General features: G+C 43.9%; 2 protein-coding genes across 2 annotated transcripts; one reads left to right on the top strand and one right to left on the bottom strand.

The window, feature by feature from the left end:
- Window positions 1-7361: 7361 nt before the first annotated feature.
- On the bottom strand, window positions 7362-23456 carry npat (nuclear protein, ataxia-telangiectasia locus). The gene is made up of 19 exons (XM_063204677.1): window positions 23293-23456; window positions 22749-22867; window positions 21738-21798; window positions 21428-21506; window positions 21117-21157; window positions 20178-20444; window positions 19788-19863; window positions 19057-19171; window positions 18770-18861; window positions 18582-18663; window positions 17495-17591; window positions 17005-17112; window positions 15710-16821; window positions 15194-15434; window positions 13033-13154; window positions 11782-11869; window positions 10957-11582; window positions 9591-10328; window positions 7362-8712 (listed from the first exon to the last, which is right to left on the bottom strand). The coding sequence occupies exons 1-19, from the start codon at window positions 23327-23329 to the stop codon at window positions 8632-8634; spliced, it is 4182 nt and encodes a 1393-aa protein (XP_063060747.1). The 5' UTR covers window positions 23330-23456; the 3' UTR covers window positions 7362-8631.
- A 311-nt stretch (window positions 23457-23767) lies between these two features.
- nop53 (NOP53 ribosome biogenesis factor) lies at window positions 23768-31582 on the top strand. Its single transcript, XM_063205860.1, has 12 exons — window positions 23768-24011; window positions 25275-25354; window positions 25970-26060; window positions 26433-26635; window positions 27489-27544; window positions 27958-28053; window positions 28478-28579; window positions 28822-28992; window positions 29715-29890; window positions 29994-30060; window positions 30293-30369; window positions 31335-31582. The coding sequence occupies exons 1-12, from the start codon at window positions 23806-23808 to the stop codon at window positions 31393-31395; spliced, it is 1386 nt and encodes a 461-aa protein (XP_063061930.1). The 5' UTR covers window positions 23768-23805; the 3' UTR covers window positions 31396-31582.
- Window positions 31583-68089: the final 36507 nt, after the last annotated feature.

Raw genomic sequence — 68089 nt, 5'->3', positions numbered from 1 at the left:
AGTCTTGTCTTTGTGTGCTATTGTAATTGTCTGTCCAAGTGTTTATTGTACTCCCAAAACGCAAGACAAATTCCCTTCGGGGCAATAAAGGTGTATTCATTCATTCATTCATGTTTCTGTGGTTAAGTCTCATAGGAAACAAGAAGCAAGTGGAGGCAGATGATGAATTCAAATCCCAGAATTTACAAGGCTTCCAAGGTACTGTTTTCACTTCATAATAAATGACTTTAATTGTTTACCCAACCAGACTATCTTATTGTAGTATGCTGATGGTAAACTTGTTTGTTTTTTTTCGCACACCTCAGCTGGCAGGTGCGTCGGAGAGGGCCCATGGATCACTCAGCAGATAGCTTGAAAAAACTCCTGCACAGTGACCATTGCACTGTTTTCTTTTATACAGAAAACAGTGAAATGATCAGTGTGCGTGAGTTTTTGAAAGTCTGGTAAAGGAGGATGTGATGTCACGTCACGAACATCCGCCTTTACCTAGCCTGGCTCTTGCGAGACCCCTAGTGCTTCGTGCATCTTCGTTACACTTCCTGAGCTGCGAGAGCCAGGTTAATCTTTACCAGCCTTTCAAAAACTTTATTTAAAAAAAAATGTCAATTACCATTAAAAAGGTCAAATAATAGAAAAAAACACCACATTCAACTTGCTGCCTTTTAACAATACAAAAACATATGCAGCACATTTGACTGCAGTGAAAGAAGGCATTTGTCTTGTGGCTGTACATTTCTGCCAATTTAGTTCTTATTACAAGATAATACAGAAGAGCTATTAGCCCCAATAGTTCCATTTTCATGTGTTTGTTTGTGTTTGTGTGCAGAATCTCTTCTCTCTCTGGATATGCAGGTAAGTGTATGTCTGTGTGTCTGTATTTTATTACATACAAGTATATATGATTAAAGCATGCATTGTAATCTACCAGTCGTGTGTAGTGTGTGTGTGCGTGTGCGTGTGCGTGTGCGTGTGCGTGTGCGTGTGTACTGTATGTGTACTGTATGTGTGCTTGTGTGCTTGTGTGTGTGTGTGTGTGTGTGTAGGTGTGTGTTGTGCTTGAGGAGAAGCTGCGGGTGTTTGCTGATCTTGGTGGCTGGAGTCAAACTGAGCTGCTGGTGTGGCCATGCCTACAAAACATCCCCCAGGCCTCCCTGCTTCTGACTCAGGCCAAGCAAGAAGGTACACACACACACGCACGCACGCACGCACGCACGCACGCACGCACACACGCACGCCCACGCGCACGCACACGCGCGCGCGCGCGCGCGGATTAACCCATTGATGCCTGATGTTGCATTGCGCAACATTGGCCATGGCGCCTGGAGCTGCATTACGCATGAGATTTGAGACAACTTTGTGAAAAATCTCTTTGTTTGAGATGAATGAACACATTCTAATGGAAGATGAGGCTCTTAGCATTTAAATGCAACTTAGTGCATATTTTTAATGTGCTCCAGAAGCTGAGATATTTAGGCTTTGTATAGGCTAAGGGCAGCCTTACTTATAAAGGGCTCAGGCATTCAGCACCCTTTTTTTTGCAGGTGCCTTAGGCGTCAATGGGTTAAGATGGCCTGGGGCCCCTAGGCTACAGGTTGCTGTGGAGCCCCTCGGAAAGCAAATTTTGTGACAAATTTACATGGACAGTGTCATAATTACATGTTAGGAATTAGGGACAACACGTCTACCAACTGTACTCAACATGACAGAAGTTTCAATATTGCATCATCATAATTCTGCAATTTCTCACTTTTGACCAATCGAGGGCCCCATGGCAGGTGGGGGGCCGTAGGCTGCAGCCATATCTAGCCTGTGCATTAATCCGGCCCTGAGCACACGCACACAGGGCCAAATGCCAGTCAAATTTCAGTTTGGCTGGTAGAAACATTCAAGGTATTCAATGTCCCTTTGCTATCAGGGTAATGTAAAACTTGCATTTTTTTTCACATACATCAGCTGGCAGGTGCGTCGGAGATGTCCCATGGGTCACTCAGCAGGAGACAATTTCAGATAAACTCCAACTGACCAACTCACACTGACCATTTCTCTCTGTTTTTTTTTTAAATACACAATGTTTCACAACATATTCACTTTTTTTGAGGTATATTCACTTACTGCCTTTAATTCTCTGCCTGCAGTGGAGAAGCTGGCTGTCACTCTCATGCTGTGGGCCCAGGCTTTCGTCTGGTTGCCTAGCAACGGCCACCAGCACACTTCTCAAGTCCTGGACGTGGAAGGGGTGGGGCAAACATGGGTTCCGACATTAAGTCACACCCACCATCTTATCTTTAAGGTAAAAAAGATCAAAATGAACAAACTTACTTATTTTATTTTTACATGGTCGCTGACCGATTTGACCGGGTCTGGGACAAAATCATCTGAAAGCGCCCTCTTCTCAATACATAATGTGATCCCACTTCTGTGCATGTTCAAATCTAGCAATTGACCAAGCATGCAATCGAATCGGACGCTTATATATTATGTATTATGTATTGTGTGTGTGTGTGTGTGTGTCTGCAGGCATCTGAATGTGTTCACTCAGTGACTAGAATCCTGCTCAGCCTTCAGGTAACCCACCCAAACGCACACACAGACACACTCACACACAGACACACACACGCACACCCTACTCAACACTACCATAGACCAACTTCTAACATTATGCGCGACTCCAACCAAAGATTTTCACCGTCTCTGCTCCAACCTGTAACACCATGTGTGACTGTGTGCGTGTTTATATGTGTGTACTGATATCCATAGGCTGCAGTCATCATGCAGGACAGCATCTTCGAGGTCCAAAAATGTCAACTTGAGATCCCTGACTGTTGCCATGGCGACACAGAGGGCGTGTCCAAAGGTGGCGGCGGCACGGCAGAGGAGAGGCGGAGCTCGGGTAGCGTGGAGGAGGAGGAGGAGGAGGAGGAAGTGATGCGTGCCCTAGAGCAGGAACTACAGAGGGTCGCACAGGAAGAGGCGGAGCTTAAGGAACAGTGCATGGTTCTGCAGCAGCAGCTGGACAAGTTGCAGACTGCAGAGCTCGAACTGGAGAGAGACAGGCAGAGAGTGAGACAGGAAAACCACGTCTGCAGAGAGACAGGCAGAGAGTGAGACAGGAAAACCACGTCTGCAGAGAGACAGGCAGAGAGTGAGACAGGAAAACCAAGTCTGCAGAGAGTAGGGGTGTAAATCACAGCCTCCATGACGATACGATATGGTATCGATTGCTTAAAGCAGGGATTCGATTATTTTCTATACTTAAGAACGCCCCACGATACGATGCGATTCGATTAAATCGCCGGCCGTAGGATCGACGCATCAACACATTTTGATTATTATTTACACCCCTAGCAGAGAGTGAGACAGGAAAACCACGTCTGCAGTGAGACAGGCAGAGAGTGAGAGAAGAAAACCACGTCTGCGGAGAGACAGGCAGAGAGTGAGACAGGAAAACCACATCTGCAGAGAGACAGGCAGGGAGTGAGACAGGAAAACCAAGTCTGCAGTGAGACAGGCAGATAGTGAGACAGGAAAACCAAGTCTGCAGAGAGACAGACAGGGAGTGAGACCGGCAGAGAGTGAGACAGGAAAACTAAGTCTGAATCCCATTTCTAAATTCTACCCCCACCCCTACGCCTTCCCCTTACCCCTCTTCTCATCAAACTGAGCAGTAAGGGGTATGGCTTGAAACACAATCCCTATATGAATTGAGACACCCCTTCAATAATCCCGGAATGACACCCATAGCATATACTGTTTCATTGGTGTAGTGCAATCACTGTCCTGCTGGAAACTCCTATTTCTGCTCAGCTTGAAGTTTGTGACTTGACACTTGAACATTCTTTTAAAAAATCTGATGAAATTCAGATGCCATAGAATTCACTGTGCATTGTTTTTGCCATGCACACCTCCCATTGTTACGGTTAAATAATTCAACTCTAGCTCAGTCTCATCTGACCACAGTATGATAAAAGTGCTTCAAAAGCTCTAGGGATAAACCGATGTAATGATTTTCCAAAAGGGTGCCCAAACTTACTCATGTCACTGTACTACTGGATGTGTGAGAGAGACTGTAGCGCAGTGTAATGTGCGTAGTGTAGTGCAATGTAATGTGTGTGATGAGTCAATGTTGTGTAGGGTAATGTAATTAATTAGTACAATACTATTCACTAATTATCCACCATGTGTTGGTATGTCTTTGTGTCATATTGGTACATTTCATTAACCTGATTTACATCATCTGGCTGCGTTCGGCTACATCACGCAGGGGCGTTCCCATGCCTCACACAGCGAGAGCATGTATGCGAGAGCATATCAGATGGCAAGAGTCCGGTAAACATTCATGTGTCAGTGAAAAAAATGCATTGTAGGAACTTGTTCAACTATATTGGTATAGCCAGCCCCTCAAAACCCCACGACTGCAGAGCTCTTGTCTTGTTATTTACTTAGTTACTTACTGCCCATTTTGCTTCCTGTAGAAAAGGTTCTCCACTCTGATCTGTTCTGTGCTTTTTTCTGGAGCTCTTGTCTCGTTAGAGTAGTAGTAACTCCTGTGCAGTAAGGGTGTGGGTTGTTGGCATTTCATCTCATTCTATTTTTAAAACTGTTTGCTGTGCCATTTGGGTTGCCAGTCTGGCCATTCTTTGGTGTGTGTGTGTGTGTGTGTGTGTGTGTGTGTGTGTGTGTGTGTGTGTGTGTGTGTGTGTGTGTATGTGTATGTGTATGTGTATGTGTGTGTGTGTGTGTGTGTGTGTCCTTTCTCCATCAGTGTGTGCAGCGTTTCTTATTTCAAGTATTGTGTATTGTTCTATACATGTTGTACAGTATTAATAAAAGACAATGTAATTTCCCCAAATCCTGTCTGTGGTGTATTTAATGAACTAGTGTGCCTATTAAGTGAAACTCAGTTTCCAGAGTGGATCTGTTGGTCTCCCTTCAGTGGCATAGTTGGTTCCAAAATTCATAACAATGACCTTGCTCATGAAGAACACACATGGCTCCCAAAAAATAAAGGGATCACCACTACAATGCAATTATCTTGCTCATGCCACACACACACACTTCCAAAAAAAAAGCGACCACCACAACAATGCAATGCAACTCCAGGTCAGTCATACTTCTGTGATACAAACCTGTCCAGTTAGGAAGTAACATTCATTGTGAATCCATTTGGCCAAGTGTTGTAGAGATTAGAGGTAATAACCAAAACATGCTCCAAAAAAAGGTTTTTGACTGACAGAATGCACATGTGTCAGCCTAGCCACAACAACGTTTGAGGGACTATTTTCCATTCACCGTCCCAATTGCAAATGAGAAAACGACTTTACAATTGAGCGTTTGCAAGATATTGAAATATAATGCTGTTGCCAGTGATGTCATCATGACATATTACTTCCAGGTACGAGGAAACAAGCACAAGTGGAGGAGGAGAGGGAGCATATTGTAACGCACTCAGTGTTCAGAGCTTGGAGAAGATACCAGGAGACATGCCAGTACTCCAGGAGTGCATCTTAATATGTGACCTTGCCTCCTCCACTTGCCTCCTCCACTCGCATCTCGTCATGATGACATCACTGACAACAGCATTATATTTCAATATCTTGCAAAAGCTCAATTGTAGAGTCTTTTTCTCATTTGCAATTGAGATGGTGAATGAAAAACAGTCCCTCAAAAGTTGTTGTGGCTAGGCTGACAGCTGGGAAACTTTATCGTTTTCTCCACGGAGGAGGGGCCAGGAGGCGGGACGAGGAGACAAGCGTAAGTGGAGGAGGCAAGGTCGCATATTAAGACGCACTCATAGGGGTTACATGCCACTATTCCGACGTTGATGTCTATTGTCGGAATACCGGCACGTTTTCCACTGACCGCCGCTATTCCAACATTCATGCAATATGCTTTAGTTGCATTGCCTTAATTTAAAATAATAATAAGAAATAAATAATATTCTAAACCATTCTGAGAATGATGTCAACCTGATGACAACTGTGAAGCCCTATCATTATCAGAACAGCCGATATTTCCTTTCATACTCATATAAGGCTGTTAAATCTTTTTTTAAAGGAGCTGTCCGCGTTTGTGGTGCTGAAACCAACAACATAGGCCTTTCCTGCGATGGATGTCGGAATCGCGCTTGCCCCCCCAGTCATAGGACACATCGCCATCTCCTTCCTTGGGCCAGGTTGCACAGGAAGAGCACTGCCAGAGCCCTGCAGGCCACGGATGGAAATGCTACTGCTGAAATTGACAGAAAAAGACTTGAATGGGGTATGAGGGTCTGGGCCTATGCTTACAGAGCGGCACCCTAGGGAGCGATTTGCATAAATCAGAGAAGATCAATATTGGCACAGTCACCCTCTTTTTTGGGACTAATTCCTATATTTTGGGCACAAATTGAGATCAGATGGGCCCCATGTTGTAAATCTCTTCCAAAGGCCTTCTGGTCAGTAATCCACAGAGAAACCTTTGGCAGAACAAAAGGCTTATTCTTTCCACTTGGTGACCTGCCTATTACTGTGTGCGCGCACTCATGTGAACCCTGGAGAAATGGCGCTGTACGACAGCCTGCAGAGCTGGTGTGGGAATGTGTGTGTGTGTGTGTGTGTGTGCTTGAAGGCCCTTTGAGTCCACTTCATAGTTGTGATATTGTGCTATATAAATACATATTGTATTGTGCATTGTAGGCCTATTGGTGCCCTGTGCTCTTCACAGATAAGAGCAGGTTCATACTGAACACGTGACAGACATGACAAAGTCTAGAGATGCCATGGAAAATGTTAAACTGCCTGTCACATCATTTGAGGAGAGCACAGGGGGACAAAGGCAAATAAGCTCATTTTTTAATTTGTTCTCCAGTTTACGCAAATTGCTCCCTACTTACAGCTCTCTGTTTGTGTCCAAGCACTAAGCAGAGAGAGGGAGGCTTTTGTTTTCTCCGACTCCGCCCCAACAACATGGAACAAGTTGCAAAAGGACTCGAAACTAACAGACCTTATTCCATTAAGTGATTTTAATCATAGCTGTAGAGCACTTGACACGGCAATCAATGTTTTGTAACGGCTTTAAATGTTAACATTTGTCATTTCAATTATAGACTACTATAACTACAATGTATCTGATTGACTGACAAATACGTCATCGTCGTCTTTACTCAAGTCACCTGGGAAAACCAACCATGGATGACTGGAACAATCCAGTTTCTGTAAAAAGCTAATAGGACAAAGCAATGTAAAGAAGAGCCAAACTTGACTTGAATGAAAGAGAACCGGAGATGAGAAGTTATCGCATCACCTCTCGAACAACCCAAGACCCGTACTGGGCAACTTAACCTCTGAAAGGGGACTGGGAAAGAAGACACGAAAGTGTGAATATATGATTAAGTTCACATTTTATTAATACAATCGCAAATGTGATTCATAACCACATCTTCCCCTTAGCCCCTGTCTATCTTTACGAAAATAACAAAATCCTCATGAAATCCTTACAAGGCTTGGTTTATTTTCAACAAAACTTACCTTAGGCTGACAAAAATAGCTTAATCTGTAATATCCAAACACACACACACACCAACAATTTCTAGAGTGAGTCAAGAGCTTAAGTATGGAAGCTGTGATGTGACAAAACAATTTTAAAACTTGGGCAAGAAGAACTTCGTGGTGAGAACCAAAAATCTAAGATAATTATAATTTAGCCTACATTAACTTCATTTAAGTATCGGAAGACAGCAAAGCTACAGCAGCTGCTTTAGGCATCATTCACCTTATATGACATAACATTTAGGGTTGATCACTGAATCCCATTCCACAAAAAACTGCATAATAACCAGGTGTGCAGTGATAAATAAAACTGGGTTAATTACACTGAAAACCTGGAAGATGCAACTTAACCTCTGCCTTTTAACCAATAAAGTTGACATCAGCAGCTAGTTGTCATAATGACAGGAAGGTAGCAGCAGGCATGAAGAGCAAACCAATTTAAAGGTGGGCTCGAAATCACACGACTATCGGCCCGATTCTCGGCTGAACATAAGACCTCTCCTGGCAGACACACTGTGCCGTCAGTGATTAGAAATAATACACGCATTGCATTGCTACCCAAGGATAAAACTTTGTTTACATTTTAATTGTCTATTATGGGCATTTTATATTCTACTTGTTTCAAGGGCCAAAGAAATGTGGTTGAGGTGTGAAGTTAGACGACTTGCGAGTGGAGGTTCTTTGCTATACACATACACGTCCGCAAATAAACTTAAGCAACAGAGGTCCTGTGATATTTATATAATTCAATAAGGTGATGACAATTTAAAAGTGATGTATTTAATACAAAATATCAACAATTGTTTATTTACAATATATTTAAATACGATGTATGTACAGTTTCCTGACTAGGGTTTTTTTCTTTTTTTAAATACAGCAGTGTGATTCACACTTTTGAGCCCCTATTGAGGCATCATTAACCCTTTCAGGAGTAAGGCTTTTCCCCCAATTCTAGAGTTTTACTTCAACATTCTACAGTTCCCATAGAACTCTGTTTAAAATCCTGCGGAGTCCTGCTGACCTCACAATGAGAACTCAGGCATTACGATGAAGGGCTCAAAAACAATGTAAGCATAACATTGCAACAACGTTTTATCTTTTTTTTTCACTCATCATAATGGAGTGATGACAGGAACTTATCCACATCTAGGTCATCTGGGAAAGAATCCAGTATCTTCTTCTGTTTCTGTGAAAGGGGAAAAAGAACAATGGTGGACAACAGATGAGATTTTTTCAATAGGTTCTTCCCTGCTACGTTATGTTCTTACTGCAATACTCATAATCAATCTCCATGAATCATACAGTATTTTAATGTCTTCTTATCATGTCTTCATAATGTCTGTCATCATGACAATTTAATTATTGAGGGTCAGCACAAGCGTTCCAATGTGCTGGTCTACTAGTTCGCACACAAATAATTAAAAAAAACTTTGTGTCAGTCAAAGTGGTCAGCTGGATCAGCCTAACTCAGGGGTTACTAATGGCTTCATTCACCTAAGATTAGTCAATTGACCACATCTGTAATAGCCTGACTCTTGCCAGATAAGACCCTCGAGTACGTCGTGCACTCAGCTTTGTGAGCTCACGCGAGGGTCTGGAAGACTTTAGGATACGCCCTGCGCCCGAACCAAAATGAATGAAAAATGAAAGAAAGCCCATTGGGAAACTCCAACTCCCATTGTCATTGTGACACAGCACTCCACAGCACACAAGTGAACACTGCACACTGCACACAACGAAATTGCATTTATGCCTCACCCGTGCAAGGGGGCAGCCCTCAGTGGCGCCCCATGGGGAGCAGTGCGGTGGGACGGTACCATGCTCAGGGTACCTCAGTCATGGAGGAGGATGGGGGAGAGCACTGGTTGATTACTCCCCCCACCAACCTGGCGGGTCGGGAGTCGAACCGGCAACCTCTGGGATGCAAGTCTGACGCCCTAACCGCTCACCCATGCCCAAAATGCAGCAGAACCAATCAGGATTGCGCAGGATTTTCAGAAATGTGATGTGGTCAAAATTTCAACGCAGTGGAGAATATAATTAATATTATCGTTATAAACTCACCTTTGGTTTTTTCCCGCTGCTCTTGTCACTAGGGCTAGGATCGCCTTGCTTGCGCTTCTTGCTCTTGCCGGTCGATCGCGGGCGGTCCTTCAGGGGGACGCCGGTGCGCGCGGCGCGGGACAGGATCATCAGCGTGTGCGCCGCCATGTTGATGCTGCTCTCGCTGCCCGTCTCGCTGGCGGGGCTGCAGGTCGGCAGCTCGGGCGTGGCCGGCGGCCGGAGGTGACGCGGCGTGCCCTCCCGGTTGTCTCTGCCCTGCCGCGTCCTGCTCGGCGTGCGGAGCCCGTCTAAGTAGTCTTCGTTGTTCAGGCCTCGTCCGAGGCCGGGGGTCCTTGGCAGGGGCAGCTCCAGCCCCGGTTTCTTGGCCGGACTAGCCAACGGATTGAGGCTCTGGATATCCTGAAGCATCTCGGCAGCTTGTTTCGTGAGCGGGCTGGTCTTGCTTAAGGCTTTACACGGCCCTGCAGAGGCGGCGGATGTTGCTGTTGCTGTAGTTGTAGACTCGCGTAGTCGTCCTGCAATGCCAACGGAGCTCCTTTCCGTCAAGGGGTGTTTTTGGGTCTCTTGCTCGTTCTCTTTGTTTGCGGCGACGCGTGTTGGGGAGGGCTCCTCCTGTGGGGGGGGCCCTGGTCTCTCCGTGATGGTGCTGCTCTGGCTCTTCGTGGCTGATTCCTGTTCGTCCCTCTTGGCTTGTGTGCTTGACTTGGCTCTGTGCTCGGCGGAGGAGGCCCTAGTACCCTGAGACAAAATAAATCAATTACCGATTATGAGAAAACTCAATATGACGCTCATTTCAGGTAATATTGATATCACGATTTTTTTTAAGACGATTTTCCTTTTAAAGACAAATAATTATGCTAAATCAGTGGTTCCCAACCTGTTTTGAACAAATGCCCCCTTGGCCTCATCAGAAGCTTTACAACGCCCTCTTGACCTAATCATAAGCCTGACAACACTCCCCTTAGTATTAAAAAGTAGAATAAACCAATGCCCCCTAATGGCAACTAAGCTCCACCCCCTCTCAGCTGTATCCTTCTCAACGCGCCCCCCTAGGGATTCCCAACGCCCCCTGGGGTACTGTAGCGCCCCCGTTGAGAAAGTAAAACAATTCACAATCTTCCCTCCCTTCTGCAGTGTGGGTGGAGGGCCATAGAGAAACACACAGTAGTGTTATGCTCGCAATGGCTCAAGTGGAGTGGAGTGTGTTGCGGTCTACCTTTTGGCAGTATAAACAAATGACAAAATGTTTTCATAGTTTCAACTCGATATTATGAAATTTGAAATTGTTTGACAGCAATACCGGTATATATATATCCAATATATATATATATATATATTCCAAATTGAATAAATTGCAGAGCCCTACCTGAGCGTTAACAACAGATGCATTTCCCATGTCTGGTTTCCGACTTTGAGATCTTGTCCTGCCGGACTCCGTTGAAGACGTCACTTCACGCTCGACGGCTGGTGGTGTGGTGGCTTTGGAGGTGGCGCGGGATTCGCTGGCGCCCGTCCTTTTAGACGACTCCTTCACAGACCTGTCCCTAGAACTCTGGTCCTCCTTCCCTGACGAGTCCCTGTTGTTGTCCGGGAAGGCTGAGGGCTGCGGGGTGATGTCGCCCACACGTTGGATCTCCACCCTTCTCCTGCTGGCACGACTTCCCCCGCCAAGGATGATCGGTTTGGGGCTAGGGTTTTTACACGACACACTGCCGCCGCCGCCACCGCCACCTTCTGCGCTTGTCTGCTTCTTAGCAGGGGGCGAACTCCTCGTTTGTTTTGAGTTGTCGTGTCTGACTGGGGCAGCAGAACTCTGACTCGGCGGCTGCGCTGGGGAGTTACTTGATGGCTGGTCAAAGCGCAGCATTCGAACGTGCCCCGGGGGCGCGGCGGTTTTCGTGGTCGCCGCTGCGCTCGGGGAAGTCAAAGCCACGGCTACATTCTGATGTGGACCACTACTGCTGCTGCTGCTGCTCGACTTCACTGTCTTACCTGAAACAGATAATATGATGACATTTAAAAGAAGTAGAAAAGATCAATCGACTTTAAAAACATTAAAAATACTTACACAACAGTGGCAAAGCTGCCATGCAAGAAAAAAAGAATTAAAGTACTATGTTCCATTTTTAATTGCATTTTTCACTGTGAAAAATAACATTCATAAATAACATTCATAAATAAAGAGCCTCACCAACGCTGCTATTGGCCGGCCGAGCAGCTGGTTTGGGTTTTGCTACCAGCGATGGCTGTGTCACTGGTCTGCAGGGAACAGTGATCACCTTCATGGAGAAGGGGGGAAAAAAAATCAGGAAGAGAGAGAGAGAGAGAGAGAGAGAGAGAGAGAGAGAGAGAGAGAGAGAGAGAGAGAGAGAGAGAGAGAGAGAGAGAGAGAGAGAGAGAGAGAGAGAGAGAGAGAGAGAGAGAGAGAGACAGACAATCTTAGGCAACTTCACTTTGCAAAAGCGTCACACCTCAACGCAGAATGCACTGGCATGAAATAAATACGCCTTAAGGCCCATTTATACCCTACGGTAATTACAGAAACGGACGCTTTCACCCGGTTCCGGGGGTCGTTTCATCCGTCAGTTTGTCCGTTGGTCGAGTGCTTAGCAATCCGGTGACTACGGATAAAACGGAGCAATACCAGAGGAATCCGTGGGTGGCAGTAAAGTGAAAAAGACACCAATTCACAAAACTCAACGAAGAAGAGAAGTATTTCATCTAAAAACTATACAAATAGTTAATTAAATAACCGGTGAGTTTGTGAAAGAGTACATTTCCACTACCATGCTAGCGAAGCTAAAAACATGCCTCATTTGTTTACATTTGGGCTCGGAGGACGTTCGTTTTCCCAACAACAAACCTAAATGGCCAGCACGAAGCCTCCTGGATTTGTTTAAACATCATTACACAAATCTTAAAGTTGTTTCAGTGTGTTATCTCCGTGAATCCTAGGTCTGGCTATTTTATTTGGGCTAAATAATTTGTAAATGAACACAAATCTGCCACAGCAACTGTCCATTCATAGTCAACCGACTCTGCCCTCTAGAGGATTTATTACGTAACATCAATTTTACGGACGGAGGTATGAATGCAACTCCGGGAGCAACGGTTGGCCCGGAAAGACGAATTTCGTCCGGTTCCGTAGGGTATAAATGGGCCTTTAAACTTGCTTTTAATCTTGTAATGTTCTTTTAATCTTGTTTTATGTTTTTTATTTTATGTTTTTTATTGTGTAATTCTATCTCTTCATCCATATTGATTTGTTCTGCTTTGTCTGTGTCCTGTCTGTAAATGTATTCGTGAAGTGTGCTGCTGCCTTGGCCAGGGCTCACTTGTAAAAGAGAATTTTATTATCAATGTGATTTTATTTCCCTGGTTAAATAAAGGTAAAATAAAAAAATAAAAAAACATGAAGCCAGTCTGTCACGCCAAACAGTACCTGATGATTGGGAACAAAATTCAGCTTTCCTGCATTGTTCTGACCCATCACTGAGACGGGCACCATTCCACACTGCAACATGGACTGCACCTGCCCCGGCGACGAGATGATGATGGTTGAACCTGGGAAAAGAAAAGAGAAGGATTGTACAGGTAGCTGTTAAAACCTGCTGGCCATTGCTGCCTGTCGCACCTCCTCCGGTAAAAGAAGAAAGAAAATCCGCACACTGTTACTGCTCACCGATTTATTGAACACAACATTTCGACCTCAGGTGGTCTTCGTCAGGTTTATAGGTGACCTATACACCTGACGAAGACCGCCTGAGGTCGAAACGTTGTGTTCAATAAATCGGTGACCTATACACCTGACGAAGACCACCTGAGGTCGAAACGTTGTGTTCAATAAATCGGTGAGCAGTAACAGTGTGCAGATTTTCTTTCTTCTTTTACGCACGTTTGTTTGATCCAGCACCTGTTTTACTGGATGTGCGCGCATCACCTACACTACTTTTGCACCTCCTCCGGTGTACCATGGGTCAGCTGCAGAGTCATCAGCCAGAAACCACCATTCACTAGGTGAACAGCATGACAATGACAGTACAACCATGTTAACATTATTTTAAAAATGGCACTTCTGGACCCCATTTCTCAAAAGTATCTTTGCTAACCAGTTAGCAACTTACTTGGTTCCCAATGGGAAATTGCATTGCCACCAAAGTAATTTGCAAAATGTAAATGATCTCCAACAAAATTAGCACCTTTAAGTACGGAAGAGCATTAGGCTCAATAGGAGACATATATTTTGCAAATCTCTGAGAAAGGAACTCAGAATTTTTGAGAAAAAAGTCAAAATTTTCGAGAAATAAAGTCAAAAGTTTTGAGAAAAAAGTCGAAAATTTTAAAGTTGAAACTTTCGAGAAATAAAGTCGAAAGTTTTGAGATGCAAAGTCAAAAGTTTTGACATACAAAGTCGAAAATTTCGAGAAAAAAGTCAGAAATATGAAGAAGGCGGTCCTCCACGGAAGTGACATTCACTGGCGGTGGACTCATGGCTGAGACCGGTGAGAGTGGCTGGGGCTGGGAGGGGGACAGTCGACTTAAGTCAAGTCAATAATAATAATAACACTTTCGTTTTATATAGCGCCTTCCAAAACACCCAAGGTCGCTTCACAGGATAGGCTATCGTGTAGCTAAGTGTGTGTGCGCGCGTCAGTGCGTGAGCGCAAGCAAAGTTCTTCCTGTTCTTCCCTAATAAAATCTCTGGTGCAAGTGAATGTGCTTGTGGAACGCAGCCATAAGCCTGCAGGAGGAAGAGATGTGAGAGATGTTGCTTAAACATGGCCAGTGAAGGGGTAGCCTATTCTGGATGTGGTCGGGCAGATTGTTTCAAGAGCAGCAACATGAAGTCAAGTCACACATTCACATGATATCCACACTCTTCTTGACGGTTCGGCAGGACACCGGGGATCCATGGCTGCAGATGCTATAGTTTATGCTGCATGATGTGATATTCAGATAGTATGTGTCGAGAGGGAGTGTGATTGCTAACAGGTGTTTGCCGCGGAGGTTGCCTATTGCTGCCAAGTTGTCTGGTTGAACTCAGCGAAGCTCACATTCAAGGGCTAGTTCTAATAAGCTAACCACAAAGCACGAGCAACTAGCTACACTAGCCGAATACTTGGGGCTAACAGCCGGACAACATCCCCGGCAACACTGAATTACCAACCACAGTCCCTCTCGACACATATACCCGAATATCGCATAATGTGGCATACACTTGTACATTGACTCTGGTATCCTGCTGAACCACAGAGGACAATGCGAGACGAATGTATCTGCGACTTTGTATGTCAAAACTTTTGACTTTGCATCTCAAAACTTTCGACTTTGTTTCTCGAAAGTTTCGACTTTTAAATTTTCGTCTTTTTTTCTCAAAACTTTTGACTTTATTTCTCGAAAATTTTGACTTTTTTCTCAAAAATTCTGAGTTCCTTTCTCAGAGATTTGCAAAATATATTTCTCCTATTGAGCCTAATGCTCCGCCGTAATATAAGGGTGGGATGTGTTTTTGACAAACTTTCAGGAATTAGTGATACATGAACAGTATACATTAAGAATTATATAATTAAACAGTGTGTGTGTGTGTGTGTGTTGAGCCTCACCATAAGACTGTGGTAGCGCATGTGACCGCGGTGGCGTTGCAACTTGGGGCAACGAGTTCATCACCTGACCCTGGGATGTCGGAGCACTGGCGGGAACCACCACCACACTTGCAGGCCGGCAGTCTCCAGGCGCCGCCATCTTGTCCGTCACCACAAAGTAGCTGCTGGGCCCCGCGGCCATCGGCAACAGCTGGAAGAGGCCCGCCTCCTGAGGCCCGTCAGCGCCAGCAGGAGTTGGCAGCTACGGAGTTATGGAATGACAATGAATTTACGTTATAGTCACTCTTCACTGCATATTGAAATGTAAGAGACAACGTAAAGCATACACAAGAATGTAAAAGCCTCAGCCCTACCGTGGCCTAAGTCTAAAGATCAAAAAATCTTCTTTTTAAGAAATCACATTGTATTTCCAAGCCGTAGGGCTAGCTTCTCTCCTTGTAAGTCGCTTTGGCCAAAGGCGTCTGCTAAATGCTAATGCAATGTAAAAAGAATGTAAAGCGTCCTGACTGTACTGACCTCAGTCCTCTGCAGAGAGCTGACGGCCAGCATCGTCTCCTCGGAGGTCACGCCGGAGTTCGACGACAACAACAGCCCTTTGGCCGGGGACTTGGGCGGCGGGGAGGAGAGGTAGATGGTGGGAAGGCGTTCGTCGTGCGTCGTCACGATGCTGGACACGGCTTGGCTGAGCGTGGCGTCTGCGGAAGACGGTGCAGATGGCTCTTTGTCATCGCTGACGATGATCTTCAGGGAGACGATCTGGCTGGGGTCGCTCTGCGTGACCAACGGGGAAGCAGCAGACGCGGCGGCAGTGGCAGTGGCGGGACGAGAGGCGGAGGCAGGAGTCGATGTGGTCACAGCAGAGGAGATGATAGCTGATGATCCCCTTGTAGCGTGTGGTGATTGGAGCACCTGTGTGACTACTCTTTCTTGGCTTTGGTGGCTCTTGGCGTTGAGGGAGCTGATGAGATGATCTCGTTTGCCAGGATGGTCCAATTCCCCGACAACAACAACCCCTTTGTTGGCTGAGGGGCCATCTAGCGACTGTGGCATTTTCCCTGCTTGGCCATTCAAACTGATCTCCTGTGCCGACACTGCCAAAAGAGGACCGCTCAGGGGAACGGCTGATGCGGTCTCCAGGGGAAGGACTGACGTGGTCTCCATTAAGAGGCTTTTGCCTGCCAAGCCTGTCGGCTCTCCAGTGCTTCCACCACCGCCACCAGCTTCTGGCTGCGTATCCATCAGTGGTACCACCAAGTCCATCTCAGGTGCTTCAAAATTGTCCACCTCAATACATTCCATCTCCTCCACCTCTTCCTCCACAATTACTGCACACCTGCTGCCTTGTGAGGAGAGTTGAGGAGCTTGCGTGTACCGCTTTCTCCCTCTCTGCTTAGGGTCCGAAAAGGCAGATCGTTGATCTAAGGCTTGGTTTATGGAAACCGGTTGGCTGGCGTCGGCAGGAGGGTTGTTGACGGTTGGAGCGGCATTCTTACACACACTGCTGGAAGACGCCGTTGACTTCCTCTTGTTCTTGGGCGCCTGAGCAGCTCCCACCTTTGATCTCGGTGCAGAGGAAGACGACGACGATGATGATGGGACACAGGGTGTACAGTCTAACTGGAGAGGATCTTTGGAAGGAAAGGCAGCTGGTCAGAGATTTTTTTTTCAACCACACACAAAGACAAGGTACAGTATGACAACCACACACAAAGACAAGATACAGTATGATGAACAAATCTCAAGTCAGAGAAGAACATAGTTCCGTATGTGGACTACGCCTTTTACCAAATAATAAAAAAAATGCATCATACTTTGCATAATGGTATCACTAGTGGGTTCATCTGTGCAGGGGATGTCCTGAGAGCCCTGCTCCCTCTGGTCCCGCTCCGCGTCATCTGTGCTGTTGGCTTTATTTTTACCTGAAAAGTCACGAGGTTGTAAAATCAGGCCGGAAATCACACAGTGTATGGCTGGCATCTGTCAGCTGGTGTGTACACACTCATGCTTCTGTATCTGCAGCCAGATAGTAGTAGGGCAGTGTGTGTAGCTGGGGTGGTGTGGATCAGATATTATGCGTTTAGCCTTCCCTCTAGTGCTTATAAACTATTTATATTTTTAAAATGTCAATTATGATATGGTACTACTATGATGGCCTTCCTTATAGTACTTCTAAACTATATATATTTTTAAAAATGTCAATTTGTGATATGGGGTAATACTACTACAATTGGTGAGTAAAACTAAACACCATCTTGCCATTCAACAATAACTAGGCAAGCTCATTAGTTCACCTAACCTTACCGTAATCGAAGAGATCGAAGAGTGCTTGAAAAGCTGGGTCAGACTCGGTCTGCTCTAAAATATCCTGAATGGCATTATCAGTCATGTGGATCTCCCCCTGCGCGAAGGATACAATGCAATATATTGAAATCTTAGTGACACAGAGTACACCGTTACAACTAAGGATACAATGCAATATATTGAAATCTTAGTGACACAGAGTACACCGTTACATCAAAGGATACAATGCAATATACAGTATTGAAATCTTAGTGACACAGAGTACACCGTTACATCAAAGGATACAATGCAATATACAGTATTGAAATCTTAGTGACAGAGTACACCGTTACATCAAAGGATACAATGCAATATATTGAAATCTTAGTGACACAGAGTACACCGTTACATCAAAGGATACAATGCAATATACAGTATTGAAATCTTAGTGACACAGAGTACACCGTTACATCAAAGGATACAATGCAATATATTGAAATCTTAGTGACACAGAGTACACCGTTACATCAAAGGATACAATGCAATATATTGAAATCTTAGTGACACAGAGTACACCGTTACACCAAAGGATACAATGCAATATATTGAAATCTTAGTGACACAGAGTACACCGTTACATCAAAGGATACAATGCAATATATTGAAATCTTAGTAACACAGAGTTCATCATTACATCACAACATACATTATACAGTACTGCTAAAAGTATTTGCCAAACCTGCCTTGACTCACAGATGAACTTAAGATTAACACCTAATAGCCATTTGAGCTGGTGATGAAAAAAGTTAATTTAGAGCACTAGTTGGCATAAAATGTTCGTGTTTTTTTTTAACAAAAACATTAGTCAAGAAAACCTTCTTTGCACAAAAAAAGACCAGAAGTGTGCAAATTGTCTCCTTTTTATACAGAAATTTCTACTGAATCCTGTACCTTCTCAACAGATGAGTGGTGGCCTATCACAACTTAATAAAAAAAACTACAAAAATGACATACTCTACCATCAACCCTTCATGCTTTTCCAGTTCATTTTACAACCTGACAAAATTGTTGTATGAGGTGTACACAAACAAGTGAACTTGCATATTACCTGTAAACCGAGAATTTCATCAATTGACTGATCATGGTCCACTGAACTGGTCGCCACTTTTGAAGCCGGTGGACTGTTGTCACTGAACACACACACACACACACACACACACACTTTAGAAATCTTGTTTTAGATGCACAAAACATATCAGTGATCAGAGTTAGAGCTGATACTAAATGAATCTTTACCTGGCAAGTATTTTGTTAATATTTTCCGCAAGCTTTTCCTGGAGGGAGCGATCCTTCAGAATCTTCTCACGGGCATTTTCAATGACCATTTGCTGGGAAAGCAACACACGGACATTGTTCCTTTTACCAAAAATGTTACTCCAAAACATCTCTATTATTATAGCTGTGTATCCACTTTTATATCTAGTGATCTCTTTTGCATTTTGGAAAACAAACTTCCAGGACTGCTACACAAAAACATTTACTTCAATGACCTATTATAAACTTAAAAAAATATATATACTCACAGGGAAATTTTCGGAGACAGTCTCTTCGCTCTGTCCCTCTTGGAGGAGGCCAGTGTGCCCCCGTGCAGATCCACTGGCTGCAGTGGGGGGCCCGCCCCGTCTTCTGGGGGAGTCACTGAGGAAAGGAGGAGAGTCACTTTACTGATCCGCAAGGAAATTAAAAGTTGTCTAGACCCATGTTTCTCAACAGGGGTGCTGGGGCCCCCTGGGGTGCCGCGGGCCTACCTCAGGGGTGCCGCGGAAACGTGGCTGATGAATAAATTGTGTTATATAATACATATTTGTCTAAATTGATAAGTTAATGCTAGTCAGTTGAATCCATTTACGCACAATAAAGTAAATATAGGCCCCACCCAGCTGCAACTTTGAACGTAGGTTGTGTGACGTCTCCAAATGTGTTACTTTTCTAAGCTTGTGCAATGCAATGCCATGTTACGGCTTGTTGGTTTGGGGTCCCTTGAAATTTTTCATGATTTGAAAGGGTGCCTTCGCCTAAAAAAGGTTGAGAAACACTGGTCTAGACCTTCCTCTATACACCCAACATTCACACATAAAAAACGCAGTTTTCCTAGTCATAATGAAAGCTTAGGATTTGGTTTTTGATGGTGGTGGTAAATATTCATGAAAAACGTAACATTTGTGAATGGGCAGCATGAATTCTGGAAATAAACTGCTAAACACATTACACAGTGCACCTTTAAAGTAAACAAATGTGACTTGACTTGATTTACCATTTCCGGCGAGCGGGAGACAAAGGGCCTGGGATAAGCCTCTGGTCAGGAACCATTACTTGCAGTGGGGTGTTGTCTGGACAGAAGAAGAAGCTCATCATTACATTTTTAAATGCGTCCTAGCATCTCTCTAAGAGGGCATGTCTATCCGTCCGTCGATCTGTCCATCTGAAACGCATTTTTTAAATCGGCCAGAACACAATCTTCGCTGCCCTTTTTCGCGTTACTCTCTTCCTTCTGTTTTCATTTTCATGATTACAACTTACAAACATTATGTACTATACAACAAAAGTACTAAACACCAAACTGAAATATTGAGGAAATAAAACGTGTTTAGGCAAATTAAGGATGTTTTTTTAAAAAAAAAGACAAAAGTGTCAATTCACTTACGACTCTGGCTGACGGAGACGCGGCTCCCGTCCTGTATCTGGTTGGGACAGAGGGGTGACAGCCGTGTGTGCTGGGAGATGGAGATGATGGAGGAGGAGGAGGAGGAGGGCGTGCGCACTGGCGCCACCTGGGGGGTGCCCACGGGACTTGACACGTACAGGCTGGGCGGCGTAGAGGCACAGTCGCCAACGACAACGCTGACTGGGCTGGCGGATCCCAGGGAGTTCTGCAGAGCCCTTTGCCTCATAATGGCACTCTTTGTACGCACTAACGAAAAGCAAAAAGAAAAAAAAAAATTCACAAGATGTAGGTTTTTTGTTTAAAAACATTTGTGTTGTGAGGAGGGGCAAGAGCTAAGCAACCAACCATGCGAGTTAAAAGTTCTGACCGACAGCAGTTTCCAACAATCAGAGGTTGAACACTGTGCAGCCAGGGTCGCGCAACCAGGGATTGTTTACTAACAGTAAACCCATGTATAGAGATCTACCAATGTGAAAATGTTGTCCGATACCGATATCCGATTAACATTACTGTTATGGCCGATTACCGATATCGATATTTTAAAATAATTGAGATGACATTTTACAGACTGAAAAGAATGAATGTTTGTGGTTAACAGCCAACATAAGTCTATAATTTGGTTAGTAACTTGTAGTCACTTGTAAATAGATGTCTATTTGCCATCCTTTGGATTTCAATTTTGCAATATTGGCGTACAAACTATAATTGATGAAATGAAGCTGTTGCTTCAAAAGGCCAAGCGAAGGGGTGCTCAAACTTCTCATATGACTGTTCCACAGTGTGACATTTGGAGCCACATGCCCCTCAAGTTCAAGTTCAAGTAATTTTATTTGTCACATACATGGTATTGTAGTGAAATGACTTACTTATCAAGCGACTTACAAATAAAAAAGACAAATAGAAAGGAACTTCACTTACTTCTCTGGCTGGTGTGGACAATTGGCGAATTCTGCACACACCTGGGGCGAAAAATGGAATCAAATAAACAAAACATGCATATGACTACAATATTAATGGAGGGAAAGGCAGGATAAGCTACAAATGATAGCTTGATTGATTTTATTTGACATTCTCAGTTCTAATATAAAATTAAATACATAAGTATCTTCAATACCACACCCCATATTGAAGATAAAAAACAGAGTGTCAGGATAACACAATAAAGCTTACAGCTTATTTCCAGTGTGGTTCTGGAAATAAGGACCATGAGTGCCAAATGAGGGTCTTACTTGATCTGGTTTAGAGTGATATCCAGCTTCTTCCATAAGGAGGTCAACATGGCAGGAACCTGGCTCTCCTGACTCATCTCTACAAGCAAACCATCAAAAGAAAACGTATTATATTCCAACTGTGCACTTCATCAGGGTGTTATCAGTGTGTTCACATTTTAATTTGTTAACCATACTTGCATATTCAAAACCGCACGTACGTATATTCATTAAAATCTGTTCAGAAAATCTCTTCTGTTTGCTTTGTTTTTTAAAGCATTTCTGGAAGCGTTAATTTACACTCGTCATCATCAATGGAATGTGGACATACCTTTTGTTTTAGCAGCTACATATTCATTCAATACGGTCACCAGGTTCTTCCCAAAAAGCGACTGAAAAAGTAGTAGAGAAAGGTTTAATGATGTGTGCACACATTTGTTATGTACAGCCACCAATTGTGTGTATAACCACGGCTTGACATTAACCACTTTGCTCACTGGGGCTAGTGGTTTTCCTGTCACTGGCCATTCAACCTAGAGATAAAATGTTGTGATGTTTTATTGTCAAATAGCCTACTCATCAATTCCATTCATGAGCAACATACGAAAGGTAGAAAAGTCTTTTCAGAAAAAAAACAGGATTAAAAAAAAAGATATAAAAAACAATGAACAAAACTGAACCAGTTTACTGTTTCATACGTAATATATCACGTGGTTTTTCCGTACTGAAGCAAACTTCGGAACAGTGGTTTAATGGTTTTCGCAGTTGATGGTTTGAAACACGAAACACGCGCGCTTGTGCCAGACTGCCATCACTACTATTAGTGCCATCAGGGGTGGCCCCCCAGCCACCAATATGGGTCAAAGGTTACGTATGTAAATAGTGGTGCTGTTAGAAGATGTGAATTGTGCTTACTATTGGCTGGCTTTCTACATAGAAACTGGTGGTCAGGGCGCCGAGTGATAGCTACTGGTAAGCAAGCAGTGTTGTCTACTGCCTACTGCAGCATTCGGATGGAACTCTTGTTTTAGTCAGCCAAAATATCACAATGTTCGATGCTGGGTTGACAGCTACCCAAACTTTTTTGTACCATTACAAAAAGCAAAACCTCGATCTGGTTCAACAATATACCTAGTTCCAAATATAGGCTACTGTCGGCAGCCATGGCCTAATGGGTAAGGAGGTGGGCTTTAGATGAGAGAGTTGCTGTTTCGAATCAGGTCAATGAATGATAAGCTGGCAGCGAAAAAGGATTAGTGACACTGAAAACAGCCAGCGTGTGACCAGTTGGAAAGTGTCAATGTCAAGCCCTGGAAATAAATGTCTCCAATAGTCTACTTACAAACATGCAGGCTGGAATAAGGCCATCCTCGGTGCAATGGTCTGCATACTCTTTCAAACTGGGGCTCTCCAGTATGAATGTCCTACTTGAGTTAGTCAGGCCTTCTTGTTGCAAGTATCCTGTTAACGTAAACGGAACAAAGTGACATTAATGTCGTCGTGTGTGTTTTAAGACAAGACTGACGGCAATATCAACACCGACGGTATCAGCATGCAAACATTTTACAGATGATGAAAAAGACGTCGTAGCCTATGTCTTATTGCCATAATTTCTTAAGTTGTTTACAGTTGATTCTGAATAGTGACTCTCCAGCACGATGCTCTATATGGATAAGTCATTCCAAAACAGAGTGAGAGCATACTGTACGCGTGTAGACCTGTGTCCATGTACCCGATACTGTTGCCCTCGGATTAGTAACCATTACCAAGTCACAAATAATGAATATAATCTGTCCAGAGACCGGCTAACATGTAACTAGCTTCTGCATGACGTTAGTGGAGATCATAGAAAGGCTACGAGCAAACAAGTGGGTTGTATGACTTACCAAGAACGAGACGCGCAACATCAGATGGCAGCAACATGATTAAACGTCTCCAATAGTACAACTGTCCAAGATTTACATTTTATTTATCAACGTGTGATATGAAAGAACAGCAGAATGTCCGTCAACATCAAGTAGCTCAGCAGAAAACGCGCGGAATCCCATTGTAGAGCGTGAAGCTAGCCGAATTGGAATGCTCAAACCGGATGCGGGAAAGGTTTTATTATTTCCAAAACAAAAGCCCAAAACAAAGATGGGTGGATGAAGAGGATTTACTAATCAATGTATACGGTGTCGGATTGCAGTAATTAAACAATGCAAGAAAAATGCGGCAAGTGCGCTGCTTAAGTTGAATAAATGTATCTAGAGTCGAAATATTGCCCTACTGAAATTTCCATGCACTGAATTTTGTTGTGAGTGTCTTATTTTCGCTGGATTCCGCTTCACGCAAATTTTCCCGGAAAGGTGACGTTTAAGCTCTCGCAGCGTGCTTCACGCAACTAGGAGGAATCCAACATGGCTGCGGCAGCGAGAAATAAACGCGTGGCTGCGAGTCAGCCTGGATTTGTATCCCTCAAAGGTTCTGCGGGCTCCTCAGATCAGAATGCCAGTAGGAGGAAACGTGTCAACAAAAATAAGAAAAAGAACTGGAACAAATACAGCGACATTCAGGATGTCGAGGAGTTTATGGATGACGTTCGACTTCAGGAGCGTGCCACGGGGTGAGCTGCGTAGCAATGGCCAATTGCCAGGAAACATGTTCATTTTTCACTGCCTTAAATTGGGATCCGAATCAAAATCAACGGATATTCTGTTCAAAACAAGAGCTACAGTAATCAGCTGTGTGTGTGTGTGTGTGTGTGTGTGTGTGTGTGTGTGTGTGTGTGTGTGTGTGTGTGTGTGTGTGTGTGTGTGTGTGTGTGTGTGTGTACACACGTGAGAGGGTGTTGTGCCAAATCATGTTGGGAGTCGTGTTGTAGGGGTAGTAGCACTGTGCAAGAGATTCGGCTATGGCGTGCTAGACCAATTATGTTTTCTTGGGTGCCATAGGCAGCTAGGCCTACACGACTTTTTGGCGTTCAGGGGCACAACCTGGCCGGTGTCTCCAAACAGCTGTTTCCCCACCCAGATGATGGTGTTTGCATTTCAAAATAACCCTTTTATTTATTCACAAAAACATCCAAAAGATTATGTAACATCAGCTGACAACTAGCAAGCAGCGATACCTTTTGGGAAAATATTTGGAGTAGGCCTATGTTAATTAAAACAATGTAAACAAAATCTTGCCCCATTAGAATAGCTCATATCTCGGAAAGGGCTGAGCCAAAAAATGCAGGGGATGTTTGTATGCTAACCCAGACTGTATCCAAAAAATACAAAACCACAGCTGCCCAAAACACGGTAAAATTAAATGTGCACCTCAACTCTCCTGTTTCCACCAGAACAGTCCATCGGGAGCTCCACATGGTCAATATACTCTGCCGGCCACCCAAACATCCCTTTCAGACAGCCTCCTCTTGCATCCACAGTTCATCCTGTTGATTGCCTTGAGAACCATGTTCTCAAGAGGGTCATTAACTGCAGATGTCTTTATGCTACTACAGGTTTAAGCCAGCAATCAGTCTGCTCTTTCCTCTGGCTCATTTTGCATTTGTGACATTGAAATGCTCAATTTTAATTTACTCCAAAAAAGGCAGATTTGAATTGTAGATGTTAACCAACTCCGCCAGATTGACTCGGTTGTGCAATTTTGTACAGCATCAAAAGAATCTGTGAGCCAAGCCCAAACTTGTGCGCTGGGATTTCATTGCGTTTTGGTCTTGGACCTTCGTTTTCGATGTTGTGAGCTGCAGTCAGTTTTTATGTCAAATGAATTGTGTGGAAGTCTGAGGGTGGTGGAAGTGGATGAACTCTTTAAACATGTGAATTATGTATTGTCAACAGGACGATTTAATTAGTTAATCCATGGGTATTTTTTGTTACAGGGGTTTGATCGCAGACAAACCGGATGACTGCTTGTTTTTTCTGGACATTGGCACGACAAAGAAAAGCGAGAGTTCCCCAGGTGAGTGTAGTCTGCCATGCTATGGCATGCTTTTTAGTCATCCAAAAGGTTTTTGATATTTTTATCTATCATTTTTTTCCTCATTTCTTGCTTTTATCTTTGCCTCTTTTTATTCTGTTTTTAGCTGCTATGCCTTGTGCTTCTATTGCTTTTATGCTTTTATGCTTTAAAAAAAATATCATTCATGTTGTTTTGTTTTGCATTGTTTTATCTTACTTTGCTGTACAGTATATTTAATTGCTTTTATGTATGAAATGTGCTATATAAATAGAATTGCCTTGCCTATGGAGAAAGATGAAGATGAAGCTTCCCACTGTGTCCTGTTTCCTTATCATTTTAAACATTATTTTGCGTCCACTTGAGACTGCTACCACACTTGTCTGGTCACTGACTCTTCACACACATTTTGTCATGTGCATTTCACCTTAGACTCTCGCCAGCCGAGTTGGGGATTTAATTGCCATTAGTTTTTTAATCGATTAACGCATTAATCGAGAAACTGTTGACATGCTGTTGAACACCACTCTTGCTATAATTATTGATTGAATTGAGAATTGATTTTGCTAAGTTTTGCTGCTTAATGGTATTGTTATATATTATTATTTTGGCCCATAGGTGGAGAGGAAGGACAAAAAGACAAAAAGAAGCGACCCCTGAAAGTTGACCTCATACTACAATCAAACTCCCACATCCCTGCACCAAAAGAGTAAGAAGTGTTTTTTTTTCTTTGTTTTTTGTTGTTGTTGCTGGGTTTTTTTTCATTTGTGTTTTTTGTGCTTTGAAAAAGTAACTAGTTATAGGTACTATTGCTTCTCCAAAAAAGTGAGTTAGCAATTGAGTTACCAATATATTGGTCATATCATTCAGTAATTCAGAAATTGTTGAGGGTGAGGGGGCTTGTAATTATGATGAATCAATCTGGATAAATTTTGGTATCATTGCAAAAAAAACCTTGCCTTCGTCAGTGTCTTGTCTTGTCTTTCCACTTCCTGAATTCTACAGTGCTAATGTTTGCAAATGGGAAACGTATCTATGCTTCAAATCCTCATTTAACTTTGTTGTCTTTTTTTCGCCCCAGTATCCTCTCCCACCAACAGCCCAATGCCAAGAAGTTGCGGAGGAAAGAGGAGCATGAGCGGAAGCTGGCTGCCAAAGGTGTGTTGCCGCGGCGACAGAGGCTTCTGGAACTCCGAAGGGACGCTTTCGCAGCTGGAAGTATCGTGAAGCCTCTTGCCAACAACAACCCCGAGAGGGCCTTCTATGACCTTTGGGGAGAGCAACGTAAGGACTGAAGAGTTGGCATAAATGATTTCTTGCTTGTTTCGTGTGATCACTCTTTCCACAATGACTGACACAGAGCTGAAGTTTACATGTAACCTTAATTGTCAAATTCTTATATGAAAATGACATCACACAAAAGGTTTGGAGTCCTGATTTTCAATTAAAACAATGCAAATGCATACAGCACATGATGCACAACAAAACGCGTGCATACGCACACGCACACTTAACTAAATACAGTACACTATACTAACAGTCATTGTAAGTTAGTATAGTATCGCACACAAGTCAAAGGGATAGCCACCCCCAGGTGAAATTAAAGGGCTCTGTAAGCTCTCGCGGTAGACTGCCGCAGGGATTCTTTGCAGGTGGGTTTAATTTTTGCTCCAATGGTATCAAATGGCCTGTGCTATGAAACTATCAAAGCCTTGGTGTTTAGGTTGGATATTGTGGCTACTGCTAATTTGACATGGCAAAATCTCTAAAAGGGGACACATTTTGGACCATAAGTCTTTGGCACGAGGTAAAGGTGTTGTGCGGACCATTTTCAGTCTAAACTCTATTGACAACAAATATATGCGTTACTGCACTGTGTGTGTATGTGGGTGTGTATGCCTTCATACAGATATAGAACAGCTGTAGGGGGGGAAATAATTTAAACAAAGCTTTTCTAACGTCATTTCCTTTTACGGAAGTGGTCATGTATTTTTTTGTGGGGTCTGGAAAGTCATGGAATTTCAGATCTGACTTAGTGGGAACCCTGAATATGCGTTACTGCACTTTGCCTTTGTAGGGCAGAACTGTCATACCTTGTATCTCTGGTACCTATAATTTTGACATTCATGTGTTACAGCCTCACAGACCGGAGATGCCTTTTATCTTGAACAGACCAAGAAGAAATTGGTGAAGGTAAGTCCATTTAAAACTGTTTTAATGCGTTACTGAAGAAGGTGATGAAAGATATATAGTATGTCACAAAAGTGAGTACATGCCTCACATTCATGCAGGTCACTAGTGGCTCAAAGTGGCTTGTACGTTGGTCCTTTCTACCAGCCACACTGAAATTTCACCAGCATTTTGCCAGTTAGCTGGTGCTAATTTAGAGCCCTGCTTACAAATCTCCAGAAACGTGAGGGGTATAGTCACTTCTGTGACATCCTGTAAAGGATTCCATGTTGTGTTGAGTTACTACGGCATTTCATTTTCTGACGGGGCAACAAAATTACCTGGAATGTCCCAAAAGGAAGGATTTTAAAAATTATTCTTCTTTGCTTCTTGCCATTTCAACTATATCATCTTTTTAAATGTATGTTGTGTTTCAGCGACCAGAGAAACTAAATGAAAAGCCATCTGAACTGCCAGCAATTGAGATCATTGCACCAGGCGGTTCTTATAATCCAGACTTCTTCTCTCATCAGGTAATGCATAACGCCACAGGTCACTTGTTCACCCCAATTATTGTACCAGGAACCCAACTCACCTCCTAGATTTCAAAAACGGAATACCTTTGAACGTCCTTGCCTTTGACCTAGGCTCTCATCAGTTAATATTCAATCCCATTTCAGTATATTAGGGACCATGTACAATGAAAACATAAATGTTGTCATTTCATGCATTGTAGCAGAGGTTTGTCTCTAGCTAATTTACATCTGCAGTACCTAGCAGGACATAAAACATTAAAAACATAAGCACATACACATAGATACACATACATGCACATACAAAACACCTCCCCCCAATCACACATGCAATTTTATACTGTTGACTGCTGTAGTTTGAAAGTGTGTGTGTGTGTGTGTGTGTGTGTGTGTGTGTGTGTGTGTGTGTGTGTGTGTCCTGCAGGCGTTATTGGGAGAAGCTCATGAGGTGGAGGTGAAGAAGCTGAAGGCAGAAGAGCGTGTGGAGAAGCGGCTCGCTGTCAACCGACTGGACATCGCCACTGAGGTAATATTATTATTATTACCGGGTATTATTATTATTTTTTTTATTAAGAGCGTATGTAGAAGCAGCTTGCTATTAACTGACAGGACGTAATGTCTGTAAATGGTAGACTTTTGTTTATCCTGTCCAAATGCGCCACAAAACAAGAACAGAGGTGCGAGGGTAATTACAAATGACCAATGGTCCATTGGCAAATATCTGTCCTGTGCGAATCAAGCTTAATGACTCATTTTGCATATGTGCAGGAGACCACGTTTAAGGAACAAGTTCAGGGACTCCTGGATGACGACGACGAGGAAGAGGATGCGGAGGGGGAAGAACATGCGGGCGACGACGACGGTGGTGTGGTACCAAGTGCACACCATGAGAAGAAGACCGAAAGAGAAAGGAGAAAAGAGAAGGCTGAGAAACTAAAGGTGAGGGAATACTCGGGTAATGGAGGCTGCTTGATCTCTATTAGAGATGCACCGGATCCAAGATCCGGTTCCGGATCCGGCAGGATAATAGGGTTCCAGGATCCAGGATCTGGTAGCCGAGGCTTTTCAGTCAAAATAGTTTGAGCCAACGTGATAAAAAGGGCCCACATGTGTGAGTAGGCTATGTGTTTCAACCCTTTCGTAGGATCCGGTATCCGGTTCCGGATCCGGCAGGATCTTAAGCAGTGGATCCGGTATCCGGCAGGACCCTAAAAATCAGGATCCGGTGCATCTCTAATCTCTACACTTATGTGTATGTCTTTTCCTCATTTTCTTAAGAAAATGAGGACTCCATGCTCTTCTATTAGATGGTTTACCTCTTAACCCATTTTAGCCTGGACACGCATACGCTGCATTCAGGCTCTTGAGATTTGAGGTTTTCTTATTAAAAATGTAGGTATGTTAGAGCTGAATGAACACATTCTAATGCAAAATGGGAGTCCTAGCTTTTAAATGCAACTTTTTAAATGCATGTTTTGTGTTTTTACGTGTTGCGGAGGCTGAGATATTTAGGATTGAATAGGTAGAGGGCACCCTTTCCCAAAAAGAGCTTAGGCTATAATGGGTTAACTTCATCCGGTTTACTCCTGAACCAGCTTCTTAGTATACCCCTCTGGTGAGAGTATTCTGACTTGTTTTCTGTTTGCGCTGTGCGTCTCCAGGAGCAGCAGAAGTCTGCTGAGCGAGAGGCGACCAGCAAGCGGCAGCAGCTCTTCAAGCTGCGCTCCATCCAGTCAGAGCTGAAGGCGCGCGAGCAGCGAACCCGCCTCAGACAGAGCCTCCGCAAGGCCCGGCAGCTGGCCAGGAAGACCACGCCCCATCGCCTGGGGCAGCTCAAGTATGTTTATATTGCTAAATACAACAGCAACATTTACAGTGTATGGAGCAGAATTCATACAGACGTGCAGCTCATTAATTGTGTTTAATATTTGCGTTTGCAGGTTCAAGACTCCTGACCTCGAGCTGCAGTTGAGTGATGAACTGGCCGGCTCGCTGCGTCGACTCAAGGTGAGGCAGTCTGTCCAGTTTTTTTTAACTATGTTAAAGTGATAAGGTGCCATTTTTGGAAATAAGCTTATTGTACACATCTCATTGAGTTAAATAAATGAGTCTTATGACTCAATGTTAATTGCTAGCTTGGAAGGTAGTCATTACCAATTGGGAAAAAAAGATTATTACATGAAGGGAAGAGGTGTCCAAAAAGTTTTCTCACATCTGTTGATGTTACATCTTCTTGCAGCCAGAGGGCAGTGTTGTCATGGACCGATTCAAGAGCTTCCAGAAGAGAAACATGATCGAACCCAGAGAAAGAGCCAAGTAAGATATCTACCATCATCACATACATCAAGTCTTTTTTTGTGATCATTTTTTTTATTGCTTTTATTTGGGGGGTAGATGGTTACACAGTACATTCATAACAAGCTCTGGTACATGTGAGTAACGGCATATACCGGTAGTCCCTTGAGTACATGTAGTCCTTTTAAGTCAATCATTTGAATTCAAATGCCAAGTTTTGGCCCGCAAGGCTATTACACAAATGGTTACACTTTACTTGACGCCGGTGTCATACGTATGACAACAGTGTCATAATAGTGTCATGAACGAGTCATAAACATCATGCCAATGTCATAAACGTTTTATGGCCATGAAAAGTTGACATTGTTAGGCCTGTCTTTGTCTTTAAGTATGACAGTCATACAATGCTTATGACATTGACATAATGTATATGACGCATGCATGACTGCATTATGACATTGTTATGACCCGTTATGTCATACGTATGATGCCAGCGTCAAGTTAAGTGTTACCACAGGAATATATACATCAAATCTTAAGGCGTTCCTTTGTTTCAGACGTGTGTTAATTTTATCTTTTAATTGACCTTTTCCGATGGCGAAATTTTCGTCTTCATCAGAGGGTCACATGGATGTTGATGTTAAAGCACGTCACACATCCACATCCATGTGACCCTCTGGTGAAAACGGAAGTTTTGCCATCTAAAAAGGTCCATTAAAAGATAGAACTGTTACATGTCTGAAACAAGGGAAAACCTCAAGAATTGATTGAACAGTTGCACATAATGAACGTAATCTATAAATCATACTGTTGTTCAATTTTGTCCCCCGCCTGTGCGGTTTTACTATCCCTTACCTTAATGTGGTTTAGTAATTAATAATTCATTCATTCCCTATACGTTCAGCAGTTTACCTTTTACTTTCTGTATTATTCATGAAGTGACTTCATGCAGAACTTCATCTGTTTTTCTGTCCATGTCATTTCAGGTTCAAGAGAAAGTACAAGCTGAAGTATGTGGAGAAGAGAGCGTTCAAGGCCATAACATGAAGACTGGTGTTGTACATGAAGACTGGTGTATTGTACATGAGGACTGGGGTACTCTACATGAAGACTCGTGTATTGTACATGATCGTGTTGAATAAAACGTATGCAGTCCATTGCATTGCTTACACGTATGTAATTTGTAATTCAGTTTCCAATAAAATTATACCAATTGTATATTCTGGACATGGTGGCCATTCAGTCAATGTTTGGTCATTAACTTATGTAGTTGAGATATGGCTCTAACACAGGGGTTCCCAAACGTTACCATTTAGTAGTGTGTGCATTAGTAGCCTACAGTGCTTCTCGGGCCTAAGAAAATAAAAAGTTTGGTTCCGGTTGGTTGTCAACTTTGGTCATGGGTCGGTCGGATTTTTTATTTTTTTTCCCAATTTTTTTTTTCATTTTATTTTTTTATGTCAGACACCCCCAACCCCCCACATGTGCCAGATTTCGTCATAAACGTTGTTGGAACAATGCCAAGGACGATAGTGGAGTGAGGCATACAACTAAAGTTACAATGAAATATAAAGCATTAATGAGCCAATTATACTGACCGTCACCGAAATGAGGATATGATGCGTAATAGCCTACCGTTTCTGGCAAAACTTGTCCAGCTGTCAGTTGCCTGACACTGCTATTTTAACTCCTGTAGGCCTATGTCCCGTTTACTTTTTTGATTCCTTTCCATCATCCGTTGTAGACCATATTTCATTGGGATGAAGGTTCTGGCTTGCAAACATTCTATTTACTCACTTTTTTGTTTTACGCGAGGATGTAGACACCTGAGGCGATATGAATGTTTTAATGAAGGGCGATTGAGAGGCAACATCGTCATTGCCATTAAATCATTATTGTAAGAAACTGTAGTAGTCCTAGGTCTTCATCGAACAGTCGTATTTGTGGCGACATCATCGTTCATTTCAATTTCATTATTTGGAGGAGGTGCGGAGAGTGAGACAGTGACTGCTCCTGTGCAATGGTGGAGGGACAAGCAGGGAGAGAGAGAGCGAGAAAATAACGGGCGCAGGCCAACGGACTTCTTGGTTAACCAAGTCTTGTGGTAAATGAAAGAATGAAGGAAAACTTGGGCAAAGCATTTCCCTTCTCTCATATTAACTTATTTTCCAAGGTATTGATACAGTGCTACTTTAGTAGTCAATAGAGTTCTTCAGTAACGCGGAAGCATGTAGTAGATTGTAGTCTTTAATGTTAGCATTTAAGGACTTCCTGGTTCGTATCGGCTTCCGGCCTCCATTGAGAATGAATAGGGGTAAATTTCAAATAAGCTCCGAATGCAAGCACGCGCTTAGCGAACCCCCGCAAACTGTCGAGGGTGTTAAAAATAGGCTGTAGGTATGACATGGTTGATCATTTTGTGTCAAACTTCGACATAAATACGATGTTTCGTCCATATGCTAAACCCGGAAGCTTTTGGCGACTACAGAAGCGGCGCCTGTATCTAACGGCATGTACGTGCGGAGGGTTGTACCCATGGCAACCAAAGGAAAGTATGTAGTTCGGAAGTTTTAATGATCAGAAAGGGGTTAGCAATATTGAATTATAATCGTCATGATTTAACATGTGAATACACCAACATGATGATACGATCCGTTCCACTAATGAGAAAGGGATGCGGGGACACGCTAATGTTTGTTGTTGCCGTGCAACTTATATTTTTGCCAAACCTGAACCTCTATGGCGTTTTGCAATGTAAAAAATCGCCATCGAACCGGTAGTCCAAACGCCGCATACAAGTTGACGTCAACGCTGAAGAGCTCTATTGCTATAACGAGTTATGCATCTCGTCGAACATGCAGCGCGACTGAATGGAAGCCCTTTTCTAACACGACGAGACAATATCAATACATTCACAAATCGTGGATACTCACAATGTTGTCTGTGTGTTGCATTTCGAGGCGGGTGGTCAGGCTGTGTCAGTGTCGGGTGAGGTAAGGCTATTGACTTATTATTTGACAGGCATTTTCGCCAGGTTCCCAAACTATCCTACATCGTAGGCTATTAGTCTGCAAGAACGCTATGAGGCAAGTTTTTTAAAACTTACGAGCTACAACGACTACCAATTAGCATGTTGTAGCATAATAATTAGCCTATAACGTGACCGAGTAGGCGCGCAACTCTGCAGTGGCATTTGGGGTTTTCTAATATCAAGCCGGCGCGCGTGTGTGTTGCTCCTGTGGATAGTCATGCGATGCAAATTCAGTAACTTGCAGGCAGGTAGAAAGTGAGAGATGGCGAGTTATAGGAATTAAGAAACGTGTTGTGTCTTGTCTAGAACAACCGTCCACACAACATCGATATTTTTTTGAGGATTCCAAAAACTCAAAAAAAAAATTTGGGGTCGCACAAAAAATGATAGGGTCGGTCGGCAACCGGAACCAGAACATTATTTTTTCTAGGCCTCATATGTTTACATACCCTTGCAGTAGGGGTGGAATGGGTCGCAAAATTCATGGTTCGGTCCATATCACGGTATCAAGGTCACGGTTTTCGGTTCTCTATGGTTCTTTAAAAAAAAAAAAAAAATTCACAATAAATGGTGCACTGGGAATATTAAACCATATTTATATAATTGCAATTATAAAGTGATTATGCGCAAGTTAAATTTGACCTTTTGCATGTGTCTAGGAACTGCCTCTAGTCTTGTGCTAACCTGTGCTTGCACTTAAACTGTCCTCAGCTGATGTGCGCTGGCTGAGCGTTCCAAATGCCCTCTTTCAATTGGCTAATAGAATTGGACTCATCACTAAATATCCCACATACGGTTTGTATAGGCTTATAATGTCAAAATGGTGTGATTTTAATTGTCATCCTCTCATTGGTCTTATATGCTAATGTTTTAATCAGAGACACGGGATAAGATACTCCTGGGCAGTACATGAACTGCGGTTTGCCACGGACTGCATTTCACGGTTCGGTATAGTGTGAATTGTACGGTTTCGGTTTTCGGTGCGTATTGTTGTCCCATTACTTGTCCCGTATTGTCCCCTACCTTGCAGAATGTGATGAATAATTGAGGATACTGGTGAAAATTAGATTAACAGTAACGTTGAAACATAAGCAAAAATAACTCCAAGGAAAAAAAGGGAAGTTGTGAAATTGCAGCTAATCCGGATTAAATGTAAATTGAACATTACACTTTTGTTATCTCGTCCAAATCCACCACAAAAAGAAAAAACACAGAGGTGCTGGGTAAATTGTGAATTACCAGTGGTGCATTGAAAGGCCTAATATTTATCCTGTGGATCTGGGCCTCGTTTCCAAGAGGGCCTTAAAGGGGCATTCCACTGGTGGAGACATTAAAGGGGGATTCATACGTCGTGACTGGCGCTACCCTCCTTCATACTTCACTCGCGACCTCACTCGCACCGTCACGTGACCCAAAATGACGTCACACGCCGTGTACATGTCGCTGCGGCCTGTAGCCAGTTGGACCTAGGTCTAAGGGCATAGCCTTTCTACCTATAGCTGTCCCACATGCTTTTCGCCCCATTATACAAAATTTGGCCGCAGTTCAATGGATTTGCATTAGTGGCGCTGTTCAGACAGAGCAGATTGGGGTTCCCCTATTGGGCTGGGGCTAATCGCCCACAATACGTCATCCCTAGCAGCTGAAACCTGAACATATTACGGTCGTCTATGACTGAAAATTTAAAATTAAAATTAAAAACACAGTAACCTAGGAGTTATATCCGTCTAGTTTCTTACAGCTTCGACATTTGTGAGTCAGTCTTCACTAGCTTCTAGCTAAGGAAATGACGACATCCAATTGGTGAATGGGGAACTAAACCGGATGCTAACGTCGGCGAGACGTAGCCTAGCCACAAGCTAACTGACAAACGTGAGGCCAACAACTCAGCCGATCGTGATGTACGCCACAAATAGACCAATCGACCTCATATTTAGACACTACAATGTTGATTTCTGCCTTCGATTTTCATCAGTTAAGAAATGTAGCGTCGGATTAACACATTTTTAAGGTAGTAAAGCGAGTTGCCGCCATGTTTGTTTTCCAGAATCACCCGGGTAGAGAGCTCACGTGCAGCATTCTGGGTAATTGAGTTTCACGTTATTCATGCACAAAATGCGTGTTTTTAAAAAAATGCAACGAGTTTAAAAAATCAAACCAAATGCCATTTGGAAGGGCAATTTACACTTCCTTTAGGAAAAATAAAATGAAAACCGGTGACCTTCCATATTACTTAACACATTCAATACCAGCCGTTTTTTGGAATTCAACCGTAGACTCCCAGACAATTTCATCATTTTATGTCATTTTTTGAACACCCACCGAATATTTTGTCTTCAACCCACAGACACATGTCAGGGCTTGTTCGAAAGCCCAAAGACTCAGCTGTCTGTATATTTTTACGGTTTGTTTCTAGCTTGTTTCATTCCGAAGTTATTTCACTTTAAGCGCGCACTGGTTTAGGTAAAAATAGCGATTTTGAACATTCGAATTGAGATAAAGCCTTTTTTGTCAGGGGTGCGCTCTGACTCTCCGAGTTTAAATTGCGGGTCTAAATGCATTTTCTTGCCCAAAGAACAACTCCAGTATCTTCCAAGTAAACTACTTTGATGCAAAAATCACCTGGTCAGGCAGTTCAGAGCATCTGAAATGCTAGCTAGCTAATGTCACTTGACTGGCAGTTTTCGTTCTGCAGATAAAAGTAGACGTGCCAAAGTACTCACCCAAAAGAAGGTTAGTTCCTGCTGTGTTGCATGCTGTTTTTCATTACAACCTTCCATTTTACACCTATCCTGATGGCGGCAAAACTCCTTATCCTTCCATCATATGTTTAGGAACAGGCTAGCTAGCAAGGGCTGTGCTGACAGGACATGCTTTGTTTTGATGGTCTAGGAAGTAAATGGAGACGTGACGTGACGTGATCAGGAAGTGGTCAGAGACGGTTTGATTCGCTATTAATAAAACTCAAATACTGTGTGTAAAAAATGCACAGATGATGAAATATCCAGATCCTGACTTTGTAGGAGTTTTGACTTTGTAGGTGTTTTCATGATCTATGTCAGTTCTGTTCATCACATTATTACGAAAATCACACAGAATGTGCATTAGAATGTGTAGATTCAAAATCCAATAAAAAAAAGTAAAAAAGTAATTTTACGGTTTGGGAGCCAACGCATGGGAGGCAAAACGTATTTGTACGTGACTTGGTAGTGAATGTGTTAACAAGATAAACCTTTCTCAGTTCTCTATCCCTGACTATTTTACCTCCACTTCCTCTGAAGTAAGAAATCTGGGCGTCATCATCGACTCTTCGCTTTCCTTTGAATCCCATATTAGTCTAGGCAATGGGTGCAATATAATGGGAGAATCGCTCGGAAGGTGATAAAAGCGTGAAACTTGGCACAAGTGTTCATTAGGACATGCTTATTAATTTCAGGGGTGGAGCCACTCAGAATTCAGTGTTGCCTAGCAACGGTTGCTAGGTGAAGCATCTTCCTTAGCAACCAACATCAGAAATTAAGTTCCCAGCAATTTTGTGGCGTTATGATGTCTAAATATTGACTCCTTGTCCTAATATTACTTAATATCAGGGGTGGACCCACTCAGAATTTAATGCTGCCTAGCAACCGTTGCTAGGTAAAGCATCTTCATTAGCAACCAGCATCAGTAGTACAGTTCCCAGCAATGTTGTGATTTTATGATGTCTTAATATTGACTCCTTGCCCTAATATCACTTAATATCAGGGGTGAAGCTACTCAGAATTTAATGTCGCCTAGCAACCGTTGCTAGGTAAAGCATCTTCTTTAGCAACCAGCATCAGTAGTACAGTTCCCAGCAATTTTGTGATTTTATGATGTCTAAAAATTGACTCCTTGCCCAAATATCACTAAATTTCATGGATGGAGCCACTCAAAATCCAATGTTGCCTAGCAACAGTTGCTAGGTAAAGCATCTTCATTAACAACTAGCATCAGTAATACAGTATCCAGCAATTTTGTTGTTATGTCTAAATATTGACTCCTTGCCATAATATCCCTAAAATAATGCATCATAATGCTTCAAATACTGCAATATGTATGATTATGACCTTTCATAATCAAAAAACGTTCCTGAGCAACAAACATCAACAACACAGTTTTTAATCAGTTCTGTGGTATATGTGTATCTTGACTTCGCTATATCACTGTATTAATACATTAAAAGGTTATATAGCAAATGGGGCATTGTGACTCCTTTGGTGTCATTCTAGAAAGCACAAAGCATTGCAATTATGCGAATATTATTCTCACTTAAGTTCTTCTTGAACACATTTGTAGTAATGAGGGGCTTTAAGTGTCACTTCAAGTCAGGCCTCTCTTTATTTCACTGCATTTTACATGTGCCTACTGCATACTGATCATTCAGAGCACAAAATTACAACTTTGGAAAGAAAGATGCCTGCATGAACAACATCATTTGCCTGTGTTGTGTCAAATGACAAAGTGATTATTGACATGCATACCCAGGCACTAATTATAAAATCCTAAATGGATTATGTGTTACTAATCATTTAGACAACTGTAACATGTTTTTAAAATGAATGGACTCTGTCTAAAATTATATGGTTTAATAGTAGCAGATTATAGTCATTAAATGCAAAGAAATGTTTTCTCTTAACCAATAGTTGTCAAGTTAGCAGTTGGTTACAATCATGGGTACTGTTTGCCTATTACAGTACTGTATTAATATATAATTACTTTTTTGTATATTCCAAATATCCAAATTTAAAACTAACAAGCTATGTATGTGCTCTTACACTAGTCTGGACACACTCATAATTCTTGTGATGAACAAAATTTTGCTTTGTGGATTTATAAAAGTACTCTAACTCGGACTGACTGAATTTAGCCTTCAAGTCACATTTTCTATGTATTGATGGTGTATGTGGGCCAACAATACAAATTTGCAAAGATCTTGCGGGCCTAATGGTGGAAGTGGTTCCGTGGGCCAAATTTGGTCCCCTGGCCTGAGTTTCACATCCTTGCCTTAACTTAATTCTTACTGTATTTACACTGAACCTTTATCAAATGGAATAGAAGCGCTGTACTGTTTCTCTATCCAAAAAATGATTATTGCAATTTGTACAAAATATACAATTTCACTGCCAAGTGCTTAGGCATCACATTGTTACAGTCATCTTTCTGTGACAGTTAATGACAGTTCCTGGGGCTCAAACTCTCTTCAGTCATATATGAAGGTGTGGAAAACACTCTTATTAACCTTATCATTACTTAACCTTAACCTTAATGGGCTGAATCTAGATAAAAACAGACAATCTGGGTTTGAATGAGTGCTTAAGTCACTGCTGCTTACACAGTAGCAGTTGTGTTGTCTTAGCCTGGGAAATCCTATGTTGCTTTGCACATTCCAGTCTGAAAAGCTTGCATGGATTCTATCCCTCAGCGAGGCAACTAGATCTTGGGGGCCAATCAGCAAGTGGGGAGGGGTGGAAAGATGATGACGTGTATTACAGTACTTGACATTTGTTTCAATATACAGTAACTGACACAAATGGCTATGGGCTACATATAGACCAAAGAAAATGATAACACTTAATGATAACAGCAAATAAATGGCCGTTAGCAATCGCAAACCACTCCTCTCTATGAGAAATCAGTAGGCGGTCTACAGACCATATCTAACTTGTGGTATGGTCTGGTGTGAACCAAGCAAGCATTGTCTATGGTTATTATCTGAATTGTATGTGTTTTACTGTCAGGAATTTGAAAGTGTAATTCCTAAATGTTGTATGTTGTCAGGCAATTGCCTTTTTCTTTGGATACAGGAATAGCAACTGTAAAATTGTATGAGTGTTTAAACTCTCTTTAATTTAGATGAGAGCACAATACAAGTTAGAATGGCAAGAATAACAAAGAAGAAATTATCTCCGATATTGAAGGTATATCAACTCTTTAACCATTATTGCAGTGATATTAGGACAAGTACTCTAGATTCAGACATCATGACACCACAAAAGTGCTAAGAAACTATCAGTGATGCTGGTTGCCAAGGAAAATGGTTTGCATAGCAACCATTACTATGCAACATTGAATTCTGGGTGGCTCCACCCTTGAAACTGATAAGCATGTCTTAATGAACAAGGACAGACATCATGATACCACAAAAGTGCTAAGAAACTCTATCCGTGATGCTGGTTGCTAAGGAAAATGCTTTGCTTAGCAACCGTTGTTATGCAACATTGAATTCTGGGTGGCTCCACCCCTGAAACTGATAAGCATGTCCTAATGAACAAGGACAGACATCATGACACCACAAAAGTGCTAAGAAACTCTATCCGTGATGCTGGTTGCTTAAGAAAATGCTTTGCCTAGCAAATGTTGCTATGCAACATTGAATTCTGGGTGGCTCCACCCCTGAAATTGATAAGCATGTCCTAATGAACACTTGTGCCAAGTTTCATGCTTTTATCACCTTGCGAGCGATTTTTTCACCCATTGCCTAGACTATATCAAACACCTCACCAAAACTGCATTTTTCCACCTTAAAACCATCTCCAGACTCCGCCTTTCTCTTACCCCTACCTCTGCTGAGACCCTCATCCACGCTTTCGTAACCTCCAGATTAGATTATTGCAATGCCTTACTCACTGGTCTCCCTACTAAATTGATTAACCGTCTACAATACATTCAGAACTCAGCAGCTAGATTACTCACACACACCAGACCCTGGCATCACATTACCCCTATCCTCTATCAATTACACTGGCTTCCTATCCATTCACGTATCCATTTCAAAATTCTCCTCCTTGTATACAAGGCCCAGCACAACCTTGCACCCTCCTACATCACAAGTCTCCTCACCCCATACAATCCCACCCGCACACTACGCTCCACTGACTCACTCCTCCTTACAGTTCCCTCCACACACCTGCGCACCATGGGCGACAGGGCATTTAGTGTTGTTGGCCCCAAACTTTGGAATTCACTCCCACTGTCTCTTCGTCAGTGTTCCACACTATCTACTTTTAAATCTAAGCTGAAGACACACCTTTTCATTTCTGCTTTTCCACTTCAGTGACAGGCACTTCCACTTTATTTTAATCATCAGTTTATTTTTAATTTTACATACTATTTTTTTTTTTTCCCCTCATTTTATTTTATTTTCAAATGCATTCTACTTCTTTTTCTTACTTGAAAACATTTATCTTTATTGTACTTTTATTTCTATTTTATTTTTGCATTTTAATTACTCTCCTATTGTTAATTCACTGAAGCTTTGTTTTACTTTCCCTACTGTTATGTATTTGTTTTGATTGTAAAGTGTCCTTGGGTATCTTGAAAGGCGCTCAAAAATAAAATTTATTATTATTATTATTATATCCGACACATCAGTTGCGTCTATTGTGGAGCTTCATAGGACCCCAATTCATTCTGACGGCTCTCCTCTGCTTGAACATCGCCGCCCTGTGGACAGTACCACCCGGAAGAAGCTGCCAGTTTGGCCCATAGATACACATCTATGGTTTGGCCTCTCCTCTATAAATCCTCTCTGCTAAGGGGGTGGAGCTACCACTGGTCCAAGTTGGCCACTATTGATTGCGTCACACGTACACACGCTTGCTTGCTGCAGCTATTGATTGCGTCACACGTACATTATCTTTGCTAAAGGTTTACAAATTACCTTTACCTTTGTAGCTTTTTATTCAGCACGTCTCTCGTCACTTCATTACGTTCCGCGAGCCAGAAACAGTTATTTAAGCTTGTCAGATATATATAAAAATTACCTCTGCGTTTTCACAAACTACCTTTGTAGCTTTTTATTCAGCACGTCTTTAGTCACTTCATTACGTTCCGCGAGCCGGAAACAAAGTTATTTAAGTTTGTCAGATGTATATAAAATTTACCTTTGCGTTGTGCCGTCTTACTTAGCGGGATGTATAAAATGACCTTTGTGCCTTTTTATTGCGCACGTAAGATTAAAATGTAATAAATTATGTGAAGCAAGCCATTTGCTTTTGTCGACCTGAAAACATTTCACATAGGCCTGTTATATTTTCATTTGTCCACCATTGACATACGACAAAGCAATTGCGAAAGTATGCGATATCTAATGCAGGAAATATTCTACCATCGCTACATTTAAGGCTGCAGGACAGAATGACGAGACATTGACAAGAAATTGACATATTGATTTAATGATCTGTAGCCTATATTGATAACATATCCAGGAGGTAAGATATAAGTTTGAAACATTTCATAAACTTACAAGGTGATTAAAATACAAAGAATCACTCAAACAAATGAAATTGCTTGTTGCAAGAATTTTATTGCTGTAGGCATATCGAATTGGCACATATTTCAGACAGTGGGTAGCCATAATAACCTAGGGGTCAGGACCACACGAGGAGGTCACCAAGCATCTACAGGGGGGGCTGATATACAGGGGTTTCTTTTTTTTGTGATCATTTAACACCCCCCCAAAGATACCTAACACCCATGCCGCACAATCCCCTTTGCACCCCCCCCGACTCACTAGCATCTACAGGGGGTCACAACCCCCTCTTGATATACAGGGGTTTCTTTTTTTTTTTTTTCCCCCAAAGATCCCCAACATAAGTTAAGAAAGCCCGTATGGAGCAGAAGGGTACAGAGACGTGTGTGTGTGTGTGTGTGTGTGTGTGTGTGTGTGTGTGTGTGTGTGTGTGTGTGTGTGTGTGTGTTTATAAATCTCCCCCATCATTAACAAAACAGTCCCAGCTGCAGTACCCTGGCCAGTCATCAGTGGTATAGAAGCACTCCTCGCCGACCATTTCCAATGTAGCCCTCTCGGCAGTCTTTGAACAACTGGCCACAAAAAACGTATCTGCACTGCGAGATGGTATAGGGCCGTCTGTATTTCTCCCTGTGGCAAGGGTCCATCCTGCTCCAGTTCACCACACCTATAATCCAATAAGCAGGAACAGTTCAGATCAGCTCAAGTCAAGGCAAGTGTACTTTGTCAAAAGTCTATGTAACAGGGTTAGCACAGGTGCAATATATAAGGTGCAAGTGGTAAAGTGCAATGGCATATTAGTGAATTTAGTGGTCATGGAATGATAATGTTCATCATGTGATGTACAATGATCATGTAGTCTTCATCAGTGAATGTGGGAAGAAGCTGCTTCCCAGTCTGCTAGTGCGGCACTGCACAATGCCACACATGCTTGTACTTTTCTGCATTTCTCACAGCATATCATTAGGTGATGATGCTGTTCTGCAAATACATTATTATTTAACTTACTGTCAAGCCATTGTAAGTGGGCCTCTTCAAGAAAACTTGGTTGGGAGACTACGTCCCTCATCTTGTGGCACGTCAGCGCTAGCCGCAAGATGGCCCCATCACCGTCCTCCAGGATCACCATCTGAAGAATACGGCGCAATATGTGCCATGGCAACTGTGGAGATAGAGTAAGGCACATCTGAAAAGTAGGGTACGGACAAAAAAAGTCAGACATATGGAAAGAAAAATCAATGTCGCATACTCTGATTATATATTTCTAAAGGTATGAACAATCTGAATCTCCTCAAAATGTGATAGAATGTAAGGCAATGAAACTTATTCTGACTTGCCTCCAAAAGTCCACCCTCCTCAGTGTCAGGCTTTGGTTTTTTGTCGTATGAATGTTCCTTGACAAATAATGATTAGAGAAGATGTTAATGCCATGTGTATGAAAAGCACCCCTGACTAACACTGTCTTTCTAATTACAGGGAAAAGTAATAATATCACAGTGCCAACAGATAGCAGTGTTGAGCCCAGAGGCTGAACCCCATTGAAATCAAATTGAAAATTAACAGTTACATAACATAAAAACGCTTTATGCACGAACGTTCATTTTACCGGCACAATCATGTACAAACGATGTTCAAACGAAGGAAAATTGTTGATTCAAATTTTCAACATATGGGGTGCATCAAACACAGGTTCTTCAGAAGACCACATGGGTGCTAGCCTACCACCTGTTAGTTTAGTGCTAGTGTAACTGAGCAGTTCGCCCTACAGATACTACTGTATGAAGCTTCCCGCCAACTCGGCTAGTTGATATCCCTTACACTAACATATCTGCACCACAAACGATCAACACCTGAGAGTTACTCAATCTCTGCGAACAAACAACATAATCTCCTTCCGTTCACCATCGGAATTGGTTTAATATTTCTGTTTACTTGCATTCGGCCAAATACTAACTGCGGTCAATGGTTTGTCAATGCTAGCTAGCAAACGACCGCATGCAAGTACACCCAACTATTACGAGCAAGACAAAATTCCATAATTCACAAAATCCATAATTGCCTACAAATAGCATGTTAGCAAAGTGAAGAGAAATGAAATTCATTTCGCACTTACTGCCATTGTATCGCACAAACACAAAGTCTTCGTCCGTCTTTCTCTGGGCTCTTTGAAACGCACACCAACGATTTCAGAATGGATCTGATGATGATCATCTGACGTTCACGTTCACGCCGAGATACAATATGACCTTATCAAAATGGCCGACATGGACCTGGGGGAAGCAAGTGACCTTATCAATATGGACGTACACTTGGACGGTCCAACTGGCTACAAGCCGCAGCGACATGCTTCTCCTAGCTGCCGTAGCGCGACGTCGTGCACCCCAGAATTTTTGTAACTTGTCGTGCGACGACCATACAGGTAGGCAGACAAAGCAGGAGTTGCGAGGAGAGGCTACAACTACTGTAGGCTACTACAGAATGGATCCTGCATCATATTGAGGATAATAAAATGTCCTAGAGAGTTATTTTATCTTCTCTCTTAAATGTTGTTCAGTGAAACAATTGTTTACTTTGTTCAGAAGCACGTTGTGTTCCGCGATCTATTTATAAATTCTGCCGCTAGAACAATGCTCTCACATGGTCTTGGAATGATCTGGCAATGTAGGCCACAACAAAAAATATATGTTTCAATGTGGTAAGTCACAAGTCAGACGTTCAGTAGCCCTACAGCAGCCGTGTTTGGCTTTCTATTTTATACATCCATAGAACTCACGCTGCGAGTTGCGAAAGATACTGCCGTTTCTCTCATGAACAGCAGAGGGCACTTCCGACAATGCGAGCGAAAGCGCTTTTGAAGTATGAATAGTCTGTCGCAAGTGATGACGTCATTAATGGTTCTCGCGCCAAAGTGCGCACGTGAAGTATGCAGAGCCCTTTATATGTATTGAAAGTGGGTCATATTCAGTTGAGGGCGATATTATTAGCCCCCCTCCTGAAATTAGACATTTCTCTTGATTTCTCAGTAAGAATGACCATTACTAACCGTTTCTGTTATTCTGGAAACAAATTCTTCACTGCAAAGTGTTCTAGCTGGTCCAAATTGCATGGATGCTGAGCATAGACATTAACCACAGACTCTCAGTGGGATTGAGGGCTGGACTATGAGCGGGTGATTCCAATATCAATGAGTTTTGAACATCTCTGCTTTCATCTGATGATATTCAATTGCACCTGCTTTGACGCATTCTGTCAGGTGAAGAAAGGGATAGGCCTTGAATCGTTATAAGATGGTTTCCACAATTAAACATGGTGGTGGATGCATCATTCTGTGCAGTGTTGGGAGTAACGAGTTACAAAAGTAACTAATTACTGTAATGCATTACATTTTTGAGTAACTCAGTAATGTAACTGATTACAGGGGAAAAAATCGGTAATATGTCCTCGTTACAATGCAAGTAACTTGCACATTACAACGCATTTTTTTTCACCTACATTTTGTGTGGGTATTTTGTTTTATATTATTATTTATTCTTTACGCGCGCTCAGTCAGCACCGCGGCCAGCATATTCTGCGACTTTGCGCAAACAGCTAGTTCTATTCATGCAACTATTGTGCTGGAATTTACTGTGATAGGCTACAGAGTGATGCAACGACAGCAAGCATTTTCAATTTCACTACTTGGACAGGCGAACGTATACTATTTTATTTCAAATGGATTTATTTCAATTTTAGTGATGTTTAGTTGAACAAAAGTGAGGGGGGTGCAACGTAGGCCCTACTCATCCCCCCGTCGGCTACCCTGCCGTGTCCCTGCCTCGTGAGAATGGGATGCATCCCCTCCTTTCCTGACTAATTTGGTGGTGCTATGGCACCTCTTCAAATCGTCAAATTGTTTGTAGGCTACTGTTTTTCGACGTGGAACGCGGTTTGGGTTTCAAGTAGGCCTACAGTGTGCATTTAACTGAAATGTTCTTGGCGTCCTTATTTTCAATGAAGTCAAAGTAGTGGGCATATACCCATCTTGAAAACGAGCAAGCTGGATCTTCTGGATCGGTCATCCTTTGTCAGCCTGCCATTTCGAGAGACGAAGCGTGAAAGAGGAAGCAATGTTCTGCGTGGAACTTTACAATCTCTGCGCAGACGTAGGCCATATATAATAGTTCAAGAGTTGTGAGTGAGTGACAAACTGATCTCCGCACAAAGTCACATGATTCAGGCGAGCCACGAGCTTGCAAACTGACTGGCTGGTATCCTCGCAATCATTTTTTCGCCTATAATTTCGTTCATTGATAAGACATTTTCCCCGGTGTGCTGTAGGCTATATAATTAATATTCAAAATGGGCCTACTGTAGCAATGCATGCATCTGCTCTTTTATCAATAATAATTTTCAAACTCGTAGTGCAGTGAGGTGGCTTTATGTTTCAGCCAATTGCAATGGAGCCTGTGCTGCATGCGTCCGTTATAGATTTAAAAAAAAACGGCGCTGGTGTGCATGGTAAGGTGTGGTAAGAAGAGAAAGGATTAATCATTGTATTGGTGAATCAATATTGTATGTGGGTAAGATGCAATTCCTGAAAATGTTGGTTTTCAGTCTGCAGGCTTCCAAAACGACTTGTGGATGGCAGATGAAAGTCATGCCACCTCATAGATTTGCACTGTAGATGGCCAAATCCTTATTTCTAGTCATTTTGGCTAAAGTAACTAAAAGTAATGCAAAAGTAGTGTAATGACTTACTTTAAAAACAAAAAAAATAATGCTGTAATGTAAGGCATTACTTTTAAATGACAGTAACATGTAATAAGTAGTGCATTACAGTTTTTGAGTAACTTTCCCAACAGTGGACATGACATGTTAGAAGCCTGGACTATCTCCGTGGATCCTGACCATTGACAGCCGTGCCGACAGCGTCAAGGAAGCTGTGCCCTACAGTAGCACTAGCAGGTCGACTACTGTGGCGATCCCCACTGATGGATCTGTGAATGACCGCGACACTCATAAACCCAATCAGGTTTTGTTGAAAGTACCTCGTGAGATTATTTTGTTTCGAAAAGACGTTACTTTTCCTCTAGCTGTGAACTGGGATTGGCTCGAGTAGGCTAAGTTATTCCATTGAAAAGGACGCAGCCTTTTAAGCGCTTGCAGACAATGTATCGGTTACTGTATCTTCAGACACACAACCTTCTCAATCTCTCTGAATTGATTTCAGAAACATGCTATCGAAATTTGGAAAGGCTTAAACAAGCATGCAGCTTTCAAGGAACATTCAGTAACTTGACGCGATGTGGCGAGATTCAGAAAAGCGCAGAACAGCTGACATGTCACCCACAGCTCTACATGTAGATATGCTGTAGTTTTTATTGGTTAATCAACTGCGTTGGTGATATTGCTGGCTAGTTCTGGATGTCACATGTTGTGAAGGACTAGAGACTGTTCACATTACCAGGTAGCCTCCTGCTGGCCATCCGTGCGTCCTGCGCGTGCAACCCTTGTGGCTACACTTGTGCAGTTAATTGGAGTGCGAGGGTTGTATGCGCAGACCAGTGGATGAGGAGGCAGAGATTTGAAAGGAACCCCTTCGGTTCTGTGGACTGTTTGTGCCGTTTGTGTGTTCAGAAACCGTAAGTGTTGGCATTTCTTGTTTGTGTAGGACTTGTTAAATGTCCGTTTGTAGAATGTCATGATTAATAACCGTATATTTGCCGACAGTTGCGTTCATAGCGTGCACCGCGTGTCCCGCGCTACCGCGGTTAAGTTAACTTATAATGTGTAACTTTTCCTGCCGTGTTAGACGGAGATTATGCTTCTAATTTCATAATATGTTGTCTATAACGGTGTAACATATCAGTGTAATAACGTGTATGTCTACACTTAAGTGGATATTTGGTCATTTCATGCAGTGGTGCTTGGTTAGCTATTTTCCATGTGTGTCAGTGTATGATTAGCCATGATGCTTAGCTATTAATGTAGCCACCATGCTTATGTTTCTAAGAGGCACTGTTGCATTTGTTTTACTTGTAGAAACCACAACACGACTAAAGTAACATCCACAACTTCGTCACAACTTTACAACCTATTTCATATCATCAACAACCTCTACCCCAAGCCCAACAACTGTAAACTCCACAAGTTCAATAAATACTCTGGACCTGTACATCATTGTCTGCATGATTAGACAGATAAACTTACTAGGATCAACGATCAAAACATATGGTGCCGAAACCCGGGAAGAGAAGTTGCCGTGTAATTAGTCCATGATGTACACCAATCAACCCAGCCATTCAGCAGATGTTAGGCCAAGGCGTGAGAGGAGGCCACCAGCGTGGTTCAATGACTATGATGTTGAGTATCCAAATTATGGTCTGTATCCTCCTCCCTCCCCCAGAGTAGCTGGAGTCCAAGACAGAGGCGTGGAGAGGGCAGCCGAGACGGACCCTCTTGCTCTCTACTTACCCACACAGCAGTCTGATTATGCCGGTGCCGCCTCAAGAAGCCCAAACCGGCCCGGGCTATTCAGACCATTGTACCAGAGCACTCCAGCTTACCCCGCTGCAGCAGCACCAGAGGCTACATCTGCAATATTGGATGCGCTTAGGCAGCTGCAAGAGGATAATCAGAAGCTACATCAAACAGTCATTCAGATGCAGCGACAAATAAACACCAGAGCTTCAGAACCCGAAACGCTGCCACCCCCTCCTCCTCCACCTGCTGTGGAGCACTCTGCTCATCTTCCATCATACGACACACTGCCTCCTCCTCCTCCCCCACCTGCTGTGGACCACTCTGCTCCCCCTCAACCATTCTTAAGAAATATAAGCTTAACATTACCACCTCCACCACCATTACAGGCGCAGTACTCCGGTGCACAAGATGGCGCGCTTAAAGAAGAAAAGACGGAGGTGCCTCTCTTACCCCCATCACAGCCTCCTGCCGAGCCCAATGGTGCTATGAAAGAGGAACCGTACTTCCCCCCTCCGCCACCACATCGAGTTGTTGGGCCTGCTCAGCCCACGCACCCCTCAAGGAACTACAGTAATGTGGTAGAGGAGCTCACAGAGCACATGCGGAGTATGGGAGTGCCACCACAGTTCCGACGACCTGTCACGCCAGAATGTGAGCCAGACCCAGGTTCTGAATGGGATGCAGTCAGTAATGCGCCATCACACACAGGGCAACCTATGCCTTCAGGTCAAGCCCAGCACCCCAGAGAAAACCAGCAAGAGCTGGTGTACCGTGGACCGAAGCCTAAGATCCCCCAATTCACGAAACCTGACCCCAGAGAGTTCAATAGGCTGAAGACTGCACTGGATAACCTATTGCCTGATGATGCAACAGAGCGATTTAAATATCAGATATTGGTGGATCATTTGAAATTTGAAGAAGCTCTGCTAATTGCAGATTCCTATACAAACTCAAAGAAGCCATATTCAGATACTATGGCATCCCTCACTGACCACTATGGACAGCCTCACCAATTAGCCCTGCGACATATCGCTGAAATGATGGATGCTGCCAATATCCGCGCTAATGACACTAGTGCGTTCAAGAGGTTTGCACTTCGCGTCCGGGCTTTACATGGGATGCTTGACCAGTTAGGTGAGAGTGGTCAGATCGAGATGCAGTGTGGCTCTCACGTGACAAGATTGCTGCTGAAGCTGCCACAAGACCTGAGAGCACAGTTCAAGCGTTACCTGTACCCTAAGAACATCCGCATCCCCACTCTGCACCATTTCGCTGAGTGGTTAGATTTCGAGATGAAAATGCAGGAGACAGTGTTCGAGACACTCAGCGTGATCGGGGCTGCTGACGATTCCAAGAGGGAGAAGCGCCGGGAGCCAAAGTCTAACCGTGCCACCAGTGTTCTCCATGGGGCTGAACAGCAAGTCAGTGCAGCTGTGAGTGAGAAAACCCCGGCACCCAACAGCAAGCAAGGTGAGAGACAGGCCTACTGTTCTTACTGTTCGAATGATCAGGATTACTTGAGTCAGTGCTCCAACTTCAGCCAGCTGACCACTGAACAGAAGAGGAGTTGGATAACGGGAAACAGAAAGTGCTGGCGATGTGGGCGTGCCCACCAAGCTTCGCAGTGTCGCCTCAAGACCACCTGCAAGAAGTGTAAAGGGAGGCATCTGGAGATTCTGCATGATGTCAATGCTAGGCCACCCTCTGATGAGAGCAGCAATGCAGTCACTAAGCCAAGTGATGTGTTCTACCTCGATCGACGGTCAGGTGGCAGTCCGGTGATGCTGAAGGTGAGCAAAGTAATCCTGCGCAATGGAAAGGAAAGCATGGAGGCATACGCCATATTGGACGATGGCTCTGAGCGCACGATTCTACTCGCTACAGCTGCGCGAACACTGAAGCTGCGCGGCATACCAGAAGGCCTAGCCCTGAGAACAGTGCGCCAGGAGGTGAAAGTCATACAGGGCCATTCAGTATCCTTCTCCATATCCCCTGTCTGTCAGCCAAACAAAGTATTCCGGATACGTGGAGCCTTCACAGCAGAGCCATTAGGCCTAGCAGAGCATTCTTACCCTGTGAAGGCACTGCAACAGAAGTACAGACACCTCAAAGGGCTGCCTATCGAAGACCTCAACCGAGTCCACCCAGTCATCCTGATAGGGTCAGACTACCCTGAGCTAATCACCCCCATCGAGCCTGTGCGACTAGGTCCCTCTGGTGGACCAGCTGCAGTGAAGACCAAGCTTGGGTGGACATTGCAGGGGCCAACCAGGTTAGTTCAGCAGCAGCTCAAGTCAAGCCAGTGTTTCCATGTGTCTACCCTTTCACCCTCCACTGAGCTGTTCCAGAATGTTGAAAGGCTTTGGCAATTAGACGTTCTACCTTACAGGAGCGAGAAGCTTGTGACTCGGTCACGCCAGGATAAGGAGGCCATCGCCCTGCTGGAGCAGAAAACTGTGCGAGTAGATGTGGAGGGGACACAGCGCTATGCCACACCGCTGCTGAGAATCAAGAACATGCCCAAGCTGCAAGCTCGTAAGGATGCAGTTCTCCCCCTACTGCGCAACACCGAGCGCCGCTTGGCAAAGGACCCAGATCTAGCAGCTGCCTACCGTGAGGAGATTGAGAAGCTGGAACGAGCAGGATACATCGTGAAGGTCAAGGAAGGAGAGCTGAGCATGGATGGATGATGATGATGGATGAGTAAGGATGGTGAGTCATGGTTCATTCCTCACCATATGGTAGCTCACAATGGGAAGAACCGCATCGTGTTCAATTGCTCCTTTTCCCATAATGGAGCCAATCTGAATGACCTGCTTCTCCCTGGCCCAACCTTGACTTCCAGCCTACTCGGTGTGCTCCTGAGATTTCGTGAGCATTCCATCGCTATCAGTAGCGATATAAAGGGAATGTTCCACCAGGTGAGGTTGCTGCCCCAAAACAAAGCACTGCTCCGGTTCCTGTGGAGGGACTTGCAGAAAGACACCCCCCTCAGCATCTACGAATGGCAGGTTCTTCCATATGGGACTACGTGTAGCCCGTGCTGCGCCACATTTGCACTGCTGAAACATGTGAGTGACCACAGCCAGCCTGAGGAAGACATCTGCGTAGCTGTGGAAAGATGTTTCTACGTCGACAACTGCCTCCGAAGCGTGCAAACTGTGGATGAAGCAAAGTCACTGGTGGACAAACTGCAGTCCCTCCTGGCAGAGGGAGGATTCCAGCTGCGCCAGTGGGCAAGTAACACCCCTGAGACCATCAGCCACCTTTCCAAGGACCTAAGGTCAGAAAGCAACGAGTTGTGGCTGAACGCCACCGAGACTGATCCTCAGGAGCTAGCGCTGGGCCTATGGTGGTTCTGCCACTCGGACACCCTCGGCTATAAATGTCGTCTGCTGGGCCACGAAGCACCAACCATGAGGAACATCTATCGGGCGCTAGCTAGCCTCTACGACCCGCTGGGATTCATCATTCCCTTCACCACAAGGGCTAAAGTCTTAGTCCAGTGCCTGTGGAGCAAAGCAAGGGACTGGGATGACCCAGCGCTGCCTGAAGACGCCATGCTGATTTGGACAGAGTGGCAAGAAGAGTTACAGCGACTGCCTCAGATATCCCTGTCCCGCTGCTATGTGAGCCCTCAGATGGACGGAGAGGCTTGCACCAGAACAATTCACATCTTCTGTGATGCCTCTGAGCGTGCCTATGGCGCCGTTGCTTACCTACGCACTGAGGGTCCAGATGGACATGTGGAGATGTCGTTCCTCACTGCACGTTCCAGAGTAGCTCCCAAGAAGCAACAGTCCATGCCACGCTTGGAGCTTTGTGCAGCGCTGACAGGAGCCCAAGTAGCCGCTCTGCTCCGAAGGGAGCTCACCTTGCCCCTCGATGATGTCACCCTTTGGTCAGACTCCACAACTGGATCCAGTCGGAGTCTTGCAGGTTTAAAGTGTTCGTTGGCACAAGAGTGGCTGAGATCCAAGAACTGACAAGTGAATGCTCTTGGCGCTATGTCGATTCCAGCAACAACCCTGCAGATGACATCACTCGTGGCAAGACCTTGATGGAAATAGCGGAGGATGGCCGATGGAAGGATGGACCACCATTCCTGTCACAGTCGCCTGAGTATTGGCCCACAAAGCCTTCAGCGGCTGTAACAGACAACGAAGCAGAGACACGGAAAACAATGTGCTGTAGCCTGGTCACCACCACTGCGCTTCCAACCCTCCCTGACCTAGAAAAGTTCTCCTCATTCAGAGATCTGGTCCATGCGGTTGCACTTTCTCGTCATGGGGCGGCCGCAGGTCAAAGCAGTCCAATAGCAGAGGACTATAGGGCAATAGAGATGGAGATGCTCCAAGGAGCGCAGCAGGACAGCTTTGGAGAAGAGTACGCCCTCCTGTCTGCTGGTAAGCCCTTGACATCTACCAATCGGCTGCTCACACTTGCTCCAGAGTTGGACCAGGCTACTGGACTCATAAGAGTTGGAGGCCGTCTTCGCCGCTGCCAAGACCTGGAACCAGACACGGTCCATCCAGTGGTGCTAGATCCAGCACATAAGATCACAAGACTAATTGTGCATGACGTGGATGAAGACCTAAGGCACCCAGGTACAGAGCGCCTCTTTGCTGAGCTCAGGAGGAGATTCTGGATATTACACGGCCGCGAGGCTGTTAAACGGCATCAACAGTTCTGTCCAGAATGCAAGCGGTGGAGAGCTCAGCCCAAAGTCCCCCTCATGTCAGACCTCCCTGAAGCCAGACTGCGCTTGTTCAAGCCTCCCTTTTACTCCACAGGAGTTGACTGTTTCGGGCCGTTCACAATCAAAGTTGGACGGCGCTCAGAGAAAAGGTGGGGAATACTGTTCAAGTGTTTGACAACAAAGGCAGTCCACATTGATGTTCTGACAAGTCTGGACTCTGACGCATTTCTGATGGCCTTACGTCGATTCATCGCCAGAAGAGGAAAGCCATCAGAAATTCTATCAGATCAGGGCACAAATTTCAAGGGCGGAGATCGAGAGCTTCGTGAAGCCTTCCAAGCAATGCATCCTGACCTGAAAGAGCAGTTGTCACAGCACCAGATCAGCTTCAAGTTCAACCCCCCCAGTGCACCTCACTTCGGTGGCATTTGGGAGAGAGAAATAAGATCAGTTAAAGCTGCCCTGTACGCCACTGTGCAACCACACGCCATACCAGAAGAGGTGTTGCGCACTGTCTTGATTGAAGTGGAGGGAATCCTAAATTCCAAGCCCCTTGGATATGTGTCTAGTGATGTGGCGGACGCAGACCCTGTAACCCCAAACTTGTTGCTGATGGGGCGGCTAGACCCGTCCCTGCCCCAAGCTGTTTATGAGGAGTCGGAGCTCCTAAGCAGGAAGAGATGGAAGCACTCTCAAATCCTTGCTGATCAGTTCTGGGCTCATTTTATTCGCCACTACCTCCCAACACTTCAGACCAGGGCTAAGTGGCATAAGGAAACACCAGCTCATCAGCCTGGAGACATCGTCCTGGTGGTAGACCCCCTGCTGCCCAGGGCCCTCTGGCCCGTGGGCCAGATCGCCAAGGTGCTCCCCGGAATCGATGGCCGTATCCGGACAGCAGAGATCAGCGTCCAGGACAGGCACTACATCCGGCCGGTGGCCCGACTCATCCCACTGCCTGCCGTTCCAGACCTGGACTCCAGCCCCGTCCCGTCGCGTCCTTCAGATGAGGACAAACTGGACCAGTGACCAGTTTGGGGGCGGCTGTTGTGAAGGACTAGAGACTGTTCACATTACCAGGTAGCCTCCTGCTGGCCATCCGTGCGTCCTGCGCGTGCAACCCTTGTGGCTACACTTGTGCAGTTAATTGGAGTGCGAGGGTTGTATGCGCAGACCAGTGGATGAGGAGGCAGAGATTTGAAAGGAACCCCTTCGGTTCTGTGGACTGTTTGTGCCGTTTGTGTGTTCAGAAACCGTAAGTGTTGGCATTTCTTGTTTGTGTAGGACTTGTTAAATGTCCGTTTGTAGAATGTCATGATTAATAACCGTATATTTGCCGACAGTTGCGTTCATAGTGTGCACCGCGTGTCCCGCGCTACCGCGGTTAAGTTAACTTATTATGTGTAACTTTTCCTGCCATGTTAGACGGAGATTATGCTTCTAATTTGATAATATGTTGTCTATAATGGTGTAACATATCAGTGTAATAATGTGTATGTCTAGATTTAAGTGGATATTTGGTCATTTCATGTAGTGGTGCTTGGTTAGCTATTTCCATGTGTGTCAGTGTATGATTAGCCATGCTGCTTAGCCATTAATATTGTAGTCACCATGCTTATGTTTCTAAGTGGCACTGTTGCATTTGTTTTACTTGTAGAAACCACAACACGGCTAAAGTAACACATCTTTACAACTTGGTTGTCACAACTTCACAACCTATTTCATATCATCCACAACCTCTACCCCAAGCCCAACAACTGTAAACTCCACAAGTTCAATAAATACTCTGGACCTGTACATCATTGTCTGCATTTTAATCAGATGCCACACGGTGGCTCCTACAGATAAACTTACTAGGATCAACGATCAAAACACATTGATTGTGTGTGTGTGTGTGTGTGTGTGTGTGTGTGTGTGTGTGTGTGTGTGTGTGTGTGTGTGTGTGTGTGTGTGTGTGTGTGTATTCGCGCGTGTGTGTGATGGCAATTGGAGCTATGCCTCAGTTGGTTGCTTTGAATTTCACCCGCCGTGGTGTTTTGTTTTGTTCGAGATGCTTGCTGCTCGGCATACGTCATGTGCACACACAGTTGGTGGTGTGGTGGCGGTGTTGGCATCTGGGCAAAATGCAGCTACTGTTGGTTGCTTTGAAATGCGTCGTCAGAGGTGCATCTTCTCACCAGGCTAGAGAGGCAGCCGCTTAGGGCCCAAGTCTATAGTTGGCGAATAACAGCTAAGACGATAAACTAGGCCTACATGTGTGTGTGTGTGTGTGTGTGTGTGTGTGTGTGTGTGTGTGTGTGTGTGTGTGTGTGTGTGTGTGTGTGTGTGAGAGAGAGAGAGAGGGGGGGGGAGAGAGATGATGCCCATGTGTAATTGATTGATGCGCATGTGAAGATTGCAATGTTGAATATGTCAACATTGAATGCTGTCTAAATTAAAGCAAAACTGTGCCCAAGCACATTATGTTCACAAGGCCTTCTGACTGTTGTAGAGAGCTTGGTTCTTGAGTTGTGTGGATGCTGTGAGCTAAGCAGCTTCCCTAAGCAAGCCTATTATTATTATTATTATTATTATTATTTTTTTGGAGGGGGGGGATGGGGGTGCCTACACACTTGGGTGGGCCGATGGCCCCCTAGCTAAATTCGCCTTAGGCCCCCAAATTGCTAAGTCCGCCACTGTAATAGTCCTACCGTCATGATGTAGCCCACACCCATTGGCTGACCGTTAATTAAGGCAGCCTCACATCCATTGGCTGCGTGTTTGATACCCGCGCGCTGGATGTAACTAGTGTTGATAAAATATGTTCAATGAGCGGACTAGCGCGGACAGGGACAGGGACTGGACAGCTGTCTGGCAAAACCGTGTCGTTGCCGTCAGAAGCCGTCTGATATTTGCGAGGTCCTCGCAACTACAAACGGTGGAGTTGTCGTTTCCTAATTACGCCCACGCCATCGCAAAGACCCTGCACGAGTTTGACACCAGTAAGTGAAAAAAGATAACAAAAACTATACAAACTATACAACTATAACAAAAAATATAATTACTAAATAATTATAGAATAGACTGAATTATATTGAGTATAATATTTATATTGTTTATCTGTGTTGAGGACATAGCCTAGTTTAATAAAATAATTAAAAGCAACATAATTAATGCATGGTTTATTTTGGTGAGAATAAAATGGCTAGTTGACCTTCCATTTGGCCAGTAAGAAAAAATGTCTACTAGCCAAATTGGCTGGTGGTGGAAAAAGTTAATTTAGAGCCCTGCTTAGCAGTAAAATCATTTTGGCTAAGAATCAATTTCATGTGTTCATTGTTGGTTCTCCGGTAGGGATGTCTCACAATTTTGGGGCCATTGTCATAGCCTACTGATGTCCCACTCAACCACAAGCCTTTGGCTCCGTATGAGTCACTAGTTTGACGCCGCGCAGAAATAGCCTAGAACACCAGCGGCGATCTGAGAAGAGCGAGGCGAGCGACGAAAGCGATACTGGAGACTTGGACGATTCAAAGTTCAAAGTACTTTATTTGCCATTTGTGCATAAACTAGTAGTCCAAGTAGTAGTCCAACTAGTAGTTCGGCTGACATGCCTATGGGCAAACCACACCAGGGAGGATGTCAATAAGGGCGTTCATGACAGCGTCTTTCCTGCGAGGTTGAAAATTTGCTAGGCAGCGAGCATGCTCAGTGTGTCCGCGTGAAGCATCCTGGTTAGAATTTGCCGTTCACGACGCAGTTGAAGGGAGTGACCTCTGCGCGGCAGTCGTGTCACATGGCGATGAACCATCGCGGGAACAAAAGTTTTGTCAAGCAGCTACGCAGTAGCAGAAACCTACTGCGCTGGGCAGAAGACCTCCTCCATGATGTGAGGAATCTGCCGTGATTGGTGTTCATAGCTCATGTGATTCATGTGTGTGTAGTTGAACGTGCTTCATTTTCTACATGCTGAAATGCATTTCATGCTCAAATGCAGCATACTTAGAGTGGCATCATCGATATGTATGGTCGCACAACCCACTTACAACAGTAAAAAAGAGAAACAAACCACCCTGTCGTCACATGCTCCATCTTCGCTACGTTAGGAGTGTATGTCGTAGGTTACAAAAGCAGTACTATTCTGCGGGCCGCCTGCTTGACGGTTAGAGTAGTGGTTGTGCGCCTGACTTCCATTCGTGAGGTCCCCGGTTCGAAACTGCACGGAAGTTAATGTGGAAACAGACCCGTTGCGAGTGACTTATCTTGTCCTTTATGTATGAAAGTGCACGAAACAGAGTGGCCTTTGTGGTTGGCGCGCCATGGTAAAGCTACATATTGAACACCTGGGTTCAATCCTCGCAGGATGGGTTGGCGCTGTTAAGTAATTTTAAAACGGTCCTATCTGAATGACGACTTTGGTCCCAAAACACAAAATGAATAGCCTAAAGTGAGCACTAATTAACTGAATTATTACATGGAAGTGAAGCCAAATCATCACAAATTTAACTAAGAGTTGTACCATGATTCACCGAGTGGTAACCTGTGTCTCTACCTCAAGACCATCCGATTTCTCTTCGAGAGGCAGAGAGTCTCGGATTTCACAAGCATGTGCCGACATTGGTAAGCGCGTCATGGAATTAGTGCCATGATGATTTAATTCCACGAGAGGGCGCCCTGGTACACCCGCTGTCAAAAAAGGTAGATCCACCCACAGACCTATAGATCCACCTTCTTTGCCGCTGTTGAAATCTCGTCGTCCTGATGTGTCCAGCTTGATTGCGACGCAGTTATCCCCTCCTTTTTATGACCAAGCAAATCACGTTTTGATCAAATCTTTTGCTGCGTAGTTGCAAACGAGCCTAATGTAGGCCTACATCATCCCTCCCACTTGGGCCATAATATGCTGACTGTCTTCAGGACTGTCTTCCATAATATGCTGAAGACAGTCAGTGCAGCCCCTGTCGGAGTTCGACAGTACGGAGAGAGTAGCCAGGCTTTAACTGAAAACAGCTCGTCCTGTCAACGAACAGTTTCAACGGAGGATTAAAATCGACATTCACATTAAAAAACCTCAAGGCTAATTCGTACTGTAGCCTAGGTATCGGCTAAATGATTAGCCTAGAGGCACATCTGTTCACAAACCTGTGTGATAGAAAGTGTTCAGGGGATCACAATGACGCTTGCAAAGAATATGCCAAATGGTGAGTAGCCTTTTCTTAAATGGGATTTTGTGTAGGCCTAGGCCTAGTGCACAAAACAGAAAAATAGGCTAGGGTGAACTGTGGTAAATTGGGACACTTTTGGTAGATCGCCAAAAAAAAACACTTTTAGTTTAAAATACATCAACATTTAGTAATTGTATGTCTTCATATGGGTCTTGGGTACATTTCCATGTAGGAATTCGTTTTTAAAGTATAATATTGGGTATAAAATGGGACAGTCTGTTTGATTATCATTATTTTTGTGCAAACTGAAGAATAATACTGTTTTTCTCTTGTTAACAGACTAGGATCTTAACTATTTAAAAAATGATATAACATCCCTGAAACATTTCCATTTCAAGAGAATATAGAAGGAGTAGGGCATGTGTGACTGTGGCCATGTCCATTAGCATGTGGATGTGCATATTACAATACAGGCCTATGGCGTGCTAATATGCTATGCTAACAGCTAACAGAAGCCCATTCTGTTGCTATGAGAAAACTGTCCCATTTTAGCTTAAAATATTGTCCCAAATTAGCTCACTCCACTATACTTACTAAAATTATGTCTCCTTAATAAAGTAAAGACAAATGTCTAAATGTTTTGATATTGAGGTAAACCTTTAGTAAAACAACATATATTTCAATCATATTTTGTACCATATAATCACTAATTCAGCCATAATATCCTTATGATCTGATAGCATAATCGATATGTCAGCTAGCTCAACTGACAAGTGTTGGATCCACTGTCACTTCAAACCTTTGCTCATTCCTTTTATGATACTTAACACCAAATAAAATTATTGTTCCTTATACATGACAGTTGCAGTAACAATATTACATCCCATTTTGTGATTGGCTGCTAATATTTAGAAAGAAAACAACCCAAAACCTTATTTGTCCCAATTTGGCTGATGTCCCAAATTACCTTAGTTCACCCCTACATCAGGTGAGTCTAAGCCTTATTCAATTTGAATCGACAATAGGCCTACATTTCCGCCGGTGACTTAATTGAATGAATGCCGTCTTTATTGAAAAACAGTAATGTCAGATCTCGATAGCCTACGATGTCATTTCGCATGTTGACAACTTTGAATAGGCCGGCAAAGTTTGCACAATTAGCCTAAATGAGGTTAAATACAAGAGTTAAAACTCCGTGACTTTACCACCACTTGCAAACGGGACCTACGCGTCTGCTCGTCTATTGTTCAAAGTCAAAGATTCAAAAGCTTTATTGTCTATGGCCTATATGTTGCTATTAGAAATGTGTCTCGTGTGTGTCAGATGTGAGAGTCAGATGGGAGGTGACAGATGAGTGAGATCCAGATTTGGCATGCATTCAATAGACGGCATTCATTCAATAAAGACGATAGAGCAGTGTTTCTCAACCTTTATTTAGGCGAGGCACCCTTTCAGTTCATGACAAATTTCAAGGCACCCCAAACCAACAAGCCGTAACATGGCATCGCATCCGATACCACACAAGCTTAGAAAAGTAACACATTTGGAGACGTCACACGACCTAAGTTCAAAGTTGCAGCTGACTGGGGTGACCTATATTTACTTTATTGTGCAAAAATGGCAGATAAAAGATTCCACTGACTAGCATTAACTTAATTTAGACAAAAATGTATTATATTACATAATTCATGTATCAGCCACGTTTCCGGGGCACCCCTGAGGGGGGCCCGCGGCACCCCAGGGTGCCCCGGCACCCCTGTTGAGAAACACTGCGATAGAGAAGCGCACTGTCTTGCCTGCCCTGTCGGTAGGGGAGACCGGCAAGTAGGCTAGGCTACAGTTCGCTGCGACACAAAGCCAGTTGGACGTCCCATCTGTGAGTTGGACGTCCCTAGGGACGTTCATCGAACAAGCTGATTACGTCACACGTCCAAGTAACTTGCCTCGTCCATATTAGGCTAGCCTACTACGTAGGCTACGTAACCGTAAAGGTTTAAACCGTAACATTTAATGTACAATTCATTTAACTTTGAATTAATTTAATGTTTGAGGAATTCCTCAAGCTACCGGAAAACAATACATAATTTATTTATTGCTCGTAAACTTTATTAGCAGTTCAACGATCTGCGTGCAATAGGCCTAGGCCTACTGATTTTCGTTATTTTTCATGTTCATAGGCTAGGCCTATTCAAATCCGATAGGGATTATCTTTGTTTTTATTTGAACTTTGCTAGCGGCATGATTTCACATTCGAATTGTTTAATATACTTCGAGGTTCCACGCTGCACAAGGCATTAAAAGCTGAATATTGACATGTTTATGCAATAAAACATTAGGATACTCAACATGTGTTGTGATATGTGATTAATATTGCACTAGTGGGCTACCCTACGCGGAGTGTACTAGAACGTTGGCCGCGTTTTTAAGTCTGTATTCTGTGATAGGTCAATCAGTTGATAGTTCCCAAGCAAACATTTTACAGACCTGAAGGTCAACTTTGAACTGTTTTGGGAAGTTTTTTTCAATAAGCATCACAAGTTAAACACTACACAAAGTATTGGTTTTTGGTTGGAGGCAAAGGCAGACCACATTGCTTCAAAGTCATAAAAGGTGTAACCAAGTGGTAAGGACAGGAGAGTTTTAAACTCTAAATTTCACAGTTTTTCTTACTAAATAGACTACGCCACCCTGGGATAAGAATGGGAACTACAGCCCAGGGACTGTATGAAAACCTTAAATTTGACCCCCACACAAGTTCTGTTGCATTAACGAGGAAACGTGGATTCCGTAACAAAATAATCTCTTTATTAACAATTTCACATATAAATATAAAAATCCGGACAGTTTAAAATATTTCCCACCACAATGCACACACACACTCACACTCACATACACACTCACACAAATCGGTACAAAAGGGAGGGTTCTCAAATACAGGGCAGGTGCACCCAAGAGGGGGGAATTATACTAAGCCCCCTGTCTAGGCCTTGGATAAGTACACACAAACACTCGTGCCCATGCACACACTAAGTGAAGGTGAATTATTGCACTCACACACAGGTAACACTGCACTGCACTGCAATTCACTGCACACCACGTGACCGGACCCACCACCAGGGGGGAAGAGGACCTCCCTCTGGGATTACCTGCACCTGTTAACAGAAAAGAAAAGGGTAAATAAGGGGGTAATCAAGGGCCTGCCACTTGCCCAGCAAATAAAGACAAACAAAATGAAATAGACTGAACTGCAGGGCCCACCAGCAAAATCTAACTCGCCACAGAAAGAGGTTGCTACAGGCGAGAGCAGGACTGATGAGAATTAGTAACAACAATCAGGCCAGGGGCATTGGTTTAGGCTACAAGCCGTGCACATTCAGTAGTTACAGAAACAAAAACAAAATAACTCAAATTGAAGTTCCCAACTCAAGTCAAAAGAAAATAATCAAACAGAAGAAAGAAACATCCCTCAAAGAAAATGTACAAAATAAACAAATGAATCGTGCTCTCACCACGACATAACAGGACACTCACTCACACAGACTACATTCACGCACACACTGAACTCGGCCACATGCGCCACCTGCGCAAGTTAACTTATGCTGGGCTGCTGAATGCTTTCGGAGTGATAGCCCTCGGATGACCGGACACTGCGACGCGTCAGTCCGAAGCACGTATCGAGGGGGGACAAAACAGCAGCAATTCAGAGCGAACCGGGAGTCTGCAGCTACACCCAGGCGCCTACAAATACAGAGGATAATGCGATGTAACTGGGCTATTGTACCAATTTTACAACGTGATGAAAAGTTGAAGCGGTATACTCACGTTCCACAACAGCAGAGGAGGAGAGGAGGGAGACAATAAAGGCCGACGAGTCAGAGGAAACTCAAACCCACGCTACAACAAAATACATCATCGGTTAGACCCGAGTCAAACAAATCAAAACTTTAGCGAACGTGTGGCGTCATTTGGGTGGCCTACCTGAGCCAGAAGGAGAGAGCTCTCGGAGCTTTGGTAGATGAACAGGGTAGCCAACAAACAGCTGATGGCACCGGTAGATACACTTGCACGAGGCGGAGAGCGTGTCACGCCAAGTTGAATTTGGCAGCAGATCGGAGTGCAAAGAGTAGACCAGAATGCACGTTTGGATGGACAAAGGAAAGCACGTTGACCGACAGCTATTCCTCCGAGCATGCGAAAAGCCGGCGTCTCAGCTGGAGTGAAATCAGCTGTGAGATCAGCTGATAGGTCGGTGTGACGTGATGACGCACGCACCGCAAATGAAAAAGGAACGTCAAAGCCCACTTTGCTACAAAAGGAACACCTCATGTCTGTATAAGAGGATACAGAGAAAGCACAGCCCTGTTATGAATGTTCTAAGGTCAGATTAAACAATAGTACAGCTTTTCAGTGATCCACACAAACAGCATGTTTGCATATTCTGCAAGAAAGTCTTTGAGGAAAAGGACACCGTACCAAAAATCAAGCATTGTGTCAGATCTATAATATTATGTCCCCCCATTGATGCATTAGGTATTGGAGGCTTTGACCATATCACAGGTATCATGCTAGGCATCACAGGTATCATCATTTACAGGAAAATGTGTACCCATGTGGAAGAACACTTGGTTTGAGGTGAAGATCATGTTCACTCCAAGACAAAAACCCAAAGCACACATCCAAATACACAATTCAAAATGCCACTAGAGAAGTGCAAGAAGCTCGTAGACGAATACCAAAACCTTTGGAGGATGCTTTTGCTGTGTAATGGTGTGAGACCAGTCCGTTAAATAGGGGTGCCAATATTCATGGACATGTTTTTGCTTGAAATTACAAAATGCATTTGGAAAAAAATACTTTGTGTAACCCACTTCTGGGTATGTACACGTCTGTGATAGGCCAGGTTCTATAGACTAAAGAATGAGAGATGCTAGGCTCTGGGAGAGTGCAAGAAGTTAGTGCAATTAAAAGACACCACACAAGCATTTAAGTTTTCTTTCTTTAGTAATGAATAAAAAGTTAGAAGTATTTACAATTTCCCAAAATAAAAGAATTTGCCCTTTAAAACAAAAATAAAAATGAATTGTCCTTCAAAGTGAAAAGTCTTTTTTCAAAGTTGGGAATCAGTCCTTCAAATCACTCCTCTGGATCCCCAGAGAGAGAATAGAGTTCCTTTCGGTTATTCAGAAAAATAAAAAGAATAATAATTCCTTCAGAATATTTCAGTTCAAGGCCTTAGTTCAGTCTGCAACCGTAAAGTTAAGCAAAGTCAAGCAGTCAAGTGAAGTCAGTACCGTTGTGACACAGGCAGGTCACAATCCTACCAAGCATGCCATGTTATTATGACATGGGACAGGATCCGACTCAATAGGTGGGTGGCTCGCCATCAAACGTAGTCATCAATCCAGGAATCCAGGTCCAAAAACTTGACCGAGACGATTCACAAACAATACTCGACAAAACGCAGCTTCTTTCTCTTCAAACCAAGGAATTTACAGAGCAGGTGGCTCGGTTCTTCAAAAGGAAACTTAAACCGTAGATAACATTAATAACTTATACTTTTCTTTCAATATCTAGCTCCGAGGTGGAGCAGAGAAAACGGAGTCTTCAGCTTCCGAGCTCCTCTCAGCTCGACTGATGAAATGGCTCGCGTGAAGCCGAATGCTTAGAAAACGCATGTCAAAATAAGAGTCCCGTAACATAACTGTCACAGTAAAAGTACTGCTGCATCAAATACATGTAAATCATGTTTTTAACAATAACAACCCATCATTCATGAATTGCTTCATCAGAATTATCACTATTTAATATCCCATTTTACTATTTATGCTTTTTAACCATTATTTATTGTACCTTTTTAATATGCATTTGTCAACTGGGTTACACCCTCCCTCTCTAAACTGGCATGAGTCCCTTCATGACTTGTTCACGTGGGAAAGGGTTACCCTCGAATGTTTCAACTAAAGCGTTGTTGAAAGCTTCAAGAATAGTCTGAGCAAAAGAAATAAAAGGCTTTCCTAATTGGGGATAAGTAAACTTTCCGGGTGCTTTTCTCTGACGTTCAGATCTACGCAGGGTATCTGACTCACTAACACTATCTGGACCTTCTACAGGACTTGACTCAGGACAGGGGTGAGTAACTGTAGGACAGGGTTGAGCAGTGTTAGGGACAACTGGTAAGTCAGATAGATCCAGCAATGGGGTTTCGTTGTCAGATTTATCAGTTGGAACAACTTCTGACACTAAAGTATCATTCTGCTCTTCAGAAAGGTTAGTTGTCAACTTCGGCTCACTTAAAGTGATTGATTCTTCCTGATCATTTTCTGTCTGTTTTGTGTCTTTAGGTTCAACGAATGGTTCGACACTGAAGTTGCTCTGATTCAGCAGTAATTCTCTTCCTACAGGTTCAGCATCAACTGGATCATCAGGTGGGAACTGAATAAGGTCAGGTTCTTCTTCTGCGGCAGAAGAACTTGGGATATCAGAGCATTGAACTTCAGGAGTAATTTCAGGTAAGTTTTCAGGTATAGTTGTCGAATGAATCGGAAGACATGGTTGATTTCCAGGTTGTGAAACATCTGGAGTTTTTTCAGCTGGATGCGTCACTTCAGGACCAATGATCCTTGTCTCTACCTCAAAGCGTAGAGGATGTGACAATGAATAGTTGTCCTCTTCATCAGACTCGACAGCGTTCTCAGTTGGCTGAGTACTTTGTCTGGTTCTGGGTCTGGAGACTCGCACAGGCTGTTCAGGCTCAGCATCTTCTTCAGCAAGAAACCCGCATGGCAATAGGAGATCCCTGTGTAGTGTACGGGTGGGTCCATCCTGGCCCGCAGGACACACAGTGTAAACTGGGAGTTCTCCAGCTCTCTTTTGCACAACGTACACAGTGGACTCCCACCGATCAGCAAGTTTGTTCTTGCCGCGAAGTCTGAGGTTTCGTACGAGCACTCTGTCCCCTACTTCCAGACATGACTCTCTTACTTTTAGGTCAAATCTTTTCTTGTTCTTTTCAGCTACTTTCTTGGCATTTTGAATGGCAATGTCGTAACTTTGTTTCAGGTATGATTTCAGGTTTTTCACGTACTGACTGTGCGACGTGGATGAGGCTCCCTTGACTGGTAACCCGAAAGCTATGTCGATCGGCAATCTGGGCTGGCGCCCAAACATGAGCTCATATGGGGAATACCCAGTCACATCATTTTTTGTACAATTGTATGCATGAGTTAGTGGCTTTACATACTCGCGCCATCTGGTCTTTTCTTTCTCCCTCAGGGTACCCAACATACTCAGCAGAGTACGATTGTAGCGCTCGACGGGATTACCTCTGGGGTGATAAGGACTTGTTCTGACTTTCTTTGTACCCACTAAGGCACAGAGCTCTTTCACAATTTGTGACTCAAAGTCACGGCCTTGATCGCTGTGTAGGCGCTCTGGGAAGCCGTAATGGATGAGAAACTGCTCCCACAGGCAACGCGCTACAGTTATGGCCTTTTGATCTTTCGTGGGTATCGCCACAGCATATTTCGTGAAATGGTCGGTAATTACCAATATGTCCTTTGTGTTGTGGCTATCTGGTTCAAGGGACAAGAAGTCCATACAGACCAGTTCCATGGGTCGGCTGGTTTGGATACTGACCATCGGTGCTGCCTTCTCGGGCTGATGTTTCCGCTTGACACACCTTGGGCAGGCTTTGACCTTGGACTCAACCTCGGCTGGCATCTTCGGCCAATAAAACCTGGACCTGGCCAGCTCAATGGTGCGCTCGATACCAAGATGACCCATCTCATCATGGAGACTGGTAAGTACGGATGGCCTCAAAACACGTGGAAGAACAAGTTGGTACTCTGTCCGGCCTTCACACTGTCTTTTCCGGTATAACAGTGAGTTTTTGAGTACAAAGCGGCTCATCTCTCTCAGCATAAGCATCAGCTCTGGTGACTGTACGTCCTGTTGATGTGCAGGCTCACCAGATTCAAGCGCTTTGATGATCACGCTGATTGAGGGGTCTTCTCGCTGTAGTCTGGCTAGATCACCCTCGCTGTGCGTTGGGACAGAACAGAAGCCTTGCAACTCCGACTCCACATCCTCATACACAGGCGGAATGGCATCAGGGTGGATAGCGAGTGACTCTACGAGGCAATGAGGTGGTGACTCCTCATTGACAGCTGCATGGTACTGACAGGTGGCCTTGACAACGTCCACAGGAGTTAGGTGATGAGAGGTGAACTGATGGATTCGCTGACTCTCCTCCTGTGAGCAGTTGTCGTTCACCAACGGTCCATGTCGTCTCCTCGACAGAGCATCACCATCTTGGTTCTGCTTTCCCGCACGATACTGGATGTCAAAAGAGAAGGTGGACAGGGCAGCTAGCCAACGATAGCTTGTCGCGTCTAGCTTCGCCGTGGTGAGTACGTACCGAAGCGGATTGTTGTCAGTCACAACAGTAAACGATTGCCCATATAAGTAGTCATGAAATTTTTCAACAACAGCCCATTTTAAGGCTAAAAACTCCAACTTATGAGCTGGGTATCTGGCTTCACTTTGTGACAGGCCTCGGCTGGCGTAGGCTATTACGCGCTTCTGTCCATCCTGCTGTTGATATAGGGCAGCTCCCAGTCCCGTAGTGCTTGCGTCTGTATGCAAGACGTATGGCAACTCCGGATTAGCAAATCCCAAGACTGGTGATGAAGTAAGTCTTTCAATTATCCCTTCGAAGGCATTCTGACAAGCTGTTGTCCATCTGTCTCCGAATGGCTCCTTTGGATGGAAGTACTTCACGTCAGTCTTGGTTTTCTGGGAGGACTTTCGTGCTGGTGGATATCCCGCAGTGAGGTTGGTCAGCGGCTTGACTATCTTGGAATAGTCCTGCACGAACCTCCGGTAATAGCCAGAGAAACCAAGGAATGATCGGAGTTCCTTTAACGTACAGGGTCTCGGCCAAGTTTTGACGGCTTCTATCTTCTGAGGATCAGTCTGCACTCCTTTCTGAGAGACGATGTGCCCCAGGTATCTTACGGACGTTTGAAAGAAGCGGCACTTCTCAGGCGATAGCTTCAGGCCATTCTCCCTCAGACGGTCCAGGACTTTTGTTAGCCGTGCTTCGTGTTCCTCAAGGGTTTGGGAGAAGACTATGATGTCATCAAGGAACACCAACACCTCGCGCAGATGGATGTCACCCATGCACTTTTCCATCAAGCGCTGAAATGTGCTTGGGGCATTGGTAATTCCCTGAGGCATCCTATTCCACTCCCAAAAACCAAGGGGGCACACAAAAGCAGTTTTCGGTTTATCGTCTTCGTGCATTTCGATCTGGTAGTACCCCGATTTCAAATCCATGACTGAAAACCATTGAGATCCGCTTAGCGCAGAGAATGATTCTTCGAGGTTCGGTAATGCATAGGCATCCTTAATCGTCTGCATGTTCAATCGCCTATAGTCAACGCACAAACGTACGTCACCATTCTTCTTCTTCACGATGACTATAGGAGAAGCAAATGGGGATTCCGATTCCCGGATGATGCCCGCTTCCAATAGGGTTTGCAAGTGTCGTCTCACAGCGTTGTAGTCCTTTGGGTGGATGGGACGAGGTCGCTGCTTGAACGGCGTCTCATCTTTCAGCTTGATGCGATGTCTGACTTTCGTGGCATGACCGAAGTCAAGGTCATGTTGCGAAAACACGTCAGAGTAGGTGTTCAGAGTCTTTGTTATGCGTTCTTTCCATTGCACAGGAAGTGGAGAATCTCCAAACTCAAAACTCAAGCGGTCACTTGGCTGCTCATCATGTCGGGACTGTTGCTGGCTGCACACAGTGGATGATGACGGCAAATGACTTGGGCTACAGGTGTCGTAAGTTGGGCAGATTTCATGGGGGATAACGAGTTCTGCCAGGACAGAGTTACTTGGTAAGACAATGTCATGGTTTGTCTCATTCCGCACCACTACAGGTATCTTGTATGGGGAACGTGTTGGAATCGAGATCAAGCAGTTTTCAATGAAGATTCCCCCTGGCAAGGATGAGACTGAGGGTTCTTCGAGTACTGCCCATTTTTCATTGTTTGCCTCACTTCCGGGGACAAAGCCTTCCAAGACAACTCTCTGTCTGGCCGGGACGATACCTTGTTCATGTCGACCCA

Source organism: Engraulis encrasicolus, chromosome 8, assembly GCF_034702125.1.
Source record: "Engraulis encrasicolus isolate BLACKSEA-1 chromosome 8, IST_EnEncr_1.0, whole genome shotgun sequence".
In the NCBI taxonomy this organism is placed as follows: domain Eukaryota; kingdom Metazoa; phylum Chordata; class Actinopteri; order Clupeiformes; family Engraulidae; genus Engraulis; species Engraulis encrasicolus.
The sequence above is the reverse complement of the archived record's forward strand: the minus strand, read 5'-3'. Positions and strand labels throughout refer to the sequence as shown.

What these genes read in the sequence shown, in the direction of transcription:
- npat (XM_063204677.1), bottom strand. Translation starts at nt 23,329, where the DNA reads ATGTTGCTGCCATCTGATGTTGCGCGTCTCGTTCTTG. An exon ending in TTATTCCAGCCTGCATGTTT is followed by an intron (nt 21,799 to 22,748) that starts GTAAGTAGACTA and finishes CTACTTTTTCAG; the next exon opens with TCGCTTTTTGGGAAGAACCT. An exon ending in TGTCCACACCAGCCAGAGAA is followed by an intron (nt 20,445 to 21,116) that starts GTAAGTGAAGTT and finishes GCTTTTCGTTAG; the next exon opens with TGCGTACAAAGAGTGCCATT.
- nop53 (XM_063205860.1), top strand. Translation starts at nt 23,806, where the DNA reads ATGGCTGCGGCAGCGAGAAATAAACGCGTGGCTGCGAGTCAGCCTGGA. An exon ending in CTTCAGGAGCGTGCCACGGG is followed by an intron (nt 24,012 to 25,274) that starts GTGAGCTGCGTA and finishes TTTTTGTTACAG; the next exon opens with GGGTTTGATCGCAGACAAAC. An exon ending in TGACCTTTGGGGAGAGCAAC is followed by an intron (nt 26,636 to 27,488) that starts GTAAGGACTGAA and finishes CATGTGTTACAG; the next exon opens with CCTCACAGACCGGAGATGCC.